This window comes from Cupressus sempervirens, chromosome 11 (genome assembly GCF_028749045.1).
Source record: "Cupressus sempervirens isolate cs-2001-9-10 chromosome 11, ASM2874904v1, whole genome shotgun sequence".
Classification (NCBI taxonomy): Eukaryota; Viridiplantae; Streptophyta; class Pinopsida; order Cupressales; family Cupressaceae; genus Cupressus; species Cupressus sempervirens.
In genome coordinates this window covers 552178287-552250375 of record NC_143128.1, presented here as the reverse complement: position 1 = coordinate 552250375, position 72089 = coordinate 552178287, and the positions used below count along the sequence as shown (strand labels likewise).

Sequence of the window (72089 nt, the reverse complement as noted above, 5' to 3'; positions counted from 1 at the left end):
TAATACCTACAAATTTGAGCATCAAACTACAAAACTAATTTTACCACTGGAAAATTTTGGAGTTCCTACCCCAAAATAAAATAAAATTGCATGCTCTTTGGAGTCCAGATGACCAAGTTATGGCCTTTCAAAGTTTGATTACCAAATCAAAATTTAAATGCGCTATTTTACAATGCAAATGCACTATTATACAATTTAAATGCACTATTTAACAATTCAAATGTGTTATTTTACACTACAAATATGCTATAGAGTATTAAAAAAAGTACTAAAACATTGTACAGAAGTGCTACAACATTATTTAAATGCGCTAAAACAGAGTGTAAAAGTGCTATAATGAAACAATTTTCCATATTCACTGTTGACCAATACATGGGCTTCAAAAATCTTTAAATTGGAACAAGAAGCTGTAGATCCATGGCTTTGATACCATGTAGAAGTTGATAAGAAGACAACTTCACAAATTCTAGAAATAACCTACAAGCAAATACCTGTTACAAGTAAGATGAAGCAAAGAAGAAAATATTACTCTCAAAATAGAAAGAATATATTCATGAGTAAAAATGAGAAGTGTTCTCATGAATGAGAAATGAGTTCTCATGATATCTATTATGAGAGAGATGATCTCTATATAAAGGAGATCATGTAATATCTAAGGAGGATAAGGTGATAAGGGAATCCTTGTCATCCACTCCTAAAGAGATAAGGGGTCCATGCAATCCTATCATGGATTTCCTAAAGAGATAAAGGCATTTAATAAATGAAAAACATTTATTAAATGCCAACTATGCATAAAGGTGAAATCTTAAGAGAGGATAAAATGCAGATTTAATAAATTATTTAAAGTTAGGCCTTTTATTCTAACACATAATGTCTACATACTGAATAGGTGACATCAAATTGTCATTCTCTTGCAATTGTAATCACTAGTTTGACCAAGGATCGAAGAACCTATGGTCTTGATCTGTAGTTTTTTAGTTGTATGACCATACTTGTTACATGCATAATAGTGATACTCAATTATACTTCAAATAGATATACCACTTCTACTAGATCTATATTCATATGTCATGTGACCATACTTTCCATAATTATAGCATTGACCATTAAATACTCGAGGCTTAACAATCACCTGGTTAGCTACTACAAATGTTAGTAGCATGACCAACTTTGCCACAATTGAAATAGGTATATTTGGTTTCTTACCAATAAAGTTTGCATATACCTTATAATCTTGTTAAGTCTCCTTTGGCTTTGATGATTCTCCAGCTTCAAATATTCTTTGCGCAGTGTATTGAAGACCTAACGTGTCCTTGTATCTCTTTTGGCTATTCCATTGTTCATCAAGATTTTGTGAGATCTCATTGTAACTTTTTATTATTTCATTGATTTATTTCTTAGTATTTAACTCCTTAAACTCATCAACTTCATCCCTCAGTTTTTCATTTTCATTCACAACTTGATAGTTTTCATCAACAACATCTTGTCTTTGTCTTTGAACTAGTGTCATCTCTTTCCTTATCTTGTTGAGTTCTTCATCTTTTTCCTTTTATGCATCTCCAACAACCTTCCTTTCATCTTCACCATGTTTCCTTGCATCCTCTACAACCTTTTTTGCTTCAAGGCATTCACACACATTTACAACTTATCCTTCAATCTCTCTCTTCGTATTTCTGACCTTTTCTTTCAATTTCTCATTTTTCTCCATCAATTCTGCAATGACTTCCTTAGATCCTTCAAACATGGCCCATTTAGATAATTTTTCTATGTAAGTCTAGATTTCATTTAGCTTATCAGTCAACCCTCTTGTTGTGGTGATTGATTTTCTTTGTTTTTATTTCAATTCATGGATCATGTATGCATGTTCCTCATGGTTCTTCTCATACCTAAATTTGTCCATACTAATTTCATGGATCTTTTCCTTTAGTGGTTAAGATTATCTCCTTGAGGACCTACACTCCAATACCAATTATTGGTATGAATTAGTACTAGTGGGGGGTGAATTGGTACCACAATTTTAAACTACTGATTTAATAATATCAATATTTTCATCCAAAACACATATCAAATGGACATTAAAATAAAATACAATAATTATAATGATCAACTATATAAAAAACACACATAATCCAATTATTTTGGTATTGTAGAAACCCTTGTCAGAGGGTGAAAACCATGATGGGGATGATACCCACAAGGCTTTCATTGTAGTAAGAAGGTTTTCCCTATTAGGAGCTACAAGTACTCTTTATATGAGTGATTTGTATATTGTTAGGAGTACAAAAATGATTTGTTAGGATCTACCTCGTTAGAGGATTTATAACTCCTTCTCATAGCCCACTCTTTTAAAGGATTTACACAAGGAGACTAGTTAAGGTCCATCCAATTAAGGGATAATCCTCACTACAAATTTTAAGAAACATAAAGTTGAATAATTAGTCTATAGCATAGCTTGCCTACAGATCTTTTTTGCTCTACTCACTTAGTAGCTTCCCTGCTTAATTGTTTCTTGACAACTTGATCACACTCACTTTATCACACAAATTCTCACTATAGTATATTATTTCCATACACTTTTCTTTAGATAACATCATACAAATACTCTATCATTTTTGTTGCTTAATCTTCACCACCCATTCAAATTACAAACTTGTTACACTCGTACCTTATTTAATTCACATATCCATATGAAATTAGGATTTTTTTATCACTATCTTTATCAATATTCATTTTTCTTATGCAATTCCCTAGAAAAATCAAAATGTGTTTGACCTCAACAAGCTTCTTCTTGAAACCTCTCACCATTATCGCTTCCTTCTATTAACTACCAAATCATCACTTATCCAACTAAATAATAATATGTCATCATTCATTTTTTAATGACCACATCAATTATACTAATAAAAAATATGATAATTCAATATAGGTAACTCAAGAACATAATCCACAATCATATTTTGATACATAGAATTTCACTTACCTATCAAAATTTGGTGTTGTTATCATAACATTAGTTTGCATAGACATCATGAAGTCTTCTCTTATGATCTTTCCACTTCATGTGTAGTACATCATAATCACCAACAAAGTATTCACATTGTTATCACTTCTCTTGTATATCGGTTATGTCACTTAGATATTATTTTCTTACTGATCACTTGTCTTGTCCAATTGATCACTCTTGCTTTATGCTATGACCAAGTTATGATAATTAAAACAAAATGCATCAGTATATCTAAGTTTACTTTTTAGTTCATTGTTCTTCTAATGTCATTCTCATGTTAATGCCAATTCTATACCTAACTGGTGTGTTAAAAGCTAGAGTTATGCTAGATGTGAATGATGACAAGGACAGGGGAAGAGCTAGAATTGATGAGGATATGGCAACTGATATTACTTTCACCACTATGGACTAGGATGTGTAGAAGACCCATGAGCAAATGGTAGAGGAGACTCACAAAGCCTATGAAGCTGCTCAGACCATGCAGGAGCTCGAGCGGAAGACAGAAGAGTAATTTTCTTGTTCTGTCTTTTGTTGATTGATGAATGAAATTTTTTGTTAGCTTTTTCTTTTATTGGCTTTCTGACTAGATGTTTTACTGGCCTTTCCATTGGCCTTTGTTCTAGGCTGGGCTTTTTTCTTATTATCAACCGCGTGACCTATCTTTTTTGGCTGGGCTTTAATTTCTTATTATCAACCATGGTTATGTAATTTTTTCTTGTTCAGGCTTTTTGACTGGATGTTTTACTAGCCTTTTCGTTGGCCTTTATCTTTGGCTGGGCTTTTTTCTTATTATCAGCCATGTGACCTATCTTTTTTGGCTGGGCTTTAATTGCTTATTATCAGCCATGGTTATGTGATTACTTTTGGGTTTTAGGGTCCCTGTAAAACCTATTTATCTTATCAAAAACACTTTGTGTTTGGTTGATGCATGGGTTTCTACCTATCCTTCCTAATGAACCCTAATGTCATTCTTACCTCTTTATGGTGACCTCTATCCTATAACATTCTCCTACAATGTATTCTCTATCTATTATTATTTTTACAATGTTGTCCTTACAAGGGTTTCCCAGAGAAATCTGTGTTCCTAAAGTTCCAAGTTTTGTTCTTAATTTGCTGCCAATAATATGGTCTATGAAGAAGAATGGTGATATCTTTTAAGATCCTAGACACCCTAATAAATCTTAAAAACCCTAATCAATGAAATTTATCCTTTTCATTTTTATTATTTTCTCTCTTGTACTCTTGAAACTAGACGTGCAATATGGGTTTTATTGCCAACACGATCAATCCATGTATGACTACTTCATGTCTCAAGTTTGTATATGTTATTGAGGAAATTTGAGCCTTGCATTAGTATTCCTCAGGAAATATTGACCTCTAAATTCCTTATTGCACCCATATTTATAATCATCTCTTAATTTGTTTTGGAAAATTTAGCCTAGTTTGTTTTTATGATAAACTCTTAGTTTGCATTTTGTGTCCATTGTCTAGCTTTGGATCCATATCTTTTGTTCTAATAATTGAAATAACTAAGAGGGGATGGGTGAATTAGTTATCCTCAAATCTAGATGTAGAAAAAAAACTTAAATTTTCAACAAACTTAACCCAATAATTCATTGATTTAAACTATTTTCTATAATTCAACTTATTCATTCCATTTATCTCTTCATTCTATATGTGCCAACTTGCAAAAACTTATCACAATCAACAATAAACTTAATCTTAAAAATAGTAAGTAGCATAAATACACAACAAATATGCAAATAATGTTTGACACCAAGATTTAATGTGGAAACCCAATTTGGGAAAAACCACTAGTAACATGCTACTATTTTTCACTCGTCTGAAGTGAGCTCTATTAGGAGCCAACCATATTAAAGGTTACAAAACAAATTATTAGGTGTAACACTATTAAAGGATTTAATCACCCTTTTAGGAGCGGCATTGTTAGAGGAATTTATAACATTCCATTAGAATGTCGCCTTGATCAAAGGAATTTAAAATGATGGTTAGGTCAATCTTATCAAAAGGATTTTTACAATTACCACAAGGGTTAGAAAGTAAATAAAAAGTTTTGATCTAATACTATACAAGTCACTTTGCAAATTCAGATCATTGTTCAGCTCAATACTGGTTCATTGATTGGACTCCATCATTCTCATCATCTCAGATCTGATTGGCAACTCTTCAAGCAATCCTCCACATCACAAACTTCACACTCATCATTGCAAGTTTGTGCACCACTTGTCTTTACAAGTTTCCAGTCTAACAACAACACATAAAACATACCAGATACCTCCTTAAATAGGTAGCTTTAATCTTTTACTGCTTAATTATAATCATAGATCTTAGGGTTTATGATCATATCCAACATATTCAATGAATCTGCCTACTTTTTTGTTATTCTTCTCTTCTCAATACTTCTAGAAACATCTCCTTAAATCTTAGCCTTTGATCGCTCAACTAATAATTTCCTTGTGTGAAATAAAATAGCTCATCAATCCTTATCGTCAAGACATTTTTCTTATTCCAAGATTTCAACTATGTTAGTTACAAATCTTGATTCTTTCATAAACTATTCTTTTGTTGTTACTTGGCCATCACTATGGTTTTTTTCTTGGTCTTCATTAGACTACTCAGTCATCAATAAATTGTCTCAGTCAGTCACTACTGTTGAAATTGGTTGATACCATTACTCAAAAATCTTTGTCACTCAACCAATATTGATACTCGATCAACACTGTTTTGCTCGGTAATGCTTAAGTTCTTTAATCTTCTACTTCAACTCCTTTATTGACAGAGCAACACTGATACTCAATCAAGCTTATAGTAAAGCTTGCAATATCAATCTTATTTTCTTTTCAATTGATCTTTCTTCTTAATTAATGAACAACAAATTATCTTGTCAAGCACTAACTTATCAAGTGCCATTGTAATTCTATCTCACCTACACATCTTAACTCAACCTTTTACTAGGTCATCTCATGTTCTCTTCTTTTGAAATCCTCTTCATCAATCAAATGATATGGAACTCTACACTGTTAGTAAATGTCTCTCCAATAGGTTTGACACTTGTCTTAACAATAAGTTTGACATCAATGAAAATATAACAATTATTCCAGTTAGGCTCTCAACAATTGTAGTTCCAACAATCTTGACTCCTCCTTTTGGTTTTCCCATCATTCTTCTCTACCATCCTCTCTTGCAGCTCCCTTTTAAATCCACTAGACTCCTCTTGCACCATAATAAAATTTGTTTTGCCACAAGGAAAAGGATAAGAATAATTATAAAATAAATAAATAAATATTAATAATAATATTTGTTTTTAAAAAGTAAAAAAAAATGATTTGATAATTTTATTTTTTGATAGATAAAAATAAAAATTATAATAACAATAGTCTGGTATTAATTAGGCAAGAGTCTATAGCACAATGCTAACTCATGAGCCTCTTACTTGGGAGGTCTTGGATTCAAGTCTACTCAAGATTAGCACATAATAATAATCAATTATAATAATTAATAATAATAAATCTAGGCTTCGACCCATTACCTATATAAAAAAAAGTCTTGTATTAATTTTTTCTTTTGTAGGTGTAATATAAATATAAATATATAACAAGAAGATGACATTAAAACATGATAATATAATTATATTTTTCTATAATGCTAACTATAATTTAAATTTATGATGGTGATGGCACTTTTAAATGTTTCAAAATTTCTTATTTTGGGGTAAGGTGTCCAACCCTCTGCCTGCCAAGAATGGTAAATGCTTTTGTTCATCTACATTTTTTGATATAATGCAGGCTATGGATGCTCTTTGACTAGCCTTTTGTGGTTGTAGGTTGTGAACCATCTTAAAATTTGGGACCCATTAATTTAGAATCTCTAAAGATTTCTTAGGCACCATTTTAGCAATCTACTAGATCATGGATGCATTTATGCTGAAACTATTTCCTTTTTCAAGTTCCCCCCATTTCTTACCATTATTTCTCCTCCCCAAGATCTTGAGGGAATCTCAATGTGTAAACCCATTAGTTAAGAGTCAAGGTTGTTCCTTACCCTAGGTAAGGGGCGAGGTTGTCCCTTACCCTAGGTTTTTTTCCTCAGATCTTGAGTTTTAATTCAAGGTTTTCAATCTTTTTGCTCTTGAATGTTGTTGACCCCTTTCGTAGTTGATTATGAAATTGGTATAAAGGAGGAATTTTTCACCTCATTTTCCAATACACAAGTTTTAAGAGAAATACATTATTTCATGAGAAAGTAAACATTCAAGCCATCATTTACAAGAAACATTTCAAGGTCCATTCAAGGAGTTCAAGCCAAGAAAGGAAGGATTCATTGAAGGTCCCCACTATATATATATATATACACATATGTACATATACATATACATATGTAAATATACATATACATATGTACATATACATATATATATGTACATATACATATATATATGTATATATATATATGTATATATATATATATGTATATATATATATTTATATATATATATATATATGTATATATATATATATGTATATATATATATATATATATGTATATATATATATATGTATATATATATGTACATATACATTTATATACATGTATATATACATATATCTATGTATACATATGTATATACATACATATCTATACATAGATATATGTGTGTATATATATATATATATACATATATGTATGTATATATATATATATATACACATATATCTATGTATAGATATGTATGTATATACATATGTATACATATATGTATATACACACATATATGTATATATACATATATGTGTGTATATAAATATATGTATATACAGACATATATGTATATACGTACATATATGTATCTACATACATATATATACATATACATATACATATATGTATATATACATATACATATACATATATGTATATGCAAGAAAACCTAACTTGTCAGGAGCACGTGTAAACAAGCAAATGTTAGTTGTACATGTGCATATTCAAAAGATTCAAAACAAACAAAAATACAACTAAATGTTAAACTTGAGTTTTAGAACTATGCAACCAAAAAGAAAGAGTCCCCATGCAACCTCAAAGTAGCTCAACAAGGGCGCCCATAAGAGGCCTTGTTGGTGTGCTTTAGATTGGAGGGATGTGAGTGTGCTCTCCCTAAACACAACTATGAATCCTAATGATTGATAAATGATATGCAATGATAATGAGACTATACTAAGATGAATGGAGAATGCTTCAAGCAATGGCTATGGAAGCAACCATGAAAGCACTCAAAGGATATGAATGTGGATGCAAGAAATCAAACTAAGTTAATAATGCAAATGAAATAAAATCTAACAACTACCAAGGGGTTAGTAGCAATGCATGAAATCACTAAAATCACTAGAAAGCTCTAACTTTAAACTAGCATGATAATAATGTAGCTGAGAGAGATGTAAAATGCTTGAGACAAGGGCTCTATTTATAGGTTTGAGAGAGGCCTTGGGGAGGTGGCATCTATGTGGCATCCACATAGCTGCCACAAGGGAGACACATGGACTAAGGGGACAAGTCATGCAAAGGTCAACATTAACTTTTTGGATGAAAGTGATGGCTCAAGGTTTGCTCACACGTGTGAGAAACCTTGGAGAAAGGAAAGGGGGACAAATGTATAAGAGGTGTGAATAAAATAATAAAATAAAAGCTTTATTGGATCTTGAGTTTCTCACACATGTGTGAGCAAACACTCAAGAGCTAAAAGGTATTCAGAAAGGTGTTTAGAATAATTAAGTGGGATTAACTAATGGCTAGGCTTAGAGGGATGAGAGTGATAGGTGTCGACTAGGTTTTAGGATGGGATTAGGATTAAATTAAATAAGATTTAACTTAATCACAGGATTAAAGAATCTAATAGAGTTGGAGGGAATTAAATAAATTAGAATTTATTCAAAAGGGGATTTATGTAGCACTATGCATTAAATGAATTTAATACATTAGAGGGTGAGTATTTAAATTAAATTTAAATACATTAGGGAAATGAACATATTTAATTCAATAAATTTAATTAAATAAGTAGAAGAGTATGACAAATATAATTAATTAATAAATAATTAATTATAATGTCAAAGGAAATATTAAATGATTTAATATAGCGTTTGGGATGATTTTAAGCATCTACAACACACACACACACACACACACACACACACACACACACACACACACACACACACACACACACACACACACACACATCCTTTCTTCATTGGATATAGTGGAGTTGACCATTAAGGAAGGATATCTACATTTCACCATTTCACCATTGCAAAGCATTTAAGTGTTCATCCTTAAAAAATTCAAGAGTATACTTACATCCATGGATCTATGATTTGGAACTTATAGATCTATTGCATTTGTAAAGACATCCTACATTATCATTCTAGATATTACATACATATGCATGCAAGCATCTATGCAATTTTGTGGATTACAAATATGAATCCATCTATAGAGGTTTGGCAAGTAAGGTGAATATTTACAATTATCTTATCTTTACATGTTTTCTCATTTTAATGTTAAATCCTAGACCAAGCTATCCCTTACCTTAGGTTACCCCTCACTTGGAGCTTCCACAGTTTCAAGATCATAGATCTTAGTTTTTCTATCTCAAATTCCACTTGTTTCTTATTTTTGTTATAGTCTAATAGATGATTTTCATATCCAAAGGGGCATCCTCTACTGGACCTCAAGGTAAGTTTTATTCCTCATTTTTCATTTTGTAGCACTTAATTTTATGTATCAAATATGATCTTCTCATGTTATTAGCTATCATATATACTTCAACATTACTAATATTTTAATAATTCATTATACTTTCATTAAATCAATTAACTAAACATATATTCAAATCAAATCAATACATGGAAATAAAGGGAAATAATGAACATTAGAAATATATCCTTTGAGTACACACATTTTAAAGGACTTGGAGTTATCATTGGTACCTCTAAAGTCCATTTTGGGTTGGGCTAATCTAATTTGGGCCCTTTGGATGGTTATGCTTGGAGTTCCTTCTTTATCCTTCCCCAGTGTACGTATAAAATTGGGGGATCCATATACACATCTTAATCAACCATACATATTATTATGCCCCCAATATTTTCATGTTACATTTTGGTGAACATGCCACTTTTACACTTTATATATTTTTGTATGGTAGTTAAATGCTTATGGCATGAATTGGTTCATGTTCATATTGGTGAACTTGTTTCTTTCATACTTTATATCTTTTGATTTGGTAGTTGGATGGTTATTGTTCACATATATTTTGGTGAACCCCACTCATTTATGCTTTATAACCACTCATTTGGTAGAGAGATCTCCTTTGAATTTCAAGTCAAGATCTATTTTGTACATATTTCATTTCTAAATTTTGTGGATTTAGATTTACTATAGCTATAGTTATTGCATTCTTACATATTTCAAAAACAAATTATATCATTTTAAGCATTTTTCATGGGGTTGTTATCATCATTTTCTATTTTATCTTCAAGTTTATTTCAAAAATTTCATAATTTTTCCCTTCATACATATAAAAATGGTTAAGTCCTTAATTCCCTTCATACACATAATATTGTCCCTCCTAAAACTAATCCTACCTATGAGAACATTTTATCTCAAGAAGAGTCCATTAGAGTTCCTTTAAAGAATATCCCTCCAAAGGGTGAGATTTTGAAGGATAATGTTGATCATTCTTCTAAAATACTTCTCCCTTATAAACACATCGAAGATAGATCCTTCACTCCACTTTCTTTCCTATCCCCTTTATTTAAAGTGAAAAGGGATATGCTTTAATAAGATGTAGACCTCCACTTTACACCACAAAAACATTTAAAAGGATATAGGGTAAAGGGAAAGAGATAATCCCCAAATATGATTTTTTTTTCTTTATTCAAATTTGATTAGAAAGTCCAAAAAGAGAAAGCATGCCAATTCTAAAGGAGAGTGCAATATAAGGAAATGCACTATTTGGCCCTTATAGGATAATGTGTATGCAAAATTGAACTAATTGATTAAATAATGTATAACTAGATGCTTAGTCTACACAAACATCCTAATTAAGATATAGATTTGAGATAAAGATACATAAGAAAATAAAATATGAAAGACTCACCTTCAAACATGTAGTAGAAGATGTATTTTAGCTCTAAAAATCATGGATTCAATCCTTTTTCTGAATATATGATTGCAAATCTCCAAATAAAATGACAAAAGAGATGAAACCTAGAAATCGTTCTTTCAAAAAAAAAAGAAGGTCAAGGTCAACCTGACCAATCACATTCCTATGAGGTTGACATCTACTAGAGGCACTATAACAAAATCAAACCAACTTCTTTAGAAAGCTCTTGAGGAGTAATTTCTAGACCTGCTTGCAAAATCCTACTATCCTGATCCTACAAATAGAAACTGAGGGTTTTTGTTATTTTTTGGGTATGAAATGTTGGAATTGATGAAAGCCAACTCCAAAGACGCCCAAGATCACCTACATGCAAAACCTATCAAAGAGAAGCCAAGGAGAGGAAGAGCATGGAGCAAGGGAAAAACCCTAAACAAACATGAGAGACCACAAGATATTGAAACACAAGAAAAAATGTATTTACAATATGCAAGAATTGATAATCTGAAAATACAATGAGGGAGCCCAAATATAAAGAGCTCATGGAAGCTTGTAGAACAAGCTAGAAGGTGGTAGAAGATAAGGATGACAACCCAACACACATCCACAAAAGGTGGAACATGCTAGAAGGGAACAAACTCCTGTGTTGTCAACAACTAACCACAACATGCATTAAATACAAAATATTAAATAAATGCATTTACCTAAGTAAGCTTAAGTAATAGAATAAATAATTAATAAATAATTAATTATTTACTCTAACATGGAATTACCTTGGTTAAGCCCTAGGTTGAGGAATAAACCTTGAATTTAAATGTTATTAATAAAGGAAATGCTTTTATCTAGTATATTTGAATAATATCAAATGAGAGATACAATTACTTCATATATAAAATTGTATTTGATATGTGATCAAGTATGTAAGTGTGATAGCATTGACTCAAAGAAACCACAAAGAGATAAAAAAAGCCAAAACCTCATGTATGTGACATTTCATGATGAATAATAGAAGACTTTACTCAATTGGAATGATGTTCTTCTCCTTAGAGCCAAACTCCACTACCACCTTAAAGGAAGAAGATTGATGGAAGAATGTCTTGATTTGTTGAATCCCTATGGAATTCTTATGAATGAATAATGTAAAATGAAGCCCCCAAGCCTCCTTATATACTAATTTTAAGGTGGGAAAATAATATAGGCTAACTGGGGAACAAAATAAATCAATTAGAAAACTCAAGGTCTTTTGAGCCTCGAACCTTGCAATAACTTGGGACAAGGTTGACTTGGTTGACCTTGACCTAGAATAGGCCAACCTAGGTCAATCGAGTCCTACAAAAGGGAGAGATCATGCCTCACGAAGGCTCAAAAGGATGTGCAAATGAAACTAAAAGATGTCAGGCCTATTAGGAGCTATGACCAAAAAGGTGGCAAAGCATTACTTAAAAGACCATATCAAAAGGCAAGAGATGAAGAAGAAGCATGAGATAGAAGGAAGAAGGAGAAAAAGAGACCAAGACCACACTAAGGAGGGATAAAAGGTCTCAAAATGAAGTGTGTCAATTTTAAGATGGACATTTAGCCCTTGTTTTAGTGAAAGTATGAGGCAAGTCATACTCTCGGTAAAGGAAGGAGAGAAGAAAGACAATGTCATAGCAAGGTAGAAAATCACTAAGCTTAAGGATATAAGCCCCCAAACCTAGGATCCTAACTCCATTCCCTTGCATAAGAGCATGAAAATAAAGGAAAAGAAAGATAAAGAAATTAAAAGTGGGAAGAAAAGGAAAGCAAAGTCCAAAAGACACACAAGGGGTTAGTACTAAAGCCCAAATCAACTAGTGAAAGAGATCTTGGCTAAGGAAACATCTAGTCCACTAATATCATATTTGGAAGGATATTACAAAAGCATAAGAGATCACATAGGAAAGGCAAGAGCACCACAAAGAACTACTTCGCTCATGATTCTATACCACCAACATGAAAGCACTAAGAGGAAAAGAGAGTGGCTATATAGCCTAGTAAGGTTTGTACACCTTACTATGAATCACAGTGGTTGACCATAGCCTACCTCGGAGGGATAGTTGGGTGTTCATGGGGAAGTTGCACTAGGATCAACTAGACTAGAGTGATCAAAGCTCGAGAAGTATCAGCTTCATTGCTTTCTCCATCATTAAACCCAGTTGGTGAATCCCTACTATGTGCTTGGTAGTCAATCACGTGTGTCCATTGGTTGCTTTTGCATGCATGTGTTTGTGTGTCCACCCATGGATCAATTTTCTAGTATCAACATAGAGTGTACATGCATTTACTTGGGATGGAGAAGCATTAGTAATAATAATTCAGGATTTAGCAAAAAACAAAAAAAAGAAAAAGGTAAAAGGGTGAGCTTCCTCAAGATGGAGAAGTATCACTAATACCTGAAAAATTCTGGAGATTGATGTTGCAAATGTAATGGCATTTCCATATATAGTGGTATGTATTTTTTCAAATGAAATGTCCTCTTGCATTTATAGTGAGCATAGGACATGAATAGACACTTCCCTTCATGAAACATGTCTATTCAATAATCAGATACTTAATATTAATCTAATATATTCATTTATTCATTTATATATGTATGCATATATATATATATATATAATTATATTAATTTCTCTCAAATAATAATAAACTTACATATTTAAATTATATCTAATATATAATGAACACACATATATAAAGGTTAAAGGCATCCGAATTGACTAAAACTTTAACACTACCTCTTAGTTAAAAGGATAAATACATTTTGATAATCAAAGGTAAAGGATGATCAATATTTTGAATAACCCAAAAATGACCAATAAGGTGACATCTAAGCTCTTAGTTATTAAAATACCTAGTATGTATTTATACAAACTACCCAAAGATAATCAAAATGATGATATCTAAGCTCTTAGTTGTTAGTCTCACAAAATGCATACTTACTTCATAACCGATATGCATCTATACAAACAACTCAAAGATAGTCAATTTAATGACATCTAAGCACTAAGTTGCAAGTCTCACAAGATGCATAATATCATCACTTAGTCAAAATGTATAAAATGGAGTTTAGCCAACTAAAGCTGCCACACATCAACACTCCCTCTTAGCTAGGGAGGATAAACACAAGACATATACTACACCATTGGTAATATTAGGAATGAAATTTTTTTAAGGATCTCTTTGATCGAAAGATATCCATCATATTGATATCGCATTTGCTACCACAAGTCTCGGTCTTCCAGAATATTGACATTCAATATCCACCAAGTACTAATAAGGTTTTGATATCACATCTGATATCAAGAGTATTGGCCTCCTAGAATATCAATGATCTTCACCAAGTACTCAAATGGGTTAATTTCATGATATAAGCTATTGTAAGATCATCACCTTACAAAAAATTCTGCAAATACAAGTGACATCATTTGGAAGTCGTCACCTCCTCATAATGTACATAGGAGGTAGGCCTATTAAAATCACATAGTCACAAGGAATATTCCTTAATCACAATCCTCTTGTCTAATACAATTGAGGTAGGCCCATTAAAATCACATAGTCACGAAGAATATTCCTTAATCACAATCCTCTTGTCTGATATAATTTCCTGATCATTGAGGAATCCATCTCAAAATGGTTTATTCCCTCTTAATAAATATGATCAAGATTACCAAAGGTTGACTAAATCATATCATCTATCTGCTCCCTCTCTTTCAAGGTTTCCTAAAATATCACCCTCTAAGTCTCAATCTCCCTATTATTCCCGCAATAACATTTTCGGAGGAAAAAATCAAAGCACATAGCTCGTATGTATAGAAATACAATAAATACAAGAGAGGTTTATTACATTAGGGATACAATACTTAGAGTTTTAACGTTATTAATTTAATAATAAATATATGTATATATGTGTGTGTGTGTGTGTACACACACACATAACATCACAAGATAACTCTCACTTTTTATGTATTCAATAATTCTGCATCTTATATACTCAAATGTAATAAATCAAAATAATAATTATGAACTAACCTCATTATATCTTAGAGTATGTTCCCCAATCTTAATAAGTTATTCATAAATAATCATTCATACCTTCCTTAACAACTACTGCTCACACAACTTTGATTAGTGGGGCACGACCTTTATGAATTGGATACACAAATCAACTTTTATGATTTAAATTAATGTTTGACTCCTCAAACATATTCCAATGCTATGAATTGGATACACAAATCAACTTTTATGATTTAAATTAATGTTTGACATCTTAGGCACAAATAAATGTTTGACTTGGGCCCCACAAGCGACGTGACCCATGAAATGTTTGTAAGATCACATAGTCCTTATCTTCCATGGAAGTTTTTAAATAAATTGATTCATTTATTATTTGTGTTTGCATTGGCCTTGCTTGGCAACCACACTTGGTTGGTCTGTTTATGTGTAGTAACTACATTTACATCATTTTCCTTTGTTTGTACGATGTATATGTGTAGTGAGTCATTGGTTTGTTGGATTAGCAGATCAATATCTACATGTAGCCTTACATGTTCAGCCTACATGTTCACCTTGTTGTTCATTAACCTTCATATTATATAAGTTGGTTAATACATAACCCTTAGACACAACATTTCCTATATTATTTTCTTTTTCTTTCTTAATGCAATGGTTTTTATTAGCCCATCATCATTACTTTAATGATATGAATTTGCATATATATTTTTCTGTATTATCCTCTCCATGATAGTTTCTGGTGTTGAAGGTGAACCATTTTATTATCTTTCCTTTTTATGATGTGTTGTATTTCACTTTCTCTCTGCATCTTCTCCAACACTTGACATATTATAACATAGTATGTCTGATTTGGTCCAAACCTAAATGGACCAATTTTCAATATATTGTGGTGTGAAAACAATCAAAATGCAAACTGCATGACCCTTTTTGTTAATCATGTTTACACCATCATACATTGGCCAACCCACATCACAATCATCCATATTAATTCATGGGAGGCTGTATATTCAAGCAGATCAATGACTAGAAGCTCTTTTCGCCATGTTTGGTGTATTATGATACACTCGCCACCACATCCTTTGCAAGCTTATTGTAAGAATTTTCCTTAGGGAAAAATTCACCTAGGAACTAAGAACTCAAACACAAGCACAATTGTAGACCAAAAAGAGAGAGTATGATCAGAATGACAATATATTCATTCAATATTCATTTTAGAGTACACTAGGAGTGCCTATATATAAAGGCCTCTGAGATACATCTAGAATGCCTTAGAATTAGCTACATGATAAGTCATACAACTAGGCACATGTCCACCATATATGGGTTATCCTCCATTAAGCACGGAAGTAAGTGCAATGATGAGAGGATATGCTTACAAGGGTGTAATATACAAATCGGTGTTGTAGACAATATGTGCTGAAATAGAGTTGCATACTTCTGTGTTGTCAACATGACAACTCAAAAAGGTACACAAACTCCTAAGTGTCTCACAAAATAAAATAACAAAATAATGCAATATAATAAAATAATGCATTAACCTAAGTAAACTTAATTAAGTGTAAATAGTAGATATGTATTTACACCAACACCCCCCCTTAAGTGTAACTTAGGGGAATGCCCTTAAGCTTACGAAAACTAGGATGAAATGTAAGATGGGTCCCAGCTACTAGGCCAAGTTAGGTACCCATGTACATAATGAAATGCAATCTCTCATAAAGTAGAGAAAGAGGGAAAACCTCATGGGAAAAACCCTCCCCCAAAAAGAGAGATAAAAAGGGATGCATGGATGGATGGAGTAATCAAGACCCCCCCATTATGACATACATCCAATATACACAATAGTGAAGAATGAGAAGAACAAGATCTCATAAGAGGAAAAAGTCCCCCCCATAAGAAAGAAGAGGAATAGAGACAAGGTAGTTCCCCCCTCCCCCCCGCAAATGAAGAGTGCCAACCAGTGACTGCTGCTCTAATGAAGAAGCTGGTCCAAGAGTGTAGATTGATGTTCCTCCCCTTTGGAAGAAATAATGGAAAAGGTGCAATCCTGAAGATGTATGGTGGCCCTAAAGCCTACTCAAGTATCCCTATGTTGATACTAATGTTCGCCCCTTCCAACTATGCTGAAAAAAATGAATGCAGATCTGGCAAGGATCTCTATTGAACCTGTTCCAAAGAACCATCTATCTCCTCAACTAATAAAGAGACCTCCGACAACTTTTGTACATAAGGATCCATAATCATATCAACTTGTAAAGATTGATCATGTAGAGAATGGACATGAGGGTTAGAGTGAACCCTCAAAACAACTATAGAAGGATCATCTTCATCAAAGAGAAGATGTAAATCATCAAGGCTATCTCCCAAATCTGTGGTGTGTGACTCCACGAACAAACCTGGAATGTCTGCCATGTAGTCATCAACTGGAGCTAGAGTTGAAAGATGAGATGTACCATGCTGTGTTGGACCTTTCACTGTGGCAATATAAGCATGTGGACTATACTGATGAGCACTACAACTGTTGATAGAATCCCAAGTGTCTAAATCTACTGAAGCACTATCACTGGTGTCACAATCAATTTCTACAGTGTATGAAGTGTAGAGAGGAGTAGAGGATAAGATGGCTAAACTTTCCTCAAAGTAAACATCCTTCTCCACAAAAAAACTCATGAGTCTTTGGATCCATTAGTCTGTAAGCCTTAACATTGTCTTCATATCTGATGAAAATACAAGGCCTAGGTGCTAGTGCCTTGCATCCCCTAGAAGATATGTTTGCCCATGTTGGACAATTGAAGATTCTGAAGTGACTCACAACTGGTTTTCTGCCATACCATGCCTCAAAAGGAGTCTTACCATCTAAGGCATTATGAGGAGACTTGCTAAGTATCTGAGTAGTACTACTTATGGCTTCAACTTCAAGTGTTGGATCGAGATACTTGGCTTTTATCATGCAAATTTCCATGGATTTGGGAGTCCTCATCCTCAGTGTTGCAACATCTATCTTGTGTGGATTGAATGCTGGTGGGTTCTGAAGATCAATTCCCTCGTTTGCAAAAGTCTTTAAGTCTTCTGTCCACATATCTGTTCTCATTGTCCACCCGTAGAATCTTGATGGTTTTCTTGGATTTGTGTTCAAAATTAGTCTTGAAGTCTTGAAGCTTATGAACCATTTCATTCTTGTGATGAAGGAAGTAGATCCATGTGAATCTTGAAAAGTCATCAACAAAAGTAAGGATGTAGCGACCTTAGCCGATTGATGTCACTGTAAAAGGTCCTGCTAAAACCATGCAAACCAACTGAAGAACAACTGGTGCTCTTGAAGACTTCCCTTTATCATACTTCTCCTCGAAATGCATATCCACTAAACATGATGAACACTCACCCTTAGAAAAGTTAATGTTAGGTAGACCTTTGACTATGTGTTTTGAGCAAAGTTGCTGAAGATGGAAAAATGCAAGATGTCCAAACCGCTCATGCCATAAGTTGATGCTAAAAGTAGAGTGAGCCAACAAAGCTTGTGAAGGAGACTTAGGCACAAAATGGGAGAAGGAATAAAGCCTCTTGTCATCAATGACTTTCCCCACTGCAACCAATGAATCATCTCTAAGACTGTGCACCATCACTGAATCTGGAAGCAACTCAACTTTATGACCATCTCCAAGGTGAGTGATTTGGTAAACTAAGAGGAGATTAGAGCTAAGATTTGGAATGTAGAGAACATATTTGAATTCCCCATTGTCCATTTCCACATGTCCTTTTCCTTCAACTTCCATTTTAGCATCATCTCCCACAAAGATGTGTGGTACCTTTGATTACTTCAATGAAGAAAAGTCTCCCTTTGAAGAACACATATGGTAGGAGGCACTTGATTCTAGTATCCATTTCGAAGAAGAACTTGCATTTACCATAAGTGATTGGCCTTTTCCCTTCAAAGAGGTTGGAGTTGAATCCTTGGAAGTACATGGCACTTGAATCTTGTTCTTCCTGAGTAGGTTTTCCAACTCATTGATTCTTTTAGTTTTGCAATGATGCTCGTCATGATTTGGATTTTTGCAATATGCACAAAAAAGTTTGTCCTTCTTTTCATTACTTCCCTTCTTAGTGGAAGAAGAATTACCTTACTGTGTGGAGGATTTTTGTGTGGAGGATTGTGATTTTTGCTTCCATCGCTTCTTGTTGTTGTTGCTAGAGATTTTCCCTCCTTGACTTGATTGGTGCTCATCACTAGCCACCAAGGCTTTGGTCTTTGATGTCGTGAAAAGTCTTAAATCCATCAAGTGAGATTGTTAAACAATCAACATCTCTACAAATGCATCAAATGTAGGCTTCTGGTAAACAGTTCCCATGGTCAACCTATGAGTATTAAAACTCAAAACAAATGAAGCATACTCTGAAGGTAGCCTCTTCAGGATGTGATGAATCAACTTGTCATCCTTCATGGGATTTCCACAATCTTTAAGTAGTGCCCTATACTCATTGGCTTTGTTGATGTAATCTTGAATTGTGTCAAAGTTCTTTGGATCTAATAGAAGTAGATCATCCTCAATTTGAAATCCCTTTTCCTCATCCACCTTACCATACAATGATTCAAGTTTATCCCAAGCTAATTTGGATATTGGAAAACTGATAATGTGGAAGAAGAGATCTATGTACACAAATCCTAATAATTCCTAAAGCCTGTTGGTCTTTTTTTTTCTATTCAATGAGTTCTTTAGCATTAGTAGGTTTGGTAATTGTACCATCAACATAAAGACTATAACCTTTTTCCATTAATCTACTCCACGCAATATCTTTCCATGTAGAATAATTGTGTGAAGTTAGAGGTGGACATTTAAATGAAACCATGATGCAAAAATGAAAAGAGCACAAAAGAGAGACACAAAAAACACAGTACACACCCCCCTTTCACTCAATCAAAAGACCCCCCCAAAAAAGATGCCTTTGGCACTTTACAAGTAGTGCATGTACAATGGGCCACTTGTCAAAATGTACAAAGTGGAATTTTTGCTTTTGCTTTTACAATTGCCTTTTGAGGCCCAAATTTGTCACTAAGCACTGTAGCTCAGATGTACAACAATTTTGAAAAGTAATCAAAGCTTTACAATGTAGAAAAAGCCCTAGTTCTAAAAGTGAGAATTTTGTTCATACAACCCTAGAATCTGACTATAGATCTAGAAAGTAGATGAAAAATAATGCACTTAAAAAAAAAAAAAACCTAAAAAGGTGATTAGATGAACCTGTACAGAGTGTTTGAAGTTGCAAATTGTAGGATTAAGCAGGTATAATTGCCAAAAAATACAATTTTTGGAAACTCCTTGCACCAAAACCAGAACAGAATACCACCACTAGAAATTTTAGAAAATTTTACCCAATTTCAATTAAAAATGCACTTAAATCAGAGTCTGAATGTCCGAGTTATGGCCTCATGAAGTTGGGCTACCAAATCAAAAAGCAATCTGGAGAGGGGTCTAGTAGGAAAACTGCTAGCTTAAATTTGACGGATAAACATCCATCATAATAGTTAAAAAATGGCTAGGAATGACAATCAGATGACTGCCAAATTTAACCTAGTGAAATGCTGACATCAACAAAAAATCAGCGGCCTGGTGACGTGGCATATGATGTCAGCTGTATGCCTATACGAATGCTAATGTGGCATAGTATAGATCAAAAACATGTGGCAGTCTATGTGGTTGTACAAAAGAAGTCTACGTTACAGTTTGACATGTCTGTCTATACACATGGCACATTGCAAGAAGGCTATGGATAGAGAAAAGGCTGCTTACATGGCGAGGGCCTGTGTCTACGTGTTTGCATGGTGCTAGAACATGTGTGTGCTAGAGAAGTCATTGGAAGTCATCGTGTGGTGCCAAAAACCAAACTTCATGGGATGGAGACTGTTTCACATGTTGGGAGTTTGAAATCACAACCAAAAAGTTTTAAACATGGCAGTCACAGGTTTATGCAGAGTTGTTGGCAGTGTGCAGAGAGACTCGGCTGATAGTGGATAGTGATTGTGTGCTGGAGATGGGCCGAAAAGTGAACAGGCTGTGCCAGAAAGTAACCTTTGCCAATAATGAAAGTTTTGTGGTCAAGATGTCAGATTATGGGTTTTGTGGGTGGTGGTGGGACAAACAATAGTCCCACATCAATTAGAAGTTGAAGACTGCAATAGTTTAAAAATTCAAATCCATAAGTGAATGGTAACAAATGCTCGCCTATGGTATGTTGACTGCTCGTCGGGGTTGTAAGCATCTGATTTTTTGAGAATATTCTATAGTCAGTGGTGGATGTCAAATTTATGGTATGATCCGCTGGTCTAAGGCTGAATTAATATGAAGCCTACTGAACTAAAATAGAAGAATAATCTTCTACACAGGGTTAGGATCTAATAGCCCGGTACCTGCAAAAAATTTCTTTGCTACTTGCCTGGAGGGCAATATTTTTTTACAAAATAATATTGGTAAAAAATAATGTAGAGAATTAAATAACAGATCCAAAAAATTAATCAAATAGATTTGCAAATGACCATACTCGAATTGCAAATTAGGGCCTTCAGGTGCCGATTTGCAAATTTTTTTTGCCTCATGGTCGACTATGGGCTAAGGTAGCCAAGTTTATAGTTGATCTTCATCAAATTAATGTTCCAGATGTAGTGGTGAGGTCAGATCTAGCTCTAGACGCTCCCAATTTTTGTAGTACTTCGAATTCAGGCCAAGGTGCTGAAGCAATAATGGTCTCGAATGACTATGTGATGAGAAAATCTCCAAGCTCTAATACCATGTAAGAATTTTCCTTAGGGAAAAATTCACCCAGGAACTAAGAACTCAAACACGAGCATAACTATAGACCAGAAATAGAGAGTATAATCAGAATGACGATATATTCATTCAATATGCATTTTAGAGTACAATAGGAGTGCTTGTATATAAAGGCCTCTAAGATACATCTAGAATGCCTCAGAATAAGCTACATGATAAGTCACACAACCAGTCACATGTCCACTAGATATGGGTTATTCTTCAGTAAGCACAGAAGTAAGTGCGATGATGAGAGGATAAGCCTACAAGGGTGTAACACACAAATCAATGTTGTAGAAAACATGTGCTGAAATAGAGTTGCGTACTTTTATGTTGTCAACATGACAACTGAAAAAGGTACACAAACTCCTAAGTGTCTCACAAAATAAAATAATAAAATAATGCATTAACCTAAGTAAAGTTAAGTAAATGTAAATAGTAAATACATATTTACACCAACACTTATGTATCTGAGTTAGTGTCACCATCTAGTTAGTGTCACCATCTCCACGATGGACGATCATGTCATTGTTGCCAATGTTTGATCTGCACCAATCCTGGACCATTTAATTGTTCATTCCCAAGACTCTTCCCATTTCTATAAGTCTATTTTTATATGTCGACAATCATATTGGCTTGCCTTATTTTCTTCCTCTTTCATTGACTTGTATGCAATTCACTTGGGGTAGTGAGTTGATAAATCCAAGTTGAAGTCCACCATCAGATACAACATCCACCACAACCCATATTTACATAACCTGTGTAAAATGGAAAAACTTACTGCCACACAGATATCATTGGGGAAATTGATTAAATTAATAAATTTATCGCTTTCATTAATAGCATAGTTAGTTAAGATCAACTATTACTTCAATTTGATCAGCTAGAAAGTAGGGTATTGGGTATATTATGGTTTAATTTTCATTATTAATAACAAAACCATTACTAGTCTAGGGGAGACAACACTTAGAGGATGGGAGGCAATTGGAAATCATGAGTAAGAGCATGTCCCCATGCCACTGCTTAGCTTATTTTTGCTAGCAACAATTGTTCATTGTTTTATGGCATAATTTGTGGAGCTAGTGGCCCTATGGATCATAATATTTATTGCATAATTTTAAGTGATTTTCTAAATGTTATTTTTAAATCAAAATTTAATCAATTTCTTTTGCAAATAATTATTAAAACTAAAATATAGCCAAATAAAAAGGGTATGAAAAAAATGTGGTGAAGACATGTATCACTTTTTACAATAAGAAGTCATTACTTATTTCTAGCCCCCCCTCTTTTTCCATAGTTTATTTTTGTTTGCTAAAAAATAGTCGCTTTGCACAAGTAGGAAAAAGATTCTAAACTTTCCTTTTCCTACAATTTTTTAATTTTGCATGGGAACACTTGATTGCTTAAATTTAAGCAGAAAATTAATTTAAGTAGTAGGATGGGGACATGGTGTAAGAGATAGGAAGGAAGGAAAGAAACGAGTGAGGAATTTAGCAATTATCTTCAACACCAAACTAGGTTCTCTTTAGATTGAACAAATTCTTTCCATATCTTGTTTCAATGAAATCATGTATCCTTTGGGAATGAAAATCACTTGTGCATTCATAGTTTAGATGTAGATCATTTTATCATTGAATCTTTAGCAACATCAATTAGGTTGGAAATCATTGTCTTATCTTCTTGTGTTGAATGATTGGTTCCCCCATAGTACTAGGTTCTTTACTCTGTATTTTTCTTTTATGCAAACTTGAGGAATGTAGTGTTTGATAAAAAGTTGAGTAACTTGAAAGAATGATAGAAAATTTTACATGCCATGATATATTTTACTTGTTTTCCTAGTCTTGTTGTTGTACTATATTTTTGGACCTATGTGTGTGCACCATTTAAGTAGTTGAAGCCACCTATCATTTCACCCATTGTGAATCTTGAACTGTGCATACAAATCATGGTTTAAGAATTTAGTTGGATGCAACCAAATTATTTAATTTTATTACAAAACTTGGATTTTTCATAACCATAGGTTAGTCGGCATTGAGATTGTGTATTGGGTTGTATTGAGTATTACATTAAGTGTTGCTAATTACCATGCCAGTGGAAGGCATAAAAACACATAATGGGTTGCAAAATTTATAGAAGGGAGTAGCTAAACTCAAACCTTGCTAAAACAACATTAGACCTCTCCTATAAAACTTTTGTAGGCACCAAATGGAAACAATTCTTGTCTTTACTTCGAGCATGATATCTAGAGAACTGTAAATCTAATAAACCATGGCAAGTCTAAATGTATGTCATCAAAAAGTATGGTGAGTGGTTGAGCTTTGGGTTAACTTATTTAACAATGCTTTCATTTTGTACCCCTACACTCTGAGATAAGCAACCACACCACTACTTTATCCCAAGTTGAGGTATTGGCTATATTTGGAAAAAAATGAGATTGAATTTGGGATATGATAATGTCACACACTTAGTATTCCATTATTTTGTGCTATTTGTTTTATCCAAAAACCTTGCTATACTCAGAGCATCCTTTCAATATAAATGGAAATCCATGACAATTGTTTATAACAATGCATTAGGTCTCCTCATTGTAGAAAACAATGCCTAACTATGATATGTATATAGGATTGATAGACTAGGCATATGCTTGAGCATTTAACCAAAAAAATAATGTATCTAATCGGATATGTTGTAGTAAGAAGAAATTACTGGCTATTAAATTAAACCTTTGTACTATGCTTGACAAATAATAGTTTCCATCAAACCTCTAGCATATCAGAGATATAGACACACTCTAATTGGGAGTATCAATGTAAGACATTCTTTGTGTATTTGTATATCATAGGGTCACTATTAGATAGCTCATTGAGATTAAACTTATGAATGTATACTTGAAATCGTATTTTGAATCTTCTTTAATTCCTTGGTTTATCCTCTCAAGGAGGTTGTATAACTATTGGTACTTCTATACATATATATTGAATTACTAGTTTTAGACATATGGAAAAACTAGATACATTAAATTTGTCTCTTTTGTCTTATTAGCTTATCTAGCAAAGAAAAGTAGCCAAGACTGTATTGTGACAAGTTGTAATGTCTACATGTTGTGGTTTCACAATGCATGCCCCATTTCAACTAGAAATGGGGACCCCCTACTTTATTTTTTAGTTTTCTAAATCCCTAGTTTAGAGTATGGGTCTTTTTTTAGGGTTTTGCCTAACTTTTTTGGCTAATTTGGGTCATTGCTTGAAAACCTAGATTCTGGAAACCAGGATTTTGGAAGAGAAAGTCATTTTGTTTGGTACAAAAGGATGCACACTAGTGCACCTAGAGCACCTGACCAAGTGCATTAGTGCACTAAGTTACATGGGAAAGCACTTTCCTCTTGGAAGTGCACAACTGGTCCAAGAGGTTCGCCTCCTTGCCTTGCCTTCTCCTACCTACACATTCAAAGAAACAATGTTAAAACACCTAAAAGGTGCGCAACTATGCACCTTTTTCTATGTTAAAAACATTTTAAAACTTGAAAAAAAAAACATATAAAGCTTAAGGCTGGTGTGTAGTAGTGCACCTATCTAGGTGTGCTACTGTGCACCCTCTATAGACCATTCCTCACATAAAAAGCATAAAAAGGTGCGAGTTTAGCGCACCTCGTGAGGTGTGCTAAATGCACACCTTTTTATGCCAAGGAAGAAAATAGGGTGCGTATCAATGCACCCCATGAGGTGCACTAATGCGCATCCCATTTTATAAAACTTAATCAAAGGATAAAGTGTATCTAGCGCACCTCAAAGGTGCCCCATGTGTGCTCTTTTTTTCTTTTTAGGGTAAGATTTAAGTTTTTTTGATGTTTTAAAACATTTTTTGAGAGTCAAGGCTTCTAGGTTGTATTTTTGTCATCATTAGGGTTTGCCTTAATTAAGCATTTTCAACTCTCTAGACTAATGTTTGCTTCTTTGTGCAAATATAAGGGCATCCTTAACTTGTCAAGGTCATAACTTTTGACCTAGAGCTTAGAATTCAAAACTATTTACACTATTGGAAATAAGAACTAAAAATCTAATTTCAGTCCCTAAAATAGCAAGCCTTTAGCTACCCAATTTTAGGGACCAATGAAAGCTTCAACTTGAAATTTTGAGCAGAAGACCTCCGAAAAAGCCAGTTAAAAATGCCTAGAAAATCTTGTGAAAAAGTTTCAAACATTTGATCATTTTGGATAATCTGGATCACCTAGTCTCTCATTAGGAAGGATAGGGTAGTTGGAGAGAAGAAAAATATCAAAGATACAGAGGTTGGACACATGAACCAGAACATGTTCCTCATCTTATGCAATTATTAATAATAAGATTCAACACGAGTGCCTTGGAATTTCAGATAGAAGAAGTAGGAGTTCAAATGTATGAAAGTGTTTGGCTATAAATCATCAAAAGGGGGAAAATAAGTACACTAGAGTGCTCCCAGACCTTGTTTGAGAAAAACCTAGAAATCATTTTCAAAATTGAGAAATTTGATTTTTTTGGCAAATTGAGCACCTTGCACAAATTTCATGCAGGTGCACTATTGCACCAAGTGCACAAGTGCACTTTTTCAATGGTGTTCTATAATATTTTGAAGAATTCAGAGGTGTGCCAACAATTAATTGCTAGTTCTAAATTTAGAGCTTTTCATGCATTGGAAACACATTCTAACAACAGTTTAACTCCGACAGACGCCTAGTGAAGATGCAGCTTTTATTTTTGGCACTTCTAGACACTCCTACATCAACTGATGTCTCTCTCTTTCTTATTTTCTCATGTATTCTTTGTAAAGGCTCATGCATCCAATTAATGATATAAATATGGATGGAGTCCTACTAAGCACTAGTTAGAGAGTCAGTTTGTACATAAATAGATTTGTTTTATTAGTTTATAAGCATATGTTTGTAGAAAGAGATCTCTCACTCTCAACACAAATTGAGGAGAAGATTTCTTATAAATTTAAGAATGTAATATGTATTCCAGGCCACCATTATTTTGATGCAATAATATATGCTATTGGTGCTCGCATTTGGAATGTAGTGATTCTTCCCTAAGTGTGTTATATTTTGTGGATGTATGTTCTTGAAGTGTAATTGAGCAAATTGTTTTATTGCATTGTTTTGGTTGTGTAATCTTTTAATTCTGGTGTTTTCTATAGGTTTACAAATTTTGTTGACATACTTAGTTCGAGAAAAGATCACCATATTGTTCCTGCATAGCTTTTTGCCTAGCATGATCACACTTTCCGTGGCCTTGCAATTTGATGAAAAGTGGAACATCTTACGGTTACTGAATTTCCATTGACGATTGCACCAATGGAATTATGGAAGTGTTTCTTATATTTTCATTAGTTACCCACTGATCTTTTCAAAGGCTTAACTTGTAGATGCGTTGTTTCTATGGCTTATGTCCGCTAGGAATTTCCCTTTCATATTATTTGCTTAAACTTCTTGTTACCTTATCTTTGTTATTTGCTTTTCCAACCCCTGGTTAAATTAGGAATTCATATAGTTGTAGTGTTAGATTTAATTAATACCAAAAAAAATAGAGAATACCAAAAAAAAAAATCTCTTTTGTGGTTAATTTTGAAACAACAAGCAGATTGATTAGTTGATCCAAAATTGGTTCGAAACAGCAAAGGCCTCCTTGTAAACAAATACATTTATCTTCAATTGAGAAAATTCTAGTAGGTTGCAAGATCACTCAAAACCTTGGAGTTGATCCCAGATCATCTTTTCAAGAGAGAAGTTCAAATGGATTCCTACCATTAAGCATCATGCAAAATGACAGCTCAATAGAAGTGGCGCTAGAAGGAGGGCCTAAAAACCATTCAGCCCAAAAAACCTAAGTTGCTATTTGAAAATTCTACAATTTTTAGAAGTTCAAAAAAAAAAAAAAAATCCAAGTTTGTGAATTTTTAGCAAGTGTACAGGTGCACTGTTTTGAGAAAGTGTGCTTCTTCTACAAAACTTGACAAGCATCACAGTGATAAAGAGATACCAAGAACTCTACCCATTTGAATTACATATTCCATAATCATCATCTGCTCTACATTCTACTTCCCGCATTCCCATCATTATGCTCCATGTCTTTCTTCAATGCCCAAAGTTCACCTTTGAATCTAATTGGTCCTTTGCATGACTTGCCCAAAAATCTTGAAAATTTTTGTGCACGATTCATTTATGGAGAATCATGAATAGTAGAAGATCATATTAAAATTTTCAAGGAAATTTGTAATCGAAACCAGATTCAACATATGGACATGGTATGCCACCTTTTTCCTTACAGTTTGTGGGAAACAGAATTCAATTGGTACCTCAATCTTCCACTAACATCAATAAGGGATTGTAACTCTTTTGAGAGCAAGTTTATAGAACAATTCAAGATCTATATTGATCTAGCTATCCTACATCATTAGTTCATCTAAATTAAGAGGGATCCCCATGAAACTATTTCACAGTTTAATTATCACTTCTATAGAATGTATCAAAGGATGGAGTTTCCATACACTGTACCACAAGTGGCTTCCATCCATATCTATCTTCAGACAATGGATTCATTAACTTCTATTTTTCTAAGAAGGATCTCACCCAGAGATATTGATACCATTGAAAAGGTCTTCAAAGAGGCTATTGCATTCATGAAGTAGGTTACTACTACTTTAATGCCAACAATTACATATTCAGGGTCTCAAAAGACTACTTTCTTTGAGTAGAAGGCAACTGCATCCACTGAAACATAAAACAATATGGCTAGAGAGTTTAAGGCCATGAAGGAGACAATACCTCTATTTATCTAATGAACTCATCAAAAAAATGTTGAATTCTTCAAGAAATCAAGGCAATCATCCAAGACAACTTGCTGCCTAGAACAATTATTCTCAAAATCAGAGCATAAATTTTGGCCTTTACAGTAAAATCAACAATGAGAATAATGGTATTACAAGTATGAGTCCAAGTGAAAATGGGTATGGGCATAATGATGTTTCAGATCAGCCTCCCCAAATCATGGAGGAAAAACCATTGTAGTTTAGTACAATGGTGTTTGAATCATGTGATAAATCTACAAGAGGACAAAATGATGAAGATGATCAAGAGGAGTTTTTGTTCCCATTCAATGAAGTAATTCTTCCAAGTGTTGATGTTTCAATAAGTGTGGATATGCCAAGAAATTTTGAGGACGTGAAAAATTTTGAACTTCCAAAACTCCATAAAGTTGTAAAAAGTGATGGAAATGTAGAAGATCCCGAGGTTGGTGAGATTTTTGAATTAGAAAGTCATCAAGATGAAGATTCCAATTCTTCCTACTATGATATTGATTTACCATTGGATAATGATAAGATACCTTTCTCAAAACAAGATTTGTCATTAAAAGAGATGGATAGAGTGCTCAATTTGGTCTCAAGCTTGATTGAGGAAATTTCTATTTGTGGGTATTCTACACATATATCAAACCGTGTAATAACTGAGTCATGTAGAATCCATCCATTTGGGTTCCATTTAGAAGAAAGTTGTAAGTTTATATATGTAAGTTTACACACACACACACACACAAATATATAAATACATAAATATAAATATAAATATATATAAATAAATAAATAAATATATATGTAAATTTCTCTCAAATAATAATAAACTTATATATATAAATTATATCTAATATATGATGAACACACATATATAAAGGATAAAGGCATCTGAATTGTCTAAAACTTTAACAATACCCATTGAGGATTTAGCGAATGTAAATGTGTTACCCATATATATGAGATTTAACATATGTGCTTGTGTGTGCAAAAGAGGTGAAGCAACAATGCATAAATTTGAGTATGACCTAGAAATCATACCAAGAGAACAAGGTTAAAGTACTCCAAGCCATACTCATAACTTGTATTTTCTACCCCATGGTTGTTATCAAAATCTAAGGAGGGTGTATGTATGTCCCCCTACTTAGCATGGCTATGTAGCCATAGACATAGTAAGGAAGAGAAACAAGAATAACTACTTCTACCAACAAGGAGATATCCCTTAACGATAATATATACCATAAACTTAGCAAAGAGAATGAACTCTTAAAAGCTAAGTAAATAGATGAATTATGAAAGGATATGTCACTAATGAGAAGAGACCCTTGAAAGGAAGATATTTTGAGGACAAGACATCTACTTTCAAGAGGGGTGTCATGAAAAAAGATACAACTTCAAGATAGAGAGAGGAAGAAGAATAAGAAGGCACCTATCCAACCCCTTGTGCCCAACTGGAATAGTGATCCTTGGAAGAAGGATGACAAACTTAAAAGCACATAGTAAAGGTAAATTCTAACTATGAAACATAGGTTCAGAAATAAAGAAAGGGTGGAGATCAAGGACATGAACCTCTTATGTATAAGAGAGAGTCATGATCAAGACACTATTCCTTATAGGAAAAGAATGTAACATAATAAATAAATGTCATTGTACTAAGGGAATTTGATTCTTACACAAAGAGAGAGAAACAATGTTCAAAATATATTTCCCCCTAAACACGAGGCAAGAAAATATAGTAAGATTATTCCACAATATCTCATGAGATATGAAGGTGAGTCATAGGAAAAAAATATGCACAAAACATCCTAGATCCAACATAAATATTATAGAATAATGTCATACCATAGAGATATAAAATAAAAAACATCATAGGATAATCTACTATGAATATCACAAGATGCTAGAGAAGATATCATGTATGATGTAGATTATAAAATGATTACAAAATGAGTAACATTAGAATCCAAGATATGAAAAGATAAGAACATCCATCTAAGTGAGATCCTTATAATATGCATAATACAAAAAGAAGGTTGAACATAAAAATTTAACCAAATCAATCAATGTTGGTATATTAAAAGAATATGCGCCAAAAAGGATAAAATGACCAAGGGATAACATGAGACTATTTTAATACTAAATTATGGACTTTAAAAAAAAGGATATCTAAGTTAGATCCCAAGAAAAGACGATCCTTCTCCCAAGTGAAGGAGAACAAGGAGAATGGCCTATTGTACAACTCCTAAACATATTATGTAAAATAACAAGGAGTGGTGCTAATAGGGATTAGAAATGCTAAGTATTTTCACAAAGAAGAGAATATATATCTTTTGTGTAAGAAAGTTCACCATTTTCAATTTTATCATGAATATAGACAATAAATTCTATACAATCACAGAGAGAATGTTCATTAATGTAACAAACAAGACATTCAAATATAGCAACAACATTTGAAATTGATGGTTGATATTGTAAAGTAGAAGCTTGCAATAGCAACAACATTTGAAATTGATGGTTGATATTGTAAGGTAGAAGCTTGCAAAAGGTGACAATAAACCCTTAAGTCCAAAGCTTCTCTAGTGTTAGTAGGAGAAAAATGTGGGACTGGAAGAAGGTGTAAAGGGGGTCAAGGTGTAGGAGAAGAAGAAGAATGATTATTAGAAGGAGATAGATGACCAAGTCCTCACTTATTGCATTGTGTAGGAGGACCAATAGGGTTCTTAATACCTTGTTCATAATACGAAGACCTAAACCCTTATAAACCTATCGAGTAATAATGTTATAACCTGTAGTATATGTATGACTAAGGGTAGAAGGAGAGAATGTGGTGTCACAAACATTATGATAAAATGTAGTGTAGGGAGGAATTATAGGAGAAGTGGTGTGAATATAAGGTTGAGAGGTAGGGGAAAGTGGTAGAGGAGATGATTCACTTAAGAACTAAGAAATATCAAGATAATGAACCATACCTTGGATTTGTTGGAATATAGAAGAGGTTTGATTATTAGGAAGAGTGGGCATAGGATTATGATATGGATTAGGAGGATCACTAACTAAATTCCTATGCCATCTAAAAGATAGATGAGGAAGCCACATGAAGTCTAATGAAAGTCTTAAAATATTTCTTATCCAAAAACCTTGTGTTAGTTAATTGTAAAAGAACATACCCAAGAAAAGCATATAAAGACATGAGTAACATAAAGTGGTAGAAACTTGCATAAACATCATAAATAAATGTAAGAAGAATAGTAACCATAAAAAGAATGATAAACCAAAAGAATGCCATGTTTAACTCCCCAAAAGAAATTGGTTCCACCCAAAAGGAGGTAAACACCTAATTTAAAAGAGGATATCTAAATCCAAAATCCATAAGAAAATAGCTAAGATTGACTTGTTGATCAAATAAGTAATATTGACAAATGAGTGTCAACACACTTAACCATTTTTCACCATATGTGCCGAGTAACACAGGAAGTTATTAGGTGCTGAGTAACACAGTAATTCTATAGGAGCCGAGTAACTAGGAAACACAGTGGATGTCGAGCAATCCAGAATAGATGGTGCCGAGCATCAATATTACTTCATGTGTCGAGCAATGCAGGATCAGCATGAAAGTTTGTGCAATCACAAACCATGATGTGAAATAGTTATGCATGACTCATGATAGGATAAAAGAATAAGATCAAATCCTCCCAACCACCTATGCAATCCTCATGCATCCAATCAAAAAATTAGAGACTACATGTAGCCAATGGGTGAATTTCAAGGGTTTGAGCGGGAACAGTTGAATCAAGGATGCATAATGAACCACTAATCCTTATAAGGGAGTCTTGATGCCATTGAACAACCAAGAGTTGAAAGAAGAAGGAAAAGCAGAGCCTGTTATTAAGGTCATTGCAGAACATTGGTGTCAAAGATTTAGTGGAAAGGATGTCATTTACACATCTAGTTGATCATAACAGAACAAGGAAGACAATCAGCAGATCAGATCTAGTAGAGATTAGTGATAGAAGAGCAGATCAAGTACCTAAGATCAGCATCAGAGATTGCATTAGATTAGGTGTATTATTCTAATACTCTCTCACAATTGTATTAGGAATTTGGAAATCCTATGGAGTTAGGTGGGTTTAACAACCTTATGTAAATCCTTTAACAGGGTGACACTTCATGTAAAGTGTTTGTAAATCCTTTCAATAGGTCACATTTGACAGTGTGTAAAGCCTTTAACAGGGAAAACCATCAGAAGTGGTTGAAATCAATTGCTGCAGTAATTTTGTGGGCGTCATCCCCACCCCAATTTTACCTTCTTATTCCTAGAGGGTTTCTGGGTTACCAAAATCTCAAGTGTTATGTGGTGATGCATGTTTGCTTCTCATGATTGTTTAATGTTTATATGCATGCACGTTAATTTCAGTTATATGTTATTAAGGATTTAAAACAAGTGAAAAGGGCAATACTTCTGATTCACCCCCCCCCCGCCCCCCCTCAGAAGCACTCTTCCCATTAAGACATTCCAACAATTGGTATCAGAGCCAAATTCTCATAAGAATAAGCTTAACAACTTGGAGGAAAAGATCTAAAGATAGAATTCTTTAAACTTGGGAAGATCATTGAGAACCAGGTGATAGATGTGCATCTCGCTCTACACAAGGTAGAGGAAGCTAGAGAGGAATTAATAAAATCCTTAAAAAGAAAGAAGGAAATAGCTATAGCCAAAAATGATATTCACTACAAGGAGATTGACACCACACAAGTATTTGCCAAAGGAGATTCCAAAGAATTTGATGCAGAAATAGCATAACTGATGGAGAAAAATAGAGTTCAAGTAGAAGAGATAAGAACTCTTAAGATGGAGCATGAATCATAGGCCATGATGCTATGTGAAATCACTGAGCAAAAGAAAAGAGCAGTTGAGGATAGAGTCATGATGGAAGATGACAAAAAAAATCTTGCAAAAAGACTTGAAGAAAAATGTACTGAATTAACAAGGATCTCAAACATGCAGATGGATACACTTGGCCAACTGATGAATCTTCATCATGAACTCAATATGAAAGATATTGAGATCTCTACTTTGAGGATGCAGAATGAACAACTACAGAATGAATTGAAGAGAGAAAAAGAAACATCATAGAATCTCAACAAGTCAAGTGAAGCTATCAAGTACTTTGAACTATTGCTGAAATCCCCAAGATCAACCCATGATACATCAGGACTTGGATACACCAGCACTAAAGTTGGTGAATCATCAGAGAGTGCTGAGTAAAGAAGTGACAAAGGTAAGGATCCTAAATCCACTTGTCATTACTATAATAAAAAGGGGCATACTGCTAATGTTTGCAGGAGTAGAAGGATCAATCAGCCAAACACACCCAAAAGCAAGGGTTACTGTCACAAGTGCAACATGCAAGGTCACATGACACAAGACTGCAGGTCTAAAGTCACAAGGACACAAAGATTTGATGGACATTTCCCTAATTACAAGAAGTATGGACATAGAGCCTTTGAGTGTAGATCAAAGCCTATGTGGACACCAAATCAACATGTAAGGAGGGACAACTATGTACACCATTACAATTGGGACTACAATACAAGATAAAGTTGTCATTATTGTCAAGAGTATGGTCACATACCCCATAATTGCATCAAAACACATTTCAAGGGGAACTATAAAAGATGGTTGAACCAAAATAATTGCTTCAGTTGCTTGAAAACTGGACATGTCAGTAGGAATTGTCCAACAAAGGCCAAGGCACCCAAGACTGAAGTAAATAAGGGCAAAGAAAAGGTTGATGAGGAACACATTAGAACAGACACGAAGAAGACATGGCAGAAAAAAGATGGACCAAGTACATCCAATGGAAGGGTCACTTCACCCAAGAAGTCAAGTGATCATATCTCATCCAACTAATTACAAGATGAGCCTATGGGGCTGATACATATAAGGAAGTATCATACATTAGCCCTAAACAGAGAAGAATCACTACAAAGTATAAATCTGCATGAGATAAGATGCCAAGACAAAATTTGACTGATGATGCCGAGCTGTCTTTGGTTGCCGAGTGAAACTACTTTGGATGCCGAGTCAAGAAGTTTAGTGGAAGCTGAGTTATTAACAAAGTTAGTAGATGCCGAGTGAGAATGGTTGCCGAGTAAAATGGAGTGGATGCCAAGTTGAAAATCTTTGGAAGTTGAGTGATAGGTGAAGGTACAAGAATGCACTAAATGAAAGGATTTTTAGCCGCTTAAAGGTGAAAATTGATTCATTTTGAGCCATTCAAATGAAGAGCAATTACCATGAGAACGACTGAGCAATTTTCAAGCATTCAATCAGCGATTTGCAGCGATTCATCATCAACCCAAGAGATCTCAAGCATTTAACTAGGTATTTCCTTCAGGTGCCGAGTTGTACAATTTGTGAAGTTTACATTAAACATCAAATCCTAGTTCGACCAAAATGGTGTCTAGTTCAAAGTTGACCCAAGGAAAGGAAATCCATGAGATTCAACTTGTTAGTAATGAGGTTAAACAACCTGAGTTTAGGCCCATACCAGAGGTAGCATACAAAAATGATCCTGCAAGTGCATTGTCTATGATTCCAGAAAAAGAAGTTATGGTCCAAGATGTGCGTAAGTGTTAAAATTGTAAGATTGGAGTCATAGGAGACCTAGAAATCTACAATGCCTACAACAAACTCCATGATGATGGAATATTGAAGGATGAATTTTCAATTGTAGAGAAGAAGGGTTTAACCAAAGCCCTAGTTTTTCCAATCATATTCAAAACTGAGTGGATACATATAGTACTTAGCAAAATCCATGATGGATCATTCTGGTTAGAGCAAGGACTAGTTAAAATTACTAAGAACATGGTTCATAGGGTCACAGGTTTTCCAACCCTAGATCGGCCCAAGACACTTAGAAGTGAAAAGAGGGAAACCATTGAGAAAAACACAAGAGCAAAGTGGAACAATAGAGGCTTGACCATAGACACCATTTCTGATCCCCTTCTAGATGTTTTTGTAAGGATCATATCACATAAGTTTTATCAATCTAGTAGGTTGAATAGAGTACCCTACATAGTAGTGGATGTGGCATATAAGCTTGTAAAGAAAGACCACACCTATGACCTTGCAGAGCTCATGTTGCAGTAGATAAATGAAAATCTTGGAGCAATAAGAAAGTCCAAGGGAGCACAATGCAAATTTGGGTCAGTATTGGTATGCATGTTCTTTTATGTGATGAAGGAATTCCCTTCATTTGGCAAAGTCAACTGGGATCAGAATAAAACAATTGTTGATCAAATTGATGATTACATTACACAGATGGGAGACAGTTTTGATGATCAAATGACTGTATATTTTGATGATTTTAAAAGCTCAATGAAAAGGAGAATGAGGATACCAACTTCACTGGTAGAAAAACATGAGAATGACATATGTTTTCTAGTTGATATTGATTACACCTATATACAAGCAATCATTCCAAGAGTAAGATGGCTTAGACCATTGGGATATGAGCTTGATGTAGATCAAGCTTTAGTAACAATTACAACACTACTTGCAGAGGATATTGATAAAACTACAAAGGCATTTGGAACCTATGATGTTGTCAGATCAAGGGTGGTAACATACCTTGAGACAGCCACAATAGTGAAGAAGAAGGAAACACTGGTGAAGAAGATGAAGAAGAAATTTGGTGTTGAAGAAACAAGTGCAGTGGGAGAAGCAGAGGAGATTAGTGATGATGAAGAGGAAGGTAATGATGAGAAAGATGAAGATGAGCTAGAACAAGGGCCACTTGAATTGACACAAGGCCCACTTGAATTGACACAAGGCCAAGGTGAAGATAAAGATGAGAGTGTCGAGGAAGAAGAAGCCAAGGAAGCACTCATCAAAGGCAAGATCATCAAAAGGAAGGCAAAGACGCCTCCTGCTCCTTAGCCTAAACCAAAGAAAGTTGCCATGCCAACACCCAAGAAGCCAACAACCAGGGCTACAACAAGGGCCTCCACACAAAAATCCAAAGAGGAAGCTATCATAAAGAAGAAAGCAACCAAGAAGGCACATGAAGAGCCAAGGAAAAGAAAAAGATATGTGGCTTAACCTGATATTGATAAGGAAGATCAATCTAAAAAGGTAAGCCATCCTCCTAAGTCTTCAGTTGATACATTATGTGAAAAGATTAGGAATGGAGACTTAAGTGACATGAAAAAGATTGACTTCAATAAGTTCACTAAAGAGGAACAAAATAGGATAGAAGAATTAGTCTATGCAATGATGGCACAGTTCAAGTATACACCTCTTGAACTAGATGGACAATTGCCAAAAGAATTATCTAAAATTGTAGAAGACAAATGGCATTTTTGTTTGAAAATGGAGAAGGAGATGAGAGAATCAACCCTAACAAGCATACTACCTGATTTGACAAGGAAACAGAGAACTAAAGTAGTCAAAAGGCATAACACTAGGCTTACACCTAATTATAGGGCATTCTCCATTCTCCAAAACAAAATTGAAGAAGTTGTACAAAGAACCACAAGATCATGGAAGAATTTATATAAGAAAACTGAAGATGTCCTTGAAGAGGAATACAAAGAAGAAGCTACTGCTAAGCCAGAAGAGAGAAGAAAGAGGAGAGAAGAGAAGACAAAAGTAGAGAAAAAGGTTGAAGAGGAGGAAGGAAAAAATGAAGACAGGGGTACTGATGGGCAGCAAGGCCAAAGTGTGCAAGACACACAACTACCACCTCCTAGCCCTCCTCATTCTTCCATCACACCTATAGAAATAATAAAGATTAAGGATGTTACTGAAAGCACAAGTCAAAACATCAACCCATTAACTGTAGAGGATCTCACTAAGATCCTTGACCAAACAATTCTTCAAGCACAATTGTGTACAAGTCCCATATTGGTCAGTGTAGATGAGCTCCAAAAGTCAGTAGATAAAATCAAGGAAGGTGAGGTGCCACAACAAGAACCACCTCAGAACATTCAAATTATTGGACTTTCATTTCTACCACCTCTATCACCACCAAAAGATGTCACAAAAGAACTTCAAGAGCTGAGTGCAACAACATGGGTAGATACAAGTATAACAGTAGAGACAGTGAGTACACCCCCAGCAGTAGTGGCACAAGAAGAGGATAAGGAAGAAACACAGGATAAATGTTAGTGTAGTTTTTTATTTTTTCCTATTTTGCTAAGTTTTTCTTACACTTTTAATAATCTCGCTTAGGTTAATAAAGCATGTCTTATTAGGTGAATGGTTGTGAGGTGTCACCTTCCTACATGTGAGCATCCATTAGCTATCTTGGGAAGATACTTTGCTATCTTTAGTCCGATAGATGGTTGCTCCTCATTGGTTGGTGTTGCCACCTACTCCCTCTTCCTAGCCTATATAAGCATGCTGCCTAGCTTGTATTTGTATCTCTTATTTTTGCATCCTCTTAATGCTATTTTGCTTCCAGCATTTGCATTACTCTCTTGGAGACTAACTCTATGATGCTATTTTGATTTTGTATCATTTGCATTCATAGTTTAGATATTTACTCTTTGCACTAGTTTTCTGGGTTATTAATCTTTTCAGATTCTAACATGGTATTAGAGCTTTTCTATGTGCAAGAGTAGATTTTAGTTTCCTTATTTGACAGATTCGGGGGGGGGGGAATAAACTTTATTGTAGTTTTTTGAAAAATGAGTATGCTCTTCTCTTGCATCTTTGGATGATCCTGAGAATCAGAAAAGTTTTGACAAAAATAGTTTTTCTCTGGGGTCTCAATCTCAAATCTGACAACCAACTTGCATATTTGGAGTTTTCAATCAGTTTTGCAGGTTCCAACATGCCATTGATAGACTTAAAAAGCTGATCCAACATTTGCATGTCATATTTTGGTTGCTGGGGCCGTTTTCTGATTTTTGGAGCCATTTTTTACTGTTAAAGGCGTTTGATTTACACTACAACAACATTTTCTGTTCATCAGCAAGAAAAACGCTTTCTGGGTTTTGTTCGCAGCCCCAAAAAACCATTTGGATATCTTTTAGATTTTGCATGCAAGCTGTATATTTTGCAGAATCGAGCATGCAAAGCTACAGCCATACCCCTCTCCATTGGCAATCACAGATTTGAATACAGTTTCCAAATGTCTCGTTCTTGCTCATACGAACTCCAATTTTGATGATTCTTGTTACGAACTTGACTATTTTTTTGTGCTCTATCCACTAGTGGAGTTGTTTTATGATTTTCATGCATGAATTCTTCAAAAATTGTAGATTCTCAGTCGTGACTATGCACAGTTCTCATTTTGGAAACTTCGGAGGATCATAACTTTCTCATACGACCTCGTATCGAGGTGATTCTTTTTTTGAAAGTGCATGATTTTTCGAGTAGATTGCAGTGGTGCTATTTGTTTCCTTGATTATTGTGCCCAAGTTTCACTGTTAGCATATGCTCTTCATGAGGAGGCCTTGTCAATTTTTCTTCCATAACTTGAGCATACAGATGTATTTTTTCGATCCAAAAAATGCATCGAAAAGCTGGTTCTGAGATGGAGATAATGGTACAAGTTTTTTTTATTTTTGCTATAGTCTGGTTGCCTGTTTTGGCAGTCAAAGCTAGATATTCTATTTTTCCTTCCGAGAGCCATATCTCGCACATTCAGACTCTTTTCTGGGCTTGCCAAATATCGTTGGAAAGCTAGTTCTATGAGTTATTTAGTTGCAGAGGTCTTTTATCTAGATTTTGCTCCAGGTTCTTTCTCCTTCAAGTTTTGCACTTTCACACTCTGGCAGATTACTTGGATTCTACAGGTCCTGGAATCTCTTCTTCTGTTCTTTTGGATCACTCTTCTTTCTAACTTCTGAGCATTGTATGCTTCTATTCTATTACATTCATTTTTTTGTAAATGCACTGAGATAAAGTGCTTGCTTTTGCATATCTGGGATCTTGTACACCTTGTGTTTGTTTGTACTCACACTCAGTTATAAAGTGCCATGGGGGGTCATGATGCTTTGCCATTTTGTGCTCATCCACCTTTGTCAAGTGAATTTTTCTTCCACGACATTAGCCCATGCAGTGTGTCAGTGACACCGCCCTTTATCCTGTGCTTGTACTTCTATTGCACTATTGGTGTTCCTGATTCTTCTTCTTGCATATGTTTTTGGCATTGCATTTCAGTGTTCCTATCACCCCTCTCCTTGTTCAACATTATGGGGGGGGTTCACTTGTTGTTCTATTCTTCTTTGGTTGGTTGATGGTTCGTGCCTTCTATTTCCATGGAGGTTCTACAGATCAACATTTTTACAGAGTTTGCAACTTCATGCTTCAGAGATGCTTCATGCTCTTTTTTGTTCCTCTCTTTGGGACATTTCCTAGATTGGAGGCTTAGTTTCCTTCATCTAGTTCTTTTTCTTGTATTGGGTACCTGATCAGGCCTTGTTGCCGGGACCCATTTTCTTGCTTTCATAGCTTTGCTAGGTTAGCATCCACCTAAGCTTTGCTTATGGGGGGGTGTTAGTGTAGTTTTTTATTTTTTCCTATTTTGCTAGGTTTTTCTTACACTTTTAATAATCTCGCTTAGGTTAATAAAGCATGTCTTATTAGGTGAATGGTTGTGAGGTGTCACCTTCCTACATGTGAGCATCCATTAGCTATCTTGGGAAGATACTTTGCTATCTTTAGTCCGATAGATGGTTGCTCCTCATTGATTGGTGTTGCCACCTCCTCCCTCTTCCTAGCCTATATAAGCATGCTACCTGACTTGTATTTGTATCTCTTATTTTTGCATCCTCTTAATGCTATTTTGCTTCCAGCATTTGCATTACTCTCTTGGAGACTAACTCTATGATGCTATTTTGATTTTGTATCATTTGCATCCATAGTTTAGATATTTACTCTTTGCACTAGTTTTCTGGGTTATTAATCTTATCAGATTCTAACAATAAAGAGGAGCCTACAATACAAACTTTAGTTGAATTGCCAAAAATAGGTACTCCTACCAAACCTGTTCAGCAGCCAAGTGCTGACATGTTGGCATTATAAGTCAGGACACCAGGCTCAAGTTCTACTAGGGTAGCTAGGACCATTCATTATGGTATTCCTAAGCTTGATGAAGAAATCCAAATACCCTATTATGATTCAAGCACTTTAATTGAGGAAAAGATGAATGAATTACAAAGTACATTGGACAAAAGAAGGAGGCAAGAGGCAATGAGGAAAGACTACAAATACAAGCAGGCAATGAATGAAATTAAAGATATATTCATGGATGCCTTCAGCCTTCAACCTCTAGATTCAAGCAGGCCAATCCTTGAGCAACTATCTGATATAGTTGACTAAGTGAATAATGAAGACCATGATATAACTGCAAAGCTAATGGAATGGTCAGAAAAGAAGTTTCTAGGCAAGATCAACCAAAAGATAGCCAATAACATAATTTTAGGATAGGTTGACCTAGCCAAGAAATTGGATAAGGTAAAGATTGTACTAGGGAACATCTTTTCCCTTTACAAAAAATTGTGTGATTTTTCTAGGTTCACACAAGAAATAAATCCTAAAATTCTAAACCTTGAGAGAAAACTAAAGCTCTCCAGTATGCAACTACCCTCAAATCCTGCACACAGTGAGAAGCATTTTACTCAAACACTTCACACTCAGAGGGAATTAGCTGCATTATCAGTAGAAGAGGCCTCTATTAAAGAAAAGCTAATGCAAATACAAGCCTCTATCACTCCTCACTTGGAGATATTACACAAGGAGCAAATGTATGCTGAAACAGTCCTCATGAAAGATTTGAATATTTCTACACATGATGGACTAGTAGATCTAGCAGTAGAGCTTGCAATCCAACACAAGTTAATGGACATTGCATTGAATAACTAGGATGCAACTCTCAAAATACTCCTTGAGGTAAACAAGACATTTTTGGCCAAGCATGGCATTACTATTTAGAACCCTTTGACATCAGTGTCAAAAAGGGGGAGATAATGTAGGAGACAATATTCTAAGGGGGAGATATTTTAAAGGAGGAGAAATGCATATAGCAGGAAGATAAGGAGATAACAGGTTCAGAAGTTAGGAATAGGTCAGAAACAGGTCAAAGAACAAAGTAGATCAGGCACATTGGCACAATTTTCATGACATGACAAGGCATAAATAACTCAGGGGGAGTCATAAGGTATATTGATTGTTTACAATATTTTTTTTGAAAATTTGTATGTAAGTTAAGCAAGTGAAGAATGTACACATAAGGATTAGATCATGAATGATCAGTTAATTGTTTTTGACACTCATGTCAAAGGGGGAGATTGTTGATCAAATAAGTAATATTGAAAAATGAGTGTCAACACACTTAACCATTTTTCACCATATGTGCCGAGTAACACAAGAAGTTAATAGGTGCTGAGTAACATAGGAAGTTAATAGGTGCTGAGTAACATAGTAATTCTATTGGAGCTGAGTAACTAAGAAACACAATGGATGCCGTGCAATCCATAATAGATGGTGTCAAGCATCAGTATTACTTCATGTGTCGAGCAATGCAAGATCAACATGAATGTTTGTGCAATCACAAACCATGATGTGAAATGGCATGACTCATGACAAGATAAAAGGATAAGATCAAATCCTCCCAACCACCTATGTAATCCTCATGCAACCAATCAAAAAATTAGAGACTACATGTAGCCAATGAGTGAATTTCAAGGGTTTGAGCGAGAACACTTGAATCAAGGATGCATAATGAACCACTAAACCTTGTAAGGGAGTCTTGATGGCATTGAACAACCAAGAGTTGAAAGAAGAAGGAAAAGTAGAGCTTGTTATTAAGGTCGTTGCAGAACATTGGTGTCAAAGATTTAGTGGAAAGGATGAGATTTACACATCTAGCTGATCAGAACAGAACAAGGAACACAATCAAGAGATCAGTTATAGCAGAGATCAGTGATAGAAGAGCATATCAAGTACCCGAGATCAGCATCAGAGATTGCATTAGATCAGGTGTATTATTCTAATACTCTCTCACAATTGTATTAGGAATTTGGAGATCCTATTGAGTTAGGTGGGTTTAACAACCTTATGTAAATCCTTTAACAGGGTGGCACTTCATGTAAAGTGTTTGTAAATCCTTTCAACAGGTCACATTTGACAGTGTGTAAAGCCTTTAACAGGGCAAACCATCAGAAGTGGTTGAAATCAATTGCTGCAGTAATTTTGTGGGCGTCATCCCCACCCCAGTTTTACCTTCTTATTCCTGAAGGGTTTCTGGGTCACCAAAATCTCAAGTGTTATGTGGTGATGCATGTTTTCTTCTCATGATTGTTTAATGTTTATATGCATGCATGTTAATTTCAGTTATATGTTATTAAGGATTTAAAACAAGTGAAAAGGTCAGTACTTTTGATTCACCCTCTCCCCCCCCCCCCCCCCCCCCCCACTCTCTTAGAAGAAATCTTCCCATTAAGACATTCCAACATGAGTAATCTAACTCCAAAAAAGAAAGTGGGGATAAGTTAGGTTCACCAAAATGTTTAGGTTGAGAAGGTAGATGCTTTAATAAGATGTAGACATCCACTTTACGCCGCTAAAACATTCAAAAGGATGAGATAAAGGGAAAGATATAATCCCCAAGTATGATTCCTACTTATAACAAAGTTAGATTATCAAGGACCAAAAGAGAAAGGGTACCAATTATAATTTTGAATTATAAAGGAGAATGCAATATAAGGAAATACACTCTTTGGCCCTTATAGGATAATGTGTATGCAAAATTGAACTAATTGATTAAATAATGTATATCTAGATGCTAAGTGTACACAATCAGACCAATTAAGAAATAGATACGAGATAAAATATGTAAGGAAATAAAATATGAAATAGTTACCTTGAAACATGTAGTAGAAGATGTACTTTAGCTCTAAAAATTGTGGATCTAAGCTAGATCTCTAAAATAAAATGACAAAGTAGACGAAACCCATAAATCATTCTTCCAAAAGAAGAAGAAGGTCAAGGTCAACTTGGCTAATCAAATTCTTGCAAGGTTGACATGTACCAAGAGCACTATAAGCAATTAAAACCAACTTCTCTAGAAAGCTCTTAGGCGCTGTTTGGTTGCAAGAATTGGTCAATGTAGAATTCAACTATGCTAGAATAAGCTCTCTTCTAAAATTCACACATTCTAAAAATAAATTTTGGAATATCATTTGGAGGTGTTTGGTTGTCATGAAAGAGGAATTGGTAGATGACTATTCTGTGTTTGGTTGGATCAATAAAAATAGAATTAGAATAAGTTTTTTTTTAAATCTTAATATGAATTTATAAAAAATAAGTTTTTAAAAGTCAAATTAATTTACTACCCTCTTCATTATAAATTGACTTTATTAGTAAGAAAGATATATCACATATTTCACTTAATACCGAGTTAAACATGTTTCAAAGTTTAAAAAGTTTAAATATTTAAATCTCTGTTATCCACAAATATATTTGCTTGCTTAGCCCACACCGAAAGAAAAAAAGTTTAATCAATTCGCTTTGTCATACCCATGTTTTTGGATCTTAAATTCATTGGATTTAAATCTAGTTATTTTAAAATTATATTCAATATTGCCTAAAATTGTTTCCATTATAAGCATGATTTTTTAATATATATGTTTATTGTTAAAGAAGTCAAAAGCTACAATTTTTAATCATAAATATTTGACAACATTTTAAAATTTTTAAATTACATTTGAAGAATTCGATTATAAATACCATTGTCTACATAAAGAATATAAAAAATTATGTTAAATATAACTATAAATTTGAATATAATATCAAAACTAAAATTATTTTATTTTTGAGTAAGAATCGTCAATGACTAATAGCCTTAAACCATGTGTGAAGGAAAGTCCAAAGACTATTCCCGTCCTTATCAAGGGAGATGCCACCTGTCTCTCATCTTTGACGAACACAAACATTTTTGTTTTAAATATATAAAAAAAGTAAAATATATGATATTTGAACCTAGTCTTATTTAGAAGGCTAAAGATAAGATTTATTTGTAAAGATAATTTTACCAAAAATTTTGATTAGGTAAAAATAGGTTTTGAAAGGTTGATATCTTCTTTCTAGTCATGTTTTTTTCTCATTTTTAGAAACCTATTGTTTGATTCTTCACTCCCATAAATAATGCATTAGTAGGATATGCTATACTTACCATTTTTTAGGATTTCATATCGCTTGATATAACGATCCAATTGAATTTCAATTTTGCATCACTGAAATAGATGCAGTGATGTATTTTGTTGTGAACGAATCCTTGGCTATATAAATTGATATTTAAATATGCTTTTAATAATGATTATAAAGATGAAAAAATATAAAAATGGTGACATGACAGGCTTGGCATCCTCCTTGATACAAACTAGGGTTTGCAGGTGTTGTAACGGTGCCTTGGATGCATAGAGATGGGCGAGATGGCAGGCACAAAGACTTTAGGTGTTTTGGGCCTAGAACACATGGACTATCGAGACTAGAGAGTGGGGCCAATAACGGATCATGGTAGTTTTCAAACTTTCATTAGGATAAACAAACTTTTAATGGTGCTTCACAATGAAGGTTTAACAATGGTAGGTGCAAGGGTTTGTAGAATGACCAAAGGCCTGGGTGGAAAGGAAATGGTGCCCCAGAACATTTTGATGGTAACTTGGCTATGCATCATCGCTTTGATTTCAAGTAGACTGAAAGGAAGTTTTGGTGACTGAAAAAAGCCCAATAGGAGCCGATAGTGGTGGTGGGTATGTCTTCTGATATCCAATATAGTAATATTCTTAGGGTTTCTACTCTGCCAGTTCAGAATCCTTCTTGGGGCAATTCGGTTAAACACCTTCAGTCTAGGGCTTTTTTTTTGAAATGGTTAGGGCTGTGGCCTTCTATGAGAAAAATCCAAGCCTGGTTGCTCGATAACTAGGGAGAATATATGGTGTTCAAGCCTTTGGCCAATGAATTTTATATGGTTATTTGCCCAACTCTTGATGATAAGAAGGCTATATTAAGTGGAAGCCTGTATATGATGGATGGCATAGGTTTTTACATATGTGATTGGTAGCCAAATTTCAACCCAAAGAATGAAAAGGTGAAGGAGGTCTTGATATGGGTAAATTTAAAGAATCTGCCATGGGTATATAAGGATGATGAAACTTCGAGGATGATAGGTAATAGTTTGGGGGGTTTTTCTTAAATTTGAGGAGGTGTTAGAAAAGTACCATTTATATCAATTTTCCAAGATTTTGGTTAAAATGCAAGAATGTTACTCTGTGTCTAATCACACTGCCCTTGGTACATTAGAAGGGGAGTTTGTGGTGACAATTGATGCAAATTATGCAGACCACATTAATCCTCAGGGGCTATTGGGGAAAGGTAAAGGTAATTTGGAGAACTCTTTCTTAGATATGATGAAGCATATCGAGCAGCAACAAGAAATTATTTCCCCATGGTCTATCTCCTTTGAGGAGGAAATGATCTATAGATATAACATGACTAAAGTCTGTTCTAAGGATTCAGATGAAAACCATAGTGATACTAATTGTAGGATGGGTGGTGGCAAAAAGGTGGCAACTACAACCCAGTCAACATAGGTGGTGATTGAAACCCCCTATTCCCAATAGTTTATCTAGAGCACCCTGGGAAAAGCTCCTTCCCATCAGGACTTTATTTCTGTGGTTCCAGATACCCTAGATAAGAGTGGTGATGTTTTGGTAGAGGAAGATATTCTATATCAGAGGGAGGCAAATGGCTTGCAAGCAGTAGGGGTCCCATCTTCTCTGGGGGGTAAGGAGTGGGAGGATGAGGAAGTTTTTAAAGACATTCAGATTTCTCCCATCCAAATGCTGGGATCTTTTTTGGATAGTGAGAAGGAATGAAGAAAAGATGAACTGGTTTTAGATTCTAAATTTTCATATGATGAGGATCCCGAAGTTGATGAGTGTGGGGTCTTGGATTCTCTAGTGTTAGAGGAAGAGAATTCCATTCAAATGACTCCCTCTGGTATTCACAAACCTAAAGTTGTAGAAAAGAAGAAAATGGGCCCAAAATCGGTGAGTGTTAAACTTGCCATGGCTGGCTATGCATCGGACCAGGCTAAACTATTGAGATTAGGAAGAGGATATACCTCTTCCTGGAGGCCATGAGGTTGCTTTCATGGAATGTCAGGGCTGTAACATCCCTGCCAAACTACACTTGGTCAAACGTGTGCTTGATTGGGCTAATTCAGATGTTGTTTTCCTTCAAGAAAGGAAGCTTAGTGGTGAGGGAAAAGGGGTTTTTTCTAAGAAATTTTCAAAATGGAGGTGTTTTTTGGTCAATGCTAATGGCGCCTCTAGGGGTTTGGGTATCCTTTGGAAGGAGGCCTCTATTGACATCTCTTTGGTGGAGTCTAGCCCTCACTGGCAACTTGTTCTAATTTCTTCCTTTCAGCTGCAAATGAGTTTCTTGGCTTTCAATGGATATGGGCCATGTCAACAGACCCAGAAGTCTCTATTATGGGCAACCTTGTCGAACAAATTGAGTTTGGGGGAGGGCAAGCTGGTATTGTTGGGTGGTGATTTTAATGCTATTGTATCTTCGAGTGAGAAATAATGAGGGGTTACAAATTTATTGAAGAGTCATCAGGATTTTGTAGATTTTGTTCTTACGAATAATCTTCAAGATTTACCCTTCTCTAATGGAGAATTCACATGGACAAATCGTAGGAAAGGCTTTACTAATATTGCTCAAAAGATTGATCACTTTCTTTTGGGTGGTGACTAGTTGGGCATAGAGTGGTTATGCCAAGTAGACATTTTACCTCTTACAGGTTCTGATCACTTCCCCATTTGTTTGAATATTAGGGATGATTCTGCTCCGAAGCGTGCCCCTTTTCATTTTGAAAAGATGTGGTTGTGAGAAAATGGTTTTCTTGATCTGATTAAAGATTGGTGGAGCTCAACACATAAACGTAAAGGTTCCTATGCCTTAAAATTTTTTAAGAAATTGTAGTTCTTAAAGGAGCAATTGAAAGTGTGGAATAGGGAGGTTTTCAAAAATATCTTTGATGAAAAGTTTAAGATAGAGAAAAAGTTAGCAGAAGTCAATGAGGCGGTCTTGATTGGAGGTATGGATGAGATTCTTTACTAGTAGGAGAAGAATCTAAAAAAAGAATATGCTACAATCTTACAGAAGGAAAATATTTTTTGGAGGCAAAAGTCTCATGAATTATGGCTCAAGGAAGGGGACTGTAATACCAATTTTTTTCACAATTCTATGAAGGAAATGAGATCTATGAACAAAATCTTTTCCATTAAAAATTCGAATGGAGATATGATTTCAGACCAAGCACAAATTAATAGGGAGACCATTAAGTTTTTTAAAGACTTGTTAGGTGTTCAACACACAGAGGCTCCTGAGGAGGATTATTGGGGCTTGCTGGATGGAATTCCAAAACTAATTAATGATGTGTAGAACAAAATGTTGATTGGCCTGATGTCAGAGGATGAAGTTAGAGGTGCCCTATTCAACATGGGTAAGGAGAAAGTACCTAGTCCAGATGGGTTTCCTACCCTTTTCTTTCAAGTGTATTAGGATTGTTTGGGTTAGGAGCTTTGGGAAGTCATTGAGGAGTCCAGAAGGAAAACTTTTGTTTTCAAAGATTTGAACAATACCTTTTTATCCCTCATACCCAAAAAGGGAGAGAGAGTGACTCTCAATCACTTCAAACATATTTTTCTTTGCAATACAGTTTATAAAGTGATTTCTAAGGTAATGGAAAATAGACTTAAACTAGTGTTGCCTACTATAATTTCTTTTGAATAGAGTGGGTTTGCTCCTAGTAGATCTATCTACGAAGGTATTATTATTGCCCACGAAGCCATTCATTCTTTGAAATTAAATAGGGAGGCTGAGATGATGATTAAATTGGATATTTCTAAAGCTTATGATAAGGTGAATAGGTCTTTCCTACTTAAAGTTCTTGACAAGTTTGGCTTTAGCTCGGATTGGTGTAAGTGGACCTTTTTGGTATTGATTCCCCCCTTATCTCTATTCTTGTCAATGGAAGCCCCCAAGGTTTCTTTGATATGAAGAGAGGAATCCACCAAGGGGATCCTTTATACCCCTTTCTTTTTATTATTTTGGTAGAAGTGTTGGGGAGATCGATTTCGAAAGCCAGGAAGGATAAGTTGTGGAATGGGTTGTAGGTTGCAAGAGGTGTGGATCCGATCACACATTTACAATTTGTTGATTATAATTTTTTAATGGGGAGGGCTAGTGTTAAGGAGGCTCATCGTATAAAAAAGGTGCTGGATGTTTATGGTGAAGTCTTAGGAAAGTTCATTAACTAGAAAAAATCCAATATTTTCTTCTTCAACATTGCAAGTAAGACTTAAACACAGATTTTCAAAGTCCTTGGGATTCAACATGGGAGTTTACCTAATAAGTATTTAGGGATTCCACTATTTCAAGGTAAGAATAATTCAAATCTTTGGAAGGATTTGATTGACAGCTGTGTTAAGCATTTGGATGGATGGAAAGGGAGATGGTTGTCCTTTGTAGGAAGGATTTTATTTCTTTAGACTGTTATATCTACAATTCCCACCTATTCGATGAGTTGTTTGAAGATTCTGGTGGAAGTGCTTAAGTTTATTGAATAGAGAATGAGGAAATTCCTTTGGAATAGAACCCTCAATGAAGAGAAAATTTATTTGATAGCATGGGAAGCTTTGTGCAAGCCCAAGAAACATGGTGGTGTGGGATTACGAAGATGCCAGGATGTTAATAAGGCATTGGGTGCAAATTTAGTTTGGGATATGTATGATAATCTGAACCAAATTTGGGTTAAAATTCTATAGGCTAAATATTTAGACTCTAGAGATCCTTCAAGAATCCTTATTTTTAAAAATCCTCCTAAAGGATTAGTGGTGTGGAATTTTATGCTTGATTGTAGAACTATTATTGTTAATCATACCTCATGGCAAATTGGAAATGGGGAAACCCCTTTTGGCACAACTCCTAGAATGGTTTGAGTGGGCTGGCTGATCTTGAAGGTGTCGCAAATCTCATTCCAATTATGGAAGCTAAATGGGGAGAGACAGTAGATTGCTATGTGGAGGAGAAGCAGTCAGAGGTGGGTGTTTACTGGGGGTGGAAGGATTTCTCCCATTTGCAGCTACCAGAGGAATTGAATTTGAAGTTGAAAGATATCTTTCAAGGCAAGTAGGTGAATCTCAACAATAAAGAGGATAGAATTATTTGGTGTGCGTTAAAAAGTGGTGGTTATTCTGCTAGATTAGGATATCAGCTTAGGAGTTCTATTCTGGGTTTAGTTGGCTGGCCCCATTCTTTGTGTTGGAACAAGCTATGCTTACCCAAATTTGGTGCATTCACTTGGCTAGCCTTGAAAGGAAGAATTCTTATAGATAGAGGAGATATAAGTTTGGTTTTGTGGGCCCTTCTTGTTGTGTTATCTACCTTAGTGCTATGGAAACTATGAATCATCTATTGGTGCATTGTACCTTTGCTCAACATTATTGGATAAGCCTGATGAGGCAGCTATGTTGGTTGGCTCCCCTACTTGAAACTATATTAGGTGTTTTCCAAAGTTGGCCATTAAACTTCAAAAAATCTATTTTTTCAAATCTTTGGACCATTAGCCCAACCTTGGTAGTTTGGAAAGTCTGGAAGGAGCAAAATAGGAGGATTTTTCATAATAGATCAGAGAATATGGAGATGGTTTGGGGTAGAATTCACTGGGCTATTGAGGAGTGTATAAATGCAAACGATGTGGTCTATCATCTGAGGAGACCCTTCAATTGGTGGGATAGTAGAGTGCAATTTTTTTGGCTTCGAGTTAAAATTAATGAGCTAATGATGGTGGAAGGGATGATAAGGTGTGAATTGATAGGAAATCAATTAGATGGTGCCCGCATAAAGGGGAATGGATCAAAATCAATTTTGATGGAGCCTCTAAAGGAAGTAAAGGATTATCAGGAGTAGGGGCTATATCTAAGAATGTAATAGGGGACATTATTGGTTTTGCAGCAAAGCAACTAGTGGATGGAACTAATACAACAGTGGAGGTGGAGGCTGCACTTTTGGCAGTGCTACTAAGCAAAAAATTGGGTGTTATGCATCTCCATTTGAAAGGGGATTCCAAAGTTATAATAGATGGCATTGTTAGAGGGATGATGCAAGCATGGATATATCAACACCCTATTCAAAGGATTCGAGAGGAGTTGGGGGGGTTTCTAAATTTTAAAGTGAATCATGTTTACCGGGAAGGGAATGTTGAAGTAGATAGGTTGGCCAATTGGGAAACAACTTTCACTATGGTCAACTTAACCATTGTTGAGGATTACTGATTGGTGTTTTCTGAGGATTTTGAATTTGGTAACGGTTATTAATTGAAGGATGATCATTTATGAACACTAAGCAAAGTTGGTGGATTTGACAGGGCCGTGCGTGTGGAGGATGGGAGATCGACATTTTGTATATATGTTTTCTAATGATAAGATGTTGTCAGAGATATGGATCATTTTGGTGGAGGAGTCTTACAAAAGTAGAGCTAGAAAAGGAAGTTTAAGCATGTATTTTAAAGGCACTTATACGAATGGCAGGAGCTTTTCTTTATTAGGAAAAAAGATGGCTTTTTTGTTCAGTTTGTGTTTTTTAGCAAGTTCGGAAAGAAAGCAGTGATGGAGGCCTCATTTGCTCTAGACTCTAACAAGTAGTTGAAAGCTTTTAAGGGGTTGGTCAGCAAGGAGTGGTTGAAAGGCCTATTGAAGATTAAAATGGAGGGCATGATCAAAGTAGTATTAGGAGTGATTGGCTCCTAATTCCAAGAGCGAGTAGTAAAATGGCACTGCAATCTGGATGTGATTGCCATGGTGGTAGTGTGGGGGCTGGAGCTGAATATTACAACAAAGGAGGTGGGCTATGTGGCAAGGTCTTTGTTTAAGGAGAATTTGTTGGGTGGTCTTGACTCTATCCTAGAATGGTCAGTCTTGGGCATTGATTATGATTTCTCTGAATGTTTTGAAGAGGAGGATGAGGGGCGGCGATATGGTTATATCCTTTTCTTGAGGTGGAAAGCCAAAGTGGATAAGAAATCCCTTTACCATGAGGCACAACAAGCATGGGAGAAACTGTAAGCGGAGCTGAATAGGGCAGAAGGTGGTGAGGATCAACTAGTGACTGAATGGGTAAACTTTCCTCATCATTGATGCAGTCCACAAGGTAGGAGAATGGCATCTGAAGGACAGGGGAAGGCTTTGGTAGAAGGATAAGGTGCTATGCAATGCTTCGTAGCTGATGGATGAAGTTTTTTGTATAATTGTTAATATTGTATGTAGTGTTTAGTATTGTAGTTTGTTGTGCTGTATAGCCAGGTGTGGGTGGTTAGTGGTTTTTTCTATTTAAGCTGTCGATATTTTTTGTAAATCTAGGAGGCCACTGTAGGAAGGGTTCTATTTGATGTATATGAAATATTATTGGTTGCTCATGGAGAGCTTTTTGTAACCTTTTATTATTATTAATTAATATATATGATACATTACTGACAAAAAAAAATGATTATAAAGATTTTGTGTAGTGATTTAAAAGACTTTTATTATAGTATGTGTATTTTCATATAACTAATGTATTTTTATGTTGTAGGGTTGATGGATTTAATCAATGTGCTAACATATCAATGTGGTGCTGGTCCTTGTTTCTTGAAAATCTCCAACACAAAAAAAAATCCAGGGCATAAATTTTGGTCTTGCCCGAATAAGAAGAAGGTCGTTATTAATTTTCTTAGAAATTAGCATAATGAATAAATAATTATTATGAATATTTTCAAAAGGCCATATTGCCATGGTTGGCCATAACTAGACATCCTGTGGGTTTCTTTTACAATCGCATGTTCCATTGACAGGTATGTCTTTCCATTCTTTCATAGTAACTCACACATTGGAATATAGATGGCAGTAATATCTACATCAACATTACTAATGTCTGCATCAACATTTCACTTTTTCTGTTTGACTCTTATCAACATTACTAACTCTTGTGTTGTTTAGTAATATCTACATCAACATTACTAACTCTTGTGTTGTTTGGCTCCTGTGGATAATGTCTTAATTTGGACAATGTCATTTTTATTTTTGGGTGTGCACAATGTTTTTGATTAGATAAACAGGTTTTATAGGGACCCTGAAACCCATGAGTTAAAACATAAACAAGGCTGATAATAAGTGTTAAAAGCCCAGCCAAAAAAGAACAAGTCTAAAGGCCGATAATAAGCACTAGGCCTAGCCAAACAAAAAAGGCCATAGGAAAGGCCACACTATTTTTTGAAAAAATGGAATAGGCAAAAGCTAGGACAAAAAGCCAGACAAAAAAGGAACAACTAGAAACAAAAGGATAGAAAAGAGCTAATCCTTATTCTTTCTTTCTAGCTCTTGCATGACTTGGGCAGCCTCGTAGGCCACTTGGTTCTCCTCAGCCTCCTGTTGATGAGATTTGGTGTGCATAATGTTGATATCTTCTTTCTAGTCATGTTTTTTCTCATTTTCAAAAACCTATTTTTTGATTCTTCACTCCCATAAATAATGCAATAGTAGGAGATGCTATACTTACCATTTTTAGAATTTCATATCGCTTGATATAACGATCCAATCAAATTTCAATTTTGCACCATTGAAAAGATGCAGTGATGTATTTTGTTGTGAACAACTCCTCGGCTATATAAATTGATATTTAAATACACTTTTAATAATGATTATAAAGATTTTGTACAATGATTTAAAAGACTTTTATTATTGTATGTGTATTTTCATATAACTAATGTATTTTTTATTTTGTAGGGTTGATGGCTTTAATCAATTTGCCAACATGTCAATGTGGTGCTGCCCTTGTTTGTTGAAAATCTCTAACACACAAAAAAATCCTGGGCATAAATTTTGGTCTTGCCTAAATAAGAAAAAGGTCATTATTAATTTTCTTAGAAATTAGCGTAATGAATAAATAATTATTATACTAGAAATCTAAAAATATTACAATATAAGGCCCAAATACAATAGTCTGATTCACTAAACAAAGATAGGGAACAACCAACAAAAGTTTATAATAAATATCAAGTCCGATATTAGACATTTTGTCATCGATAAAAATCCTTATACAAATTATAGCTATGCATTTTTTCTCATATGTTCCCAACAAATAAATGCAATTAAAAGACAAACAAGACATCATAAAAAGTAAATTTTAGCCTTCTAACTATTGCAACACTTGCACTCTACTCTAGCCTTTTGACTATTGCAACACTTGCACTCTACTCCATCATCACGCACTGTACTTGTTTGTGCATCACTAGCCCATTCAAAGAATCCACATCCATCGTGTCCCTACAATAGTAAATCTTCATTAGTTCCTAGTATAATAATTATTTATTCATTACGCTAATTTCTAAGAAAATTAATAATGACCTTTTTCTTATTCAAGCAAGACCAAAATTTATGCCCAGGATTTTTTTGTGTGTTGGAGATTTTCAACAAACAAGGGCCAACACCACATTGACATGTTGGCACATTGATTACAACCATCAACCCTGCAACATAAAAAATACATTAGTTATATGAAAATACACATACAATAATAAAAGTCTTTTAAATCACTATATAAAATCTTTATAATCATTATTAAAAGCCTATTTAAATATCAATTTATATAGCCAAGGATTCATTCACAACAAAATACATCACTGCATTTGTTTTAGTGGTGCAAAATTGAAATTCAATTGGATCGTTATATCAAGCGATATGAAATCCTAAAAATGGTAAGTATAGCATCTCCTACTGTTGCATTATTTATGGAAGTGAAGAATCAAATAATAGGTTTCTGAAAATGAGAAAAAAAATGACTAGAAAGAAGATGTCAACATTGTACACATCCAAAAATAAAAATGACATTGTCCAAATTAAGACATTATCCAAAGGAGCCAAACAACACAAGAGTTAGTAATGTTGATGTAGATATTACTAAACAACACAAGAGTTAGTAATGCTGATAGGAGTCAAACAACACAAGTGAAATGTTGATGCAAACATTTGTAATGTTGATGTAGGTATTACTACCATCTATATTCCAATGTGCAAGCTACTATAAAAGAATGGAAAGATCATGTCAATGGAACATGTGATTGTAAAAGAAACCCACATGATGTCTAGTTATGGCCAACCATGGCAATATGGCCTTTTGAAAATGTTCATGATCATCAATAAAAGCCTTTACAATCGACACAAATGGAGGGGAGGGGTATCATGGTTTTAATAACAATTGGGAAGGCAATGTTCAAATAAGAGGAATTGCTATTATCAAAAAATGAAAAAGGTGCAAAATAGAGGATATAAGAATCATCATAGTATTCTGCATTTTACCCAAAAAAATAATGTGAAGCAACCTAGACACCATGCAAACTATTTGACCAAATGCCTATCCAAGTAGCTCAATAGAAGTTAGGGACTAATGTGTAAAGAATTTGGTACCAATAGCTATCAAATCTGCAAATAATTCTATGATTAATGCAAATGACTAAGTCCACCAATCCCTCTATGTGGGTTAATATATAAGAAGAGCGGGTACAAGCATCTTTAAATATTTAAACAAGTAAAGGCAATGAATAATTTTCCATATATGCATGTCATAAAGTCATAAAGAAGCTAATAAAAATATGTTTTCAGCTGATAAAAATATGTTTTGTAGTTGATAATATTATAATGCATGCATAATGCATGCTATGAAGCAGTCAAATATAAAGGTCACTATAATTTGAAATAGTTTTAACAAAAACTCTAGAGTTCCCCATACTTAAGTTGTATGTATTTGACTCTCTCACTCTTGGTCATTCTCAAGAAGCCTTTTGCTCTTTTGGTTTTAACCAAAAAAACATCATAGGCCTTTATCATTAAGTCTTCACAAATCCCAGGAATTCCTTTGAGGGCATTATATATTTTCTCTCCAATAGATTCAGAATCCTCTTCATCCACTTTGACAATTTAAGGCTTTAACATGCCCTCTAGATCCTATTCATGGCTTCACAAATGGTATCCATCAAACTAGCCATGCTCACCTTCTTTCTCTTTCCCTTCCTTGATGAAGATGGTGATATTCTTTGACTACCACTTGCACTTGATTGGTTGGATTGAGTAAAGTCTTCATCCAAATGACTATCAGCATCAACTGGTATATTGAAATCCCTAACATCATCAAGATCGATGGCCTCATCCATAATGTTCCCTTCCTCTGTCTCTTGAGCCATGGCAGCTACATTACCTTCTGCCATGCCATTTCCCACAATGAAGGCTTACTCATTATAGTATTGGAATGGCTTCCTTTTATACACTTTTGCGTTTTTGATTTCTTTCCTCTACAAATTGGGAAATAATTGAAATGGTTAGTTGTCTTTCAATACTAAATTTACTTTAAAAAAATGAATATTAAATACCATTTTACCTTCAATAACTCATTCCAAACACTATCTTTAGCATCCATACACTGTGTACCTCCATTCCAAGAAAAACCTCTTGTATTTCTTAAATCTTTCATTACTCTAAATCTCGCTTTCCATGTTTTCAATTTATTCTTCAAATTATCCTTGCTTAGATTTTGCTTCAGCTCACCATTAAACCACCTTTCAATGGTAGTCCAAGCTTCCTTTCTGAAACCACCTTCACCTTTTCAACCTAGTTGTACTTGCTCTTGAAGCAACTCAAGAAAATTGTGCTCCATATCCCTAGTCCATAACACCCTATTCATAGAAGGTGCATTGTTGACTTGTGTTTCTTGAGCCATGCTAAGGAACATAACAAAAATGGGTAAAAAATACTCGACCATATAATATTAGACCTTAATAATGTGTATGGAAAAATGAAGATGGTCAAATAAATAAACATAATATAAACCTGCATCAATCAATATACATACATCCACATTATGTATCCAAAAAGTTCAACATAGATTGCATCAAATATGAAAACTAAATCATAAAGTACTCTTTTGGAACTTTAACACAAAATGATTAAGAGATTGTGTCTTGTGTTCTCTCCAAAACTACTGTATAACTATATAATTGTTTACCTAAGAAATCAAATAATTACAATTTATACAATGGAAAGTGTGTTTTCCCTTGAATTACAGAACACAAGCTTAGGTCCAAATGATTTCTCATGGTCTACTTGAACTAGAGGCAAGTCATTAAAACTTAGGTCTGAATTTTTTTCAACAACACCATCATCAATAGTCAATGACATTCAAGGACAAAAAAAATATCTTAACACATGAATTCAACAAAATCTAAAAAGAGGGCACCTGACTATTCATCTCAACATGTGATAGGCTTAATAAACTGCACACTTGTGCATGGACAAGAATATAAAACAATCTCCCAAACCATCAGAAGGGTGCCAAAATCTTTGTTTACATAATATGTGGTTTAGTATCACAATACATAAATGTAAATAGACAAACAATGATCCATTGGAAATGAGTAGCTCAACCATGATTATTTAATTAATGTAAAAAAAGAAAAAAAAATAACAATATTGGGACATTTCTGCATTAACATTTAGTTACATATAATCTACAAAAATAGGGTCTAAAAATAAAATGATGAAATCATACCACTTTAAAAGGACAGTTGAGCACAACATAAAAATCATTACCAAGAAAGAATGCTTTGTATTTTAACATAATGTAAATATGTCAACGTTTTACTTCCAAGCAAGAGAACCTTTCATTAAACCAAACCCTGTAGGACTTTTTTCCATAGTTCAACGTAAAAACATATTATTGGAATCACATGTGATGAGTGGCCTGCCATAAAATATACATATATTTTATGTAAACAAATAGCACTTTATATGCAGATAGGTATGTTGTGATAGAACAAATCACACAACATTTTCCACTTGATTTTACCGCTTCCCCCCTTTCTCCATTTAATCAGAGCTTGATTTGCTAGTCTAGAGCTTTGATTTATATAACTAGATTTATATACTTTAGTCTTGCCCTCAAAATTCATGACATGATGAGAAAATCAAAACTATCCTAATAAACATTACTGTTAGTTACAACAAAGTAGGTTAGATAGCATCCTCACAGCTGAGAGCCTTCTAGAAACATTATTTCTAATGACATTAAAGAAGAACTAGAGAAGAGAATATCACTTGGTTTCAAATTATATATAATGTTGCATAATCAACTTAAGGATCCACTATCTTTCTTTAAGCCAACACAGAAAGGCCAAATGATGAAACGTTTATGTGCTCAGTATCTGGAAGAAAGAGTATCAAATATAACTTCAATCTAGTTTGTCTCATTTAATGGCTCAATTCATGTCACTGCAGCCTACATATTTAGTAAAATTTAACATTTATAACTGTAGCTTATTTCTATATGTAGCATACTATGTTACATTTATGTTTTAGTTTCTTTTTAAGTTTATAGTGAATATTGAAAGTCATCATTTTATTATTATTTAACATAGTTCATTCACATGCACGTCAAAATATCAAATCCATTGCAAGAAAGGAACATCAATTGAAGTATTGATTTCTCTTATTAGGACTATAGGTAAAGCTTATTGATAAGGTAAAGCTTATTGATTATCAATCAAAGTATTGATTTCTCTTATTAGGACTACCATGGAGATTTGAGATCTTATTTCTATGCCAATGGCAAAATGGGAGCTAACAAAAATGTGGTCTGTGGTCTTATTAAAAGCTATAAATCATGGGTTATGCACAAAATGGAGTTTTTAGAAGGGCTTTGGAAACTTTAAGGTAGATTCAATGTGTAGGTAAGAAAGGAAGAAGAAATATTAGATGGATCAATATAATAAACCTTGCTAATCACATAGTAACAAGTTGATGAATAGTGAATGTTTGAGTTCATCACAGTGGATAAATCAAAATCTACTCGAGTAGAAATTGTAGAGAAGAGAAATGGATATGGATTGGAAAAATTATACCCAACAAAAGTTGCATCCCCAAGTAAAGGGGAAGAACTTGGAATTTAGTGCTTGACCAAATAAAATGGATCATAAGATACTTGAATTAGATAGACTAGAGTCTTAGTTGGATTCCAACTGCTTATCATAGTTCAATGAAAATTAATTTGGAGAATTTAATTCTACTGAAAACATACCACAAGTGCATGTACTTGAATTTCAAATCTTACTAAAATGGGTGGAGTAAATAAATAAATAAAAAAGGTCTATTGAAAGCCCTATTTTCTTAGATCATGTTATTCTATAACTATGTCTCCTCAAAACAATCTTGAGAGAAATTCTATGGCCCTGGATTTTGGCCAACATGGATCAAAAGACAGTCTTGAAATGAATAAAATAGAGTTCATTTCCCGGGGGAATATCATCAAATGCATATTGAGCATGAGTCATGCAAGGATTGATCAAGGAAGAATAAATATTACATGGATGGATTGAGGAGGAATAAATATTAAATGGATTTATAGAAAAAAATACTATAAAATTGAAAGATTAAGTATTAAACTAGTCACGGTCTTCTGGTTTGGTCTCTGCAGTTGTCCATTTGCAAAAGTAGAGGCAAGTTTGAATCTTTGAAAATCCATGCAAAGAATTTTACATCTGCTTGATATGAATTTTATATCCAATTTAAGGCAACACAATTACATGGAGCTTCTCTAGGGCACCACAGTAAAATATTCCACAGTATTTCCCATACCTCAATAATGGAGCAACTGCCATCACATTTGTACATTAGTCAGATATTCAAAGTTATTAAAGAGATTAATATTTATTAATATCTATCTCTAATGAGAATAAATGGAACACTCAACACTCATTGGATCTAGGCAAAACACAAATAATATGTGGAAAAAAATAGAATACAACACAAAAATGAGAAATAATACAAAGCGAAACAACTTATGTGGCCTAAGTCTGCTGAACACTATTAGTCATGTGACTAGAGACTATATAGCACCACACATTATAATCTCTCAAAATTCTTGACACCATCTCTTCCTCCATTGAAAACACCAATCACAAGACAATAGTGTATGCATTGAATTATAAATCAAAGAAACAAATATTATACAAACTCACACTAGTCAATATACTTATAGCCACATTATAATGATGATGAAAATGTCACAGTAATTCATTCATTTGAAATAACACATGTGTCAATATATATATTAAAAATATCTGCCAATATATATTCTACAACAAAATGTAATGTTCCAACTACAACTAAGCCCACGCTCTATAGTCTTCCCACATCCTTCGAGCTATTTCATCTTGAAAGTTTCCCCAATCATCTCTATCTTGCTGAGTCATCCCATATGTATCAAGTATGGGTACATTTATCCCATTGTGCTCATCCTCTTCAGTTTCAACTTCACAAGGAATTTTGTCCTTTATCGTAATGAAGTTGTGCAAGATGCAACATGCTAAGACAATCTCAGTCTATGTCATGATTTGATACAATGTTACATGCCTCAAGATAGGAAAACATTGCTTTAGAATGCCAAATGTATGCTCTATTGTATTATGAAGTGAGGAGTGTTAGTGATTAAATAGCTCTCATGGAGAGTTAATCAGATTTTCTTTGCAAAACTCCTTTACATGGTAGTGTGTACACCGATAAGGGGCAAGAAATCTAGGTACATTTGGATATCCCGCATCAACCAAATAAAATTTACCTACACAAATGTACCAAAAGTATATTTATATAACCTTGACACATCTCTAATAAAATCAAAGGAGCTAAACATGAACAAGTTGATTGCACATACCGGTGGGAACTACTAGTGGATCTAATCTGGACAAAGCAGAAGCAAGAACACGACTATTTTCTATAGACCCTTCCCAACTAACAAGAATTTATTGAAACTTATAATCAAAGGAACACACACCCATAATATTTTGTGATAAGTTTCCTTTTCTATCACAATATTTAGGTTGGTTTTTGACATCAATAGTAATCGGTATATGGGTCCCATCTATTGCTCAAAAACAATCCTACAAATTGTGAATTTGTATTAAAAAACATATTATTATGAGTAATAATCAACATAAAAAATATATGGCAATAGGAGATGTACCTTGAAGTAGGGATCAAAATGATCCTTCCCAAGAATTTGAGGAGTGTTTGGCTTAGTGGGCAACATATAGTCAGCATGGAGCACTAAGATAGCCCTCAAGACCTTGTAGAAGTATCTACTAATTATCTCTCTCGAGTGACCAAAATTATGAGCAATCTTACAATTCCTCAAATTGTGCCTAAGTGTGTGGAGGAACATCACTAGTTGTTCTTCTAAAGTGATGTTGCAAGAATCTCCAATGATTCCTTTATGCCTAAGAATAGTGGATAGATGAAAGAAGGTTGTTCTAGTCATATGAAGCTAGTCATGGAAATCAATCTCATTTGAATTTATGTAGATGCCACAATGGATATTGCAAGGGCGACAAGAGTAGCTACAAGAGCAAGCATGATTCTAGTCCTCCTACCAATGAGACCATGAATCCTTGGATCATTAGCAAGATCCATCAATGACCTAGAAATAAATTAGTACCAAAGATGAGGAAAGTGAAATCTGAAACAAAATCAGTTTTCTAACATGAATATTAACCTTTAAATTATAAGCTTTACCTATACATTTTAAGAGGTTATATAAGTTATTATTTTATTTAGAAGGCAACTTTGTGTAGACCCAACTTTCTGTTATATTAATGAAACTAAGGTCAGCAGTGAATGTGCAACAATATAGTGACATAGAACTCAAACAACACCATAAAACAACTAATGACAATTGCATCTCATACCTAATGCACTTTATGGATTTCTAACCTTTCACTTCCATTCAATTTGTTAGCCCATATGAGCTATTCTGCCTAACCTATGCAAAAAATCATTGTCATCACCAAGATATTCATACTAAATAATGTATAGCACTTTTAGAAATCTAGGCAACTTTTAGCATCAACCATCATCATTAGCAAAGCATGAAGAAGGTAGTTTACAAGTAGAGACTCAAAAAGAGAAAAAAAAATCATAATTTATTGAACAATTTTATAGGTAGAGACTCGAAAAGAGAAAAAAATTCAAAAGTTGATTTGATTGGACATCAATTGGAAACAATGAAAAGACTTGAGACATTTGTCAATCTTTCTCATCCTTTGATTGTTCATGGAAAAGAAACTCCATTGACTATTTTAGTTCAGAAGCTATAGGATGCACTTCCCTCATAAGAGTTGACTTTACATTTCAGTCAAGGTCCATGGTCACACAATAATGACCCTATAAAAGTATTGTTATGTGGAGGACAAGGAGAAAGTGTTCCTTGTAGCCTCCCTCCAACTATTTTTTATATAGAGCCTTTGGCTAGGATCACTAATATTGAAGATTAGCCCTGTGGTACACTGCAGATAAATATAGTTGAAGCTTCAGTAAAAGGTGGATATCCAGCAAGATTGAGGTCATCAATAACAATGGAAAATTTTGACACTGCCACATCATCCAAAGAAGGAGAATCTAAAACTAATTTGAGTGGCACACAAATGAAAAGTGGGCCTTCACTAGGAGATGCCTTAGAGAGAGAACCACAACAAAAACATCAAGGAGAATTTAGTGATGAGGTATGCAAGTTTAATTTTCAATGGTTCCAATTGACTCCTTGATACGTATAATTATATTTTGATTAGCATTTAGTAGTAGATTACTCGTAAAAATCATGAAGTTAAAATTACAAACTAATCACATAGTTAAATCCTGATAGTAATATCACAATTTGACTTGCTGTGGAGATTATCTCCTACTTATCAATAGCTAGCCTCTTTAATGTTTTAACAAATCAAAGTCAACCTTAAGTTTTGACTATTTTTGCTATTAGATTGCTGTTGCTCTTGGCTGTCTCTTGTTGTTCTTTAATGCTTTTACTTTTATCTCCATGTACTAATAGGAAGCATCTTTCCATTCAAATCATGAAAAATAGTCCATCTCCCCAATTCTAATTACACAAAGTTGATGATCTTTAAAATCTTGTGAACACATTTCTTACATACTTATAAAACTTTCACATGTTCTTATCAAATTCAACTCCACTATGAAAAGCAAAAGGCAATATAACCAACATGCCTTCCTCATGAAGTGTTATAGTTCTGCCATCATTTGATAAATACATTGTTGAATGTCATATTCTGTACCATCCACTTTTCATAAATTGTATATAATTACCTGCAATACCCCACACAAACTATAGATCACTTTGTTTATCCCTATCATTTGATTTAACCATCTAAAGTAAACTTTTCTTCTTGAGAAAACCCTATTCATTTGTGATGTATTTTAAATATTTATACTTGTTTAGGCATGCTAAAATTGGTAGCTAGATCATCCATCTTTTATACCATGTAAGAACCATGAAGTATTACTCCCAATATAAGGATTGGCATATGATCTTCATCAAGAGATGGCTATGACATATTGTAACCAACCAAATGCCTTAATCTTTGGAATAGAGAGAACATGTTGATTCGCCCTCATTTGACCTTTTCTCATTCATACATCTCAAGTGCACATCATGCTAGTACGGTGAGCTCTATTATGTCGAAACTATTAATGCTAAATATACAATTTTACAAAGGCTTGCACACATTCCTATTTATTCATCTTATATATGTCTAGATACCTTCTAAGACATTTGCATATCACATCGTCATAGCAATTTGAGAGCCACTATTATTGGGGCATTTTGTCATAAATTTTCCATGTGGATATCCTTATATAACAACACTGTAAGAAACTTTGTACAAGTTGTGTGACTTCCTTTTCAATGCACTCAGATCTAGTTGAGGTCAAGGAAAAACTAGATACAGTTTATTTGATGGATTTTTCCATATCCATGTCGCACTTCATTTATCCTTACCCGCCCCTTTGATCTCAGTCAAAAAGTTCAAAAGAACTTTAAGAACACGCAAATCCTCTATGTTACCTTTTTTCCATTTTGACTAACTTTGCACAAACCAGAGCTAAGAAAAGTGGTGGGATTTGGCTTGTATTCAATGGATTGTGAACATTTATAATTATAAAAAATTCTTGACACTTCACCCTTGCATGTTTGGCACCCCTTTTTTTCTGCAGGATTAAATTTAAAATATGAACACCTCTATCATAACAAGTAGAAATATTTAAAATAAATCACAAATGAATAAGGTTTTCTCCCTATCATTTGATTTACCCATCTGAACATTGGAGTTAACATAACACCAGAATAAGGAAGCTTCAAGTATCTAGAGTGGAAAACATATTAAACTTCCAGAGTTAACATAACACTAGAATAAGGAAGCTTCTGACTTACAGTAAAAAAGAAAAGTGCAAGATTCAGGCTGAGTATTTCCACAGGAGGTATCTCATTAACTCATTTGCTTAGATATTTGTAAACAAAAATTATACACTCAGTGTACAAGATAGACACATTACTTGTGAATGTATAGATTGGAACAAAAACATTGTATATTATATCATCATATCATTACTTTCCTTTCTTTATTGGGTACGTGTCATACTTGTTTTGAGAATCCTTTGTCCAGGACCCAATATGTTTTAAGGATCATATCTTGCCTTCCTCTATACAAACCTCTCCCATTTTCCTTCAAAATGATTCTTCCACTAAGATTTAGTCATATAGTAGGGCAATGACAATCACATACTTCTTAATCCTTAGAATATAAGCAAACTACTCAACAAAACATAAAGAAGCACATCAAGAAGCATAAAAAAATCACTCAAAGATACATGAAAAACTCCATCTAAATTTGCAGATAAACATTTTAAGAAAATTCAAACATACCCTAGTGCTTTCTCCCAACACAAACCCTAGCTATAGATGAATACTTTTGCAAAGGTCCCCCAGAAATCAACAAATCCTACATAGAAAAACAAACCCTCATCAGTTGTCATTAATAAAAATTAGAAAAAAATGAACTCTGCAGAAACCCATCATCCGTTTCACGCAAACATTACCTTTGCTTGTATTCTTGCGTTGACTCTGGTTGGCAACAACAACATGGATGACAAAAACCCTGTGCGAAAACCTTGATCAAAAGCATCCAAAAACTCCACAAGCGACAAATGTGCAAAAACCCTGGTCAAAAGCATCCGAAAGCTCCACAAGCGGCAAACAAAAAGCATCGAGTGGAAAAAAAATCACCTTTCCTTTTCATGGACCCAAAAGGAAATGTAATTGAGTTTATAAAAATATGGAATAAGCATAGCTTATGCTTATTCCATGTTTTTTTTGGTGTAGGAGCACGTCTACAACAGGAAGACAACCTACAATATGACTAAAATACAGGGCACAAAGCAAATATCAAAAATTTTTGAGTTTAAAATCTAAAATTTGAAATGTTTGTGTGTGTGAGTTTAGAGTTTTATGTTTTAAAATAAATGTCCTTTTTTTTTGTGGTGGAAATGTTTAGGTGGCATTCTTATAAGCCTACCCAACATTATTCACTTAGGACTTAGTATGAGTTTATTTTAGATTATTTTGGGTGTGTTAAAGGTTCTTAATTTTTGAAAATGTTTATGGGAAAAATCAAAAGGAAGAAAATGATGAATATTCCTAAAGCACCATGTGTAGGCATTCAAAATGTAACCGCCACAAGAAAGCTATGATGGATTTTTGGGAGTTACATTAGAAGGTTTTTCAAAAAGAGAAAGAGTGCATATTGTAAGAGAGATTTTTGAAGAGAGATTTTTTTTGGGAGAAAGTGAATAGAATGAAGTTCTTGAGTTTTCCTGTAATTTTTTGAAGTTTCTAGTGTTGTACAGATGTGATTGTGTAGTATTCTACATACATTTTTCTATTTGTATTTAGATCAACATCTTGGAAGAAATCTGAAAATCAGATCTTAATAGTTTAATATTTTCTTATTGTTCATTTCCTATCAGCCGGATCTCTTTGTTGTTTTGAGAGTGGTCTTTGCATGGGGGTTTTCTAAAGATCCTCCAATGGTCTTTGTCAGCCATTGGAGGATCCTTTGTAATTTTATGTATTTATTTATTTTTGTATTGTTGTCTCATATCAAGTTACAGGAAAACCCAGTTGTAATGCAGATTTGAATGGGCAACATCTTCATGTGTTGACCCTCATTTCATTAAATTTCTATGCATTTGCTGAAATTTGCATTCATGCATGTGAAGCCTTAAGTTGTGCATTTGATTTTCTAAAGGTTCTAAAATTCCTTTGCATCATATTTGGTATCAGAGCCAAGAAAAAGATCTGGGTAGGGAAAGGTGATTTGGTATTTGATTTTGAAGTTATATGGGGTTCCATGGAGGAAAGAATCAAATCACATATTTGTTTATGAATGCTGAAGGAGAAGGGATCCAAAGGATTTTTGGATTGATTTTTTATTAAATCACTTGGATGAATCAAAGGAAGTTAATCACTATCATTTGAAAGAGAAATATCTGAAGTTGAAACTATTGCATGCATGTCAAGATTCCTTAAATCTGAAGCTTCTTGATTTCGGGCAGTGTGGTGGAAAGACTTTCCTTATTTTTTCATGAAGTATTTCCTTATTATGCATGATATATTTTTGGAAATATTATTGAATATACTCTCATCTGGTTCAAGTTTGGTTCATTTTCATATAGAAATGAGCAAGTTATGCACAATTTTGTGAAGCTGGTCTGTTCAGATTTTAGATTTACAGTCCAAAGAAAAATTTATATCAGTCACGTATGGTTTCATAGAGACCCAAAAATTGGTGGGAGGATATTTCATTATGTTTTGAACAACTTTCATTCTTTCCAAAAAAAATTATATCATGATTTGAGGGGTCAAACAAACCCGTTTCTAAAAACTGTCCTATTTACTGTCACTGTTGCTACAGGAAGGCAACAGTTTGGAAAGTCTTTTCTTTCTTGATTTTCATGGTGTCAGGAAGGAATTTGGTTGAAAGAAATTCAATTTTAATATTTGAAAATAAATTCTCAGCTCTAAAATCAGCAGCATTGAGTTGGACAATTTGTTTTGGTCATGGTTAAAGTATGGTTAGTTTTCTTTAGTTGAGGGGATAAGTGTTTGACAAAATTCCTATCACTGTGAAGACACAATTACCACTACTTGGAGTCAATGAGTGAAAGAAAAAGACTGATTTTTGGGTGGAAAAATATTTTTTTTGTTTAAGTGTCCTATGTTGCTGAAGCATTTTATGTTCATGTAGCAGATTATGTTACTGTAGCAAAATACAATGTGCAGATTGTGAAGGTTTCCAAATTGATGAGTTTGAGCCTTTGAAGCAACCCTTCGAGTTGAGTATATCCACGAAAGGTTTCCAAAGTGTAGCTCTACATCATAATGTAAGAAGAAGAAGCAGAAAGACAAAGCTATAGCCAAAGACATTCTATATTCCGAACAAAGTGCAAGTGCAAGAATAAGGTATGCAAAGTTATAGTTGACAGTGGTTCCTTTGAAAATATAATCTCAGTAAAAATGGTTGAGAAATTGAATCTTCCAAGAGTACCTCATGATTTACCTTACAACGCATATGGGTTAGGAGATGAACAGTGGATTGATGTGTTTGAAAATTCATATGTTTCTTTTAATATTGGACCATATTTTGATACCATTGAATGTGATATTATGCCTTTAAAAGATTGTCACTTAATTTTAGGAAGAGCATGGCAATATGACAGGTCAACCATATATGATTGTAGAGAAAACACATATACCGTCAACAAGAATGGGAAGAAGATGCTTTTATTTCCATTGAAGGATGATGAAACATGGAAGGAATCAAGAAGTTTAGGTCTTATTGATAGGATAGCATTTCCAATGCATGATGAAGTGAAAGAGGAAGTGAAAGAAGTTTTGGTAGAGGCAAATGAAACTACAGAGAAGGCAACCATAAAGAGTACAGATGTATGTGAAGTTGGTACCAAAATCTTAACAATGATAGATGTAAGTTGTCCTTTGGAAGGGAAAGAACATGAAGAGCAGAAAGAAGATAAATTGCAGCAAGAAGCAGTGCAGGAAGTAAATGTTGATGAGAAGAATAAAGAGGAAAGTCCTATAGGATTTGAGTGTGATAAAGTTATGGTTGGAATAGTAATGTGTCCTTTGAAAATAGAGATGAGTACAATGCTGAAAGGTACTCCTATGAAAGAGAGTTTGGAGGAAAATAATGAAGCCTTCAAAATGCATGGTGTAGTGAAATGTCAAGAGCAATGGCATGAGGATGGAGATAAAGATTGTGTAGCAGCAAGTTCTGAAGAAGAATCTGATTTATGGGAAGAGTTTACAGCCATCATGGGAGAATGGCAAAGGAATGGTGGTAGCATGGAGACTCAGCATGAAGAAGTTTCCAAAGAAGAGGTATTAGATGATGTTATGAACAAAGAAGATGAGGCTGAATATATTTATGACAGGGCAACAAATTATTTTTGAGACATAAAATTCAGAATAAAAATTCAAGTGTATGCAGCAATAATAAAAATTCAGAATGTGATGAAGTTACAAGTGTATGTAGCAGCCATACAAATTCAGAATATGATGAAGTGGATGCATAGTGAGCAACAAATAATTTTTATCTTACCAATGGAAAACAAACCAAAAGTAAAGATGAAGGAGAAAGAGAAAATTCAAATGATACAAGTTCAAGAAAGGCCAAGTATTCTAATGGAGGAAAAGTACAAACCAAAAGTCAAGATGAAGGGATCCATATGTTTTTCTAATGCTTTGTTTTGTAGGTGTTTCCAAGGGACTTGGAAAATTTTGAAATTTGGGAGTATGGTGCAGGAGCACGTCTATGAAAGGAAGACAACCTACAATATGACTAAAATGCAGGGCACAAAGCAAATATCAAAAAGTTTTGAGTTTAAAATCTAAAATTTGAAATGTTTGTGTGTGTGAGTTTAGAGTTTTATGTTTTAAAATAAATGTCCTTTTTTTTTGTGGTGGAAATGTTTAGGTGGCATTCTTATAAGCCTACCCAACATTATTCACTTAGGACTTAGTATGAGTTTATTTTAGATTATTTTGGGTATGTTAAAGGTTCTTAAATTTTTGAAAATGTTTATGGGAAAAATCAAAAGGAAGAAAATGATGAATATTCCTAAAGCACCATGTGTAGGCATTCAAAATGTAACCGCCACAAGAAAGCTATGATGGATTTTTGGGAGTTACATTAGAAGGTTTTTCAAAAAGAGAAAGAGTGCATATTGTAAGAGAGATTTTTGAAGAGAGATTTTTTTTGCGAGAAAGTGAATAGAATGAAGTTCTTGAGTTTTCCTGTAATTTTTTGAAGTTTCTAGTGTTGTACAGATGTGATTGTGTAGTATTCTACATACATTTTTCTATTTGTATTTAGATCAACATCTTGGAAGAAATCTAAAAATCAGATCTTAATAGTTTAATATTTTCTTATTGTTCATTTCCTATCAGCTGGATCTCTCTGTTGTTTTGAGAGTGGTCTTTGCATGGGGGTTTTCTAAAGATCCTCCAATGGTCTTTGTCAGCCATTGGAGGATCCTCTGTAATTTCATGTATTTATTTATTTCTGTATTGTTGTCTCATATCAGGTTACAGGAAAACCCAGTTGTAATGCAGATTTGAATGGGCAACATCTTCATGTGTTTACCCTCATTTCATTAAATTTTTATGCATTTTCTGAAATTTGCATTCATTCATGTGAAGCCTTAAGTTGTGCATTTGATTTTCTAAAGGTTCTAAAATTCCTCTGCATCATTTTTAGGGATCCCGCTCTTCCCAATTTGAGGTCAAATGAGAAGAATTGAATTCTAATTCTGATTTGGTGGATCGCAAACAAACATGATATTGGTGAATGCATGAATTGGGGTTTTCTTATTCCACCCCTATTCCTCCAACAAAACAAGGCCTTAGGGAATAATTTCTAGACCTATGAGCGAAATCCTGCTATCCTATTCCTACACACAGAAAGTGAAGGGTTTTTATTATTTTGTGAGTGAGGGATTACCTTGGTCAAGCCTTAGATTGAGGAATAGACCTTGATTAAAATTTAATTGATCAAGGAAATGATTGCATGTAGTAGATCTAAATAGTATCAAATGAGAGATACAATTACCTTCATAGATGCAATTGCATTAGATATGTGATCAAATATGAAGTGTAATAGCCTTGACTCAAAGAAACCATGAAGAGACCAACGATTCCAAAACCTCATGTATGGAAATGTATGTGACATAGAACAGCTTGGATGGATTGGAATGACGTTCTTCTCCTTAGAGCCAAAGTCCACTACCATCTTGAAGGAAGAAGCTTGATGCAAGGAGGAGATGCCAACACTTGAATACTTGAAGATGCTTACTTGAAGAAGAATGCCTTGATTTATTGATGCCTTGTGGAAGCCTTGTGAATGCATGATGTGAAAATGAATCCCCCAATCCTCCTTATATACTAGTTTTAGGTGGGAAAACAATACATGCCGACTAGGTAACAAAATAAGTTAATTGAAAAAATCATGGTGGTTTGGGCCCCAAACTCCAAGGATAAGATCAACCTAGTCAATATTGAATTGGATTAGGTTGAATTGAAGTCAACTGTGACTAGAATAGGTCAACCTAGTCCTAGAGAAGGGAGAGATTAGGCCTCATAAAGGCTCAAAAGGATGTGCAGATGAAACTGAAAGATATCAGGCCTACTAGGAAATATGTCAAAAAAGGTGGCAAAGTATTATTTAGAAGACCATATTGGAAGGTGAGAGATGAAGAAGAAGCATGAAATAGAAGGAAGAAGGAGAAAAAGAGACCAAAACAACACTAAGGAGGGTTAAAAGGTCTCAAAATAATGTACATCCATTTTATGATGATACACTTTTACTTCTAAGGATCTACATTTAGTGAGTCATGTTTATGCCTCTCTTATAATGTGCTTCACTTATAGAGATATTTCTCCCCTTGATGATCCTTCTATTTTGGATGAACCCTTTGATGTGGATACTAATTAATATCTTCCTCATGAAGCCAATTTTATCCTTTATTATTCTTCCTCCTAAAGTTTGTCTTATTCAACACAATATTCCTCCACTTGATGGTTCTTCTATTTGGGATAAGCCATTGGTCAATAACATTTATTACTCACTTCCTTATGAAGATGTATTAATACAAGAAGATGATAGATTGGTTGATATTTCTACTAAATATGACACATTATTGATGATGGTTACCCTTCTTGTAAAGCATATGCCCCTTATAAGGATATTTTAAGTTAAGAGTAGGATATTATAAATAGTTTTCTTAATAATACCTTACCTTAACTTAATTTTCCTTCTAGAAAGTAATAATTGAGGAATATTTTGTATCCCTCTTGTAAAGATAACTTGTACAAGAGGGTCATATCATTCACAGCTACCTTCATGTCCTCCATTTTCAATGATGAACTAATGAAGAATCATGAGCTTGATAAAGTTAATGTTATTGTTAATGCTTAATGTATGATAGTTAGTTCACATGTGATAACTATTAATGGGTGTACTTAACCAAATCAATCTAAAACTTTTAAAAAACCTATGATTACCATTGAGATTTATCCTCAAGAATCCTCTCAAACTTTAAATACACTTTAGACAATTGTTAGAGGATTTGATCAACAAGATCCTTTTCAAAAACCAAAAAAGTCAACTAAACTTGAGAAAAGAAAACCAAGGATCCTTTGGAATTCAATAATAAATATAATTGCACAAGAAACAATTCTAGACCTTTTAAACCTACTTCTCCTCTAACTTTCCAACCGATGCTTCCAACTCTACCACCTAACACTATGTTGATTCATTTTTTTCCGTCCTTGCATGCTATTCGATCCCAACTAAAATTATGTTTAGTTTAAGTTAATGATCAATGCAATACCCTTAAGGTTCTATCCTTATCAATAATAATTTAATTCATAAGACCTTAACTAATACTAGTTTAGGACTTAATAATTGGAACTAGTGTATACCAACATTAGTGGTCCTACGAGAAATATAAATTTTCAAGGTGAGAGATACTTTATAATATTTATTAATGATCATTTAAGATAAACTTAGATTATGTTTCTAAGAGAAAATTAGAAGCATTTTAGAAACTCAATATTTCCAAGGCTACAGTAGAAAATGAATATGGTAAAATAATTAAATGTTTGAGATCTAATAGAGGTGGTGAGTTTACTTGTAATAAATTTAAAGATACTGTAAGAATCATGGAAATAGAAGACAAT

At 34.2% G+C, this 72089-nt stretch overlaps 1 pseudogene; it reads right to left on the bottom strand.

The window, feature by feature from the left end:
• Positions 1-44640: 44640 nt before the first annotated feature.
• LOC149530819 (U6atac minor spliceosomal RNA) lies at positions 44641-44770 on the bottom strand (annotated as a pseudogene).
• Positions 44771-72089: the final 27319 nt, after the last annotated feature.